This window comes from Podarcis bocagei, assembly GCF_964188305.1.
Source record: "Podarcis bocagei genome assembly, chromosome: 9".
Lineage (NCBI taxonomy): Eukaryota > Metazoa > Chordata > Lepidosauria > Squamata > Lacertidae > Podarcis > Podarcis bocagei.
This window is the reverse complement of record NC_138134.1, coordinates 72903715-72975803: the sequence shown is the minus strand read 5'-3', so window position 1 is coordinate 72975803 and position 72089 is coordinate 72903715. Positions and strand designations below refer to the sequence as shown.

Sequence of the window (72089 nt, the reverse complement as noted above, 5' to 3'; positions counted from 1 at the left end):
TTTGCAATAAAATAAAATAAAATGTGTCTGGCTGTTCACTTTTTGAAATATGGCAACCCGACGCTACGTGTGTATCCTAGATTCCCAACATGCAGGGCTCCGGTTGAGCCGTGATTGGTCCAGGACAACTCAGGGCCTGATCAGGATTGTCAAACTGGGTTCTGGGGCAATTCTCATGTGCTTTGCACAACTCTTGTATTGAGTTGGTGGCAGCAGTGAAGTTCGCAAGGGGGTGGGGCTGGTACCCTTGCCTCCCCCCCCCCAAGAGAAACCAAGAGAGTTTCAGTGAGGAATGGCATTCCTGAGGCTGGAGGAAGAATTTAGAGGAGAACCCCAAAAGAGCTTTAATGAAAATAAAGATTTCTCAGAGGGGATTTTGCAGTATCCTAGGAGAAACTGTAGCTCACATGAATTGCAATTCCTGGCATCTCTAGTCAGAAGCAGTGGGCGGTCCCAAAATGCACCCCAGAAATCCATCCCCAATCGCTGTGGATGAGTTGTGGATTTCATAGAATCATAGAGTTGGAAGAGACCACAAGGGCCATCGAGTCCAACCCCCTGCCAAGCAGGAAACACCATCAGAGCACTCCTGACATATGGTTGTCAAGCCTCTGCTTAAAGACCTCCAAAGTAGGAGACTCCACCACACTCCTTGGCAGCAAATTCCACTGTCAAACAGCTCTTACTGTCAGGAAGTTCTTCCTAATGTTTAGGTGGAATCTTCTTTCTTGTAGTTTGGATCCATTGCTCCGTGTCTGCTTCTCTGGAGCAGCAGAAAACAACCTTTCTCCCTCCTCTATATGACATCCTTTTATATATTTGAACATGGCTATCATATCACCCCTTAACCTCCTCTTCTCCAGGCTAAACATGCCCAGCTCCCTTAGCCGTTCCTCATAAGGCATCTTTTCCAGGCTTTTGACCATTTTGGTTGCCCTTCTCAACCCTACACAACCCAAGTCAGATTTCATCAAATGCCCACTGTAGTGAACTGCCATGTCTGTCTTCATCCATGCTGCATCAGATATGATTTCAACCTGTACCTTTTGCATTCCAACCCAGTACTCTCTGCACTACTATAGACCCTCACATATTTTATGTTTATTGACACTTCATCCCCCCAACCTTGCCCTACATCATTCTTGTTCTTCTAATATTGGTCTGAATGGTCTGAATATTTTATGCATCAGGAAATTCATGCAATTCTGAACTTATTTATTTTGAGTACATCTGTGTACCTGATAGCAAAAGGATTCCAGAGATGGATATTGATCTCACCAAAAGATTGCACGATATCCCTCTCTCCTTTCTCCTCTGCTAATCTACGCCCATTTTCATTTAGATTTCCCCTTTGCTGGCACATGGATTTTATATCGGTGACAGTCTCTTTTAATCTTTCGTCTCTCCCGCCACATGGTAATGCACTGATTTTTAATGGTTAGTTGTCAAGGATGACATGTTGAATTGATGTGTAACCTTGGCAACGTAGTCGGTTTCAACTCCGTTTTGGCTTCTGTGACATGTAGGCGTACGGCTATTGGACTGTCTCATTAGAACTGTCGATTGCTTGCCGTGCTGCAGACTACAGGGGTCTGAATTCTTCAGATTAAGTCAGAAAGAGCTGCAACAGCTGACACTTAGGGACAGTCAGCTAGAGTAACACTCAAATGGGGGGAAATAGCTTCCATTGACTTAACAATCATACATTATTAACTAGAGAACCACCATAAGTTCTTCTAAAAATCTGCAAACTCCAACATCAAGTAAGAAATGTTGCTATGCTTTCCTTCCTTCCTTCCTTCCTTCCTTCCTTCCTTCCTTCCTTCCTTCCTTCCTAAAAAACCCTGTTTACTTCCCTCAGGCATTCTGAGTGAGGACATTTTTGGCTTTTTGCAAATGTCACAGAAGTTTCAATCCTGCACCGTGCATCCAGATCTAATTCAGCAGTGCATATGTTTTGCAGGACATACACCTTCATGTGCAGAAATTATTCTGCATGGACTGATCTCCCTTTCTAGATCAGATCAGATGTCTGCAGAGTAGGACAGAGAACATAACAGATGAAGGACCCTGCTGGATCAGACCAAAGGCCTATCTAGTCCAGCATCATGTTCTCACAGTGGCCAATTAGATACCAATGGTATCTTTAAAAGCAGGCATGTTTTTCAATTCCATTCTTTAAAATAATAATAATAATAATAATAATAATAATAATAATAATAATAATAATAATATTTTCTTTGATTATGTCCAAAGTAAGAGGTGACAGAGAGAAGGTGGAACTACTCAACACCTACTTTGCCTCTGTCTTCACCCAAAAGGAACCAAAAGGAACCAACCCGGTGATAAAAGAATAAATGATGTAAGGAGGGAGCTGCAGCCCAAGATAGGAAAAGAGGTAGTAAGGGAACACCTAGCTACTTTAAATGAATTCAAATCTCCAGGGCCTGATGAGCTGCATCCAAGGGTGCTAAAGGAGCTTGTGGATATAATTTCAGAGCTTTTGTCTCTTATCTTTGAGACTTCTTAGAGAACAGATGAGGTCCCTACAGACTGGAGGCAGGCAAATGTTGTCCCCATCTTCAAAAAGAGGGGAAAGGAAGACCCAGGTAACTACCGACCGGTGCGCTTGACATCAATAACAAGGAAGGTCCTAGAACAGATAATTCAACAGTCAGTCTGTGAGCATTTAGAAAAGGATGCTGTGATTACGAAGACCCAGCATGGGTTTCTCAAAAGTAAGTCATGCCAGACCAATTTGATTTCTTCTTCTTCTTTTTTTTGATGGAATTACAAACTTGGTGGATCATAGAAATGCTGTGGGCATTGTGTATCTTGATTTCAGTAATGCTTTTGACAAAGTCCCCCATGATATTTTCACAAGGAAGCTGGTAAAAAGTGGGTTGAATGAGGTAACTGTTAGGTGGATTTGTAGCTGGTTGACTGACTGAACCCAAAGAGGGTTCCTTGTCATCCTGGGAAAAAGTGACAAGTGGGTTGCCGTAGGGTTCTGTCCTGGGTTTGTTTTTGTTAAACGTCTTTGTAAATGACTTGGATGAAGGAATTGAGGGGATGCTCATCAAATATGCAGATGACACCAAACTGGGAGAGGTAGCTAGTGCCGCAGAAGACAGAATCAGAATTCAAAATGACCGTAACAGATTGGAGAACTGGGCGCAAGCTAACAAAATGAATTTCAACAAGGACAAATGTAAGGTTCTGCACTTAGGCGGGAAGAACCAGATGCACAAATATAGGATGGGGGACAGCTGGATTATTAGCAGTACATGTGAAAAGGATCTAGGGGTCTTGGTGGACCACAAGCTTAACATGAGTCAACAGGGTGATGCAGCAGCAAAAAAGCTAATGCTATTCTAGGCTGCATCAACAGAAGTATAGTGTCCAGATCAGGGGAAGTAATAGTCCCACTCTATTCTACCTTGGAATACTGTGTCCAATTCTGGGCCCCACCATTTAAGAAGAATGTTGACAAGCTGGAACATGTGCAGAGGAGGGCAACCAATATGATCAAGGATCTGGAAACTAAACCTTATGAGGAGCGTTTGAAGGCGCTGGGTATGTTTAGCCTGGGAAAGAGGAGACGGAGAGGATATATCATAGCCATCTTCAAATATCTTAAGGGCTGTCACATGGAAGAGGGAGCATGCTTTTTTTCTCCTGCTCTGGAGGGTAAGACTCGAACCAATGGCTTCAAGCTGCAAGAAAGGAGATTCTGACTAAACGTTCAGAGAACCTTTTGACCTTAAGAGCTGTTCAGCAGTGGAACAGACTCCCTTTGGAAGGTGACAGACTCTCCTTCCTTGGAGGTGTTTAAACAGAGGTTGGATGGCTGTCTGTCATGGATGCTTTAGCTGAGATTCCTGCATTGCAGGGGGTTGAGCTAGATGACCCTTGATGTCCCTTCCAACTCTAAGATTCTACCCCATAAAGCTACAGTTGCCATACTTTGAGTTTTTCTTCTTCTTTTTTTAGGACGAAATGCTAACAAACACAAAATAGTGATTTTAATCTTTTTGAGCTGTTTCCGCTGCTTTTTTCCATTGTGTTGCTATACATCTAGGTTTTCCCAGACATTTTGCTGATTTGGCAAACTTCCCCTGTGAGGCCATTTTTACATGCGAAAAGCAGGACTTGTCATGAATTTTCTGGGTGTATGGCAGGCCTACATAAAGCTCTCAAGATCAGTTCGCATCATCTAATACAGTGTTTCCCAACCTTTTTTGGGCAAAGGCACACTTGTTTGATGAAAAAAAATCTCGAGGCACACCACCATTACAGCCCCGTGACGTCAGCACGCAGCGTCACGCCGGGAGGGACGCACGAAAGTGTAAGTTTCATTTTTTTTCCTCCCCCTTGCCGGGGAACCTCCAAGCTTTGGGGGTGGGGGGGGGAGGAGGCAGCAAAGCGAGGCAGGAAAGAGAGCGCGGCTTGGCTGGGTGAGCTTTGGCAGGGGCAGGGAATGAGAGCCGTGAGGCGGGCGCTGCGGATGGAGGCGCTGCCCGCCGAGCTCGCAGGCAGCCAGGCAGGCAGATGGCGAGAGCCCCGCGCTGGGCGGCCTCTCCTCGCCGCCGCCGTCCCGCCTCTCGCCGCCCGACTCGCCCGCCTCCTTCCAGGCAACATCTCGCGGCACACCAGGCAACATCTCGCGGCACACTAGTGTGCCGCGGAACAGTGGTTGGGAAACACTGATCTAATACAATAAGGAACATACATATCAAAAGGGCAAGCAATTGAAGGTACAGTCTGATAACGGAGATCAGTAATCTCAAATATAATGCAAATTAAGGCAGCAGTAAAATGAAACATTAAATAACTGTTGAAATTTTTTTGTGGTTTGGGAAATAGTAATAATAAGAATAACAATAATAACCACCCTATACCAGTAGATCTCAGGGTTGTTTACAAAAAAAGAGATCAAAGAAGGAGTCTGATGGATGTATCTCTACTGAAGGGACAGGAAATCACAGCCCTTTAGATGTTTCTAGATTCCAACCCTGCCATCTGCAAAGAGCATGGTCAATAGGAATGATTGGAATTTTAATCCAATAGCATCAGGAGGGCTAAATGTTCCTTACTAAGCTCTACTGAAAGGATATTCCAGAGCAGTTGTGCCACCACCAAGAAGACCCTGTTTCTTATGTTTATTAGCTGCATAGCCCAAGATGATGGAATTCATTCTGGAACATTTTTTTACTGTGCACATTTCATAATACGCTAGTCCATAATGTCTGACACCTACAGTCTAAGGTGGAGAAGCAGATGACCAGAGGTGGAGCTTCATGCTCTGTGATCAGGGGCAGAGAGCAGGCTGGGGCGTGGCTGGTGCACGTCCCGTGGGGTGTGGCACACTGCCCACAGGGCCATGGCACACATCCCGGAGGCACGGGGTGCCACCTTCAGGGGTGTGACGCACATCCTAGGGGCATGGGATGCCGCCTGTGGGGGCGTGGTGCCCAGCACAGGGGAGGACCAGCCACAATGGCACCCCACCAGGATCGTGGTGCTGGGGGCAGTGCACTCCCCCCGCCCCCCTCTTCCTCCACCAGTGGGTGGGATCCTCTTGAACTACAGGTGTTAGATTTACACTCTAAACTCAGCAGGCCTCTTTCTCTCTCTGAACGCCCATGATCATTCAGAGTCTTGCAAAATGTATTGGAGAATGAAAGCAAGCACCACAAAGGAACTTTCAGGGGAGTTGGGCAGGAAGGAGCTTGGGCTATGTGCATCCGATCCCAGCCAGGAAACACACACATGCAGTCAAACTGAGCAGGATTAAACCCTCTGGGTTAGCGAAGGATACAATCCTGCTGGAGGTTCTGCTTTGCCAAGGTGTCCCCTGCATTAAATGCATTGTAGAAGCAAACCCCAGCAGAATTGCATCCTCCGCTCACCAGATTTGGGTCTGGAGCTGGGTTGAGTGTCCCCCAGGTCATCTTGTATTGGGTGGGGTGATGCAAATAACCCTGACCCATAGCAACGTTGATAGAATGGAAGATGTTCAAATCTGGTGAGCAGAGGAAGCAACAGAGATATAGGAAAATGTAGTGCTATAACGTACAGAATTCAAAGAAACCAGAAGGTTCATGGGGACCCTGAACCAACTCAGTGGGCTGGCTAATGGCTTTCTGCTTCAACTCAGAGAGAGAAGAAAGCACCACTTTGCCTTATTATCTAGCTGACACACAGAGCCCTGCTTACCATTTGTTTATCCTGGTCTATTGTTGGTGAGCTAGAAGGACAATCTTAAGCAGAGGCACATGTTAACAGGCCATAGGTTAAATCTTGATCCTTTAACTACACCATTGAATTATTCAGATGAATAATGGCATGTTATTTGTTCAACTTCAATTGCCAACAACAAAAATTGGCCTAGGTTGGCACTGGAGATGAGTGAGTATTTCCTCCATGTCTGAACAATTGTACTGAAGAACATCGGAATGGACAAATTAACTGATAAGGTGGACAAAATGAGCCAGACGGAAAAAGTGACTCAATTTTTAAAGTACTGGAGTACATAATGTTTGCTTATCAGATTGCAGAGACACATCTTCTTGGAACCGGCTTTCTCTGAAATGTTTAAAGAATCTTTTAAAAGGGAAGGAAGTGACTTGCTCACTATAATGTCAAAAGAAGCTAAACAGCCATGAAGTGCTACCTTCAGCTCCACAGGAAAGAAAAGAGTTTTGTATTCCATACCCTCCAATATTTCTCTGATGAAAATAGAGACATCCCATTCCATAAAGATAATTTTACTATTCATACCCCACACATCTTATTGGGTTGCCCCAGCCACTCTGGGCAGCTTCCAACATATATAAAAATGTAATTAAACATTAAAAAACCTCCCCTGTACAGGATTGCCTTTAGACAGCTCGGCGGTCAGATAACACCATACCCATCAACAGTTCTCCAATGAAAATAGGGACATCTTAACGAAAAGTGGGACATTCAAGGATCAAATCAGAAGCTGAGATGGCTTCTCTAAATCAGGGACATCCCTGGAAAATAGGGACACTTGGAGGGTTTGGTATTCCACATTCAGCAAGAGTAGGGATGGGGGAGAAAATTGATTCAGTCCACATTTAAAGGTGAACCTCACTAATTCACACTTCCCCAAACAATCCATGAACACAGGCATCCTTCCAAATCCAGAAAAAAAGAAAGAAAGAAAGAAAGAAAGAAAGAAAGAAAGAAAGAAAGAAAGAAAGAAAGGCAAGAGAAGTTTTCAGCATAGCAAATTTCCCCATTTGATTGGGGTTGGAGGATAGTGATACTGCACAGCTTGAATCCTTCCCTAACACTCCTCAGATCACCAGTTCAAGGCCTCCTGTTGTCTCAAGTCTTGATAGCAAATTAGCTGGAACAGGGACAGCCAACATGGTTCCATCAAAAAGAGTTGGAGCACAACTCTCATCATTCCTACTCATTGGCCATACTGGCTGGCTACCATGTGTGTTAGCCCTATGCCAGATTCATTATCTTGACTAACTTCTGTGGAGAAAGTCATCAAAGTTAAGCATGCGTTCCTTTAAGGCAAGAGTGGGGGACATCAAGTCAGGGAGATGAATGAAGCCTTCTAGATCTCACTATTTGCCCACAAGGCCTCTCCTCATGCCGCCCCTCTACACAGGCCACACACTTCACTAGCCCTGTGTTGCCCCCTGTTTTTGCCTGGCTGGACTGTGCTCTTGGTGTCTGATAATGCTCCTTGCTTAGAGGAGATGGAGGGTCAGAGAGGTGCGTGTGCATCTGCAGAAGCGAGCCTACCATACCAAGGTGAAACTTAACTTACTTCTGTCTCCAGCCATACCCACCACGGGCATATGGCACCCAGAAAATTGCCCAAGAAGGGAATGTGGCCATTGGGCTGAAAAAAAGATCCTCACCTCGGCCTTAAGGCATTGCGGGCAGCTGAATCTTAATCCAGTGTTGTGAAATATGCAATATATTTTGTTTTGTAGAAGCGCTTCTAACTGGGGCAGAGTGGGCTACGCTCTGTAATATTTCTGTCACATCACAAATAATTCATCTGAAGGGGCCATCCAGGCATCCCATGATCTCATGACTATATCAATTATGAAAGCAACAATTAAAGTGCTAAGAAGAAACAAACTGACATCAACGTGTGTTTACAGGGACTAACACTTCCAAAAGTAGCAAAAGGGACCGGTTATATGATGCCAAAGTGAAACTGAAATTTAGACAGCAAAGGCATGCAGGGACCTTTCACAAATGTCCTTAATCCTCAGAAAAGCCTGGGCACATCATTTTTCAATGCAAATTTAATGCTGCTGTTTCCTTTATGAACCATTTAGCTGAAGAATTTGCCAGTCACTTTATTCATAGGTCTGTATCCAATGTTAGTCTTACTTGGAGAAGACATACTGAAATTAAGACATTAGGAAATGTAAGAAGACACACAGTTCCATCCCATCTTGTCTTTGTCACAATCAACACTGTTTCCATTGTGCCACTGTTCGGTTTCCACCAAATACTTTGTTATTTGTTTCACTATGTGCTAGTTGGTGCAATTATTTACATAAGTTTCTAATACAGTGGTACTTCGGTTTAAGAACAGCCCTGTTTATGAACTATTCAGTTTATGAACTCCACAAAATTGGAAGTAGTGTTTGCGAACTTTACCTCAGTCTAAGAATGGAATCTGAATGGTGGAAGGGCACCGGTGGCAGGAGGCCTCATTAGGGAAAGCGCGCCTCAGTTTAAGAATGGTTTCGATTTAAGAACGGACTTTCAGAATGGATTAAGTTCGTAAAACCAGGTTCCACTGTATATTAACGATGTACCGTAATTATTTCTCTACCACACATTTCTATTTAAAGGAAACACCATTGAAATGGAGCTGCTCCATCAATTGTGGATCATCTGCAAACTGAAAACAACAACAGCAAATACTGATAAGAATTGATTGGCTTGATTTTTGTTCTGGGCATAAGATAGCTAAGCCAAAATTAGCAATTTCCACTTTCATCAGAATTTTTTGACATTGCTGTTTACTGACTTCTGTGCATTAACTTCAGTGGGTTTCCTCTTCTTAAGGTGCCTTTCTAGGATATCATCCTGTCCCGTCCCCCGCGCTTGATCTATGAATTAATGTTATGATTGGACATTTTAAAAGAATCACCTAGGGTAGTCTCACAAGACAAATGAGCCAGCCTCAGAATTTGTGAGCCATCTCCCTGCATCTAACCTGGTAGCACACGGAAGACCTGTGCAAGTCTTTCAATTAAGCTCCCCTCCCCCCCAAAAAATGTTATATGCTAGCTACACGAATCTGGAGGTTTCTACAAATGCATAGAATCATGCAATCAAAGAATTGGAAGAGTTGGAAGGGACCCTGAGGTTCATATAGTCCAACCCACATTTTTCCATTCTGGCAAGCAAGAGGCACTATCAGAGATCAAGGATATTTTCCAGGCAGGAAAAAGCACAGTGTGTGCGTGGATCAGGGCCAGAAAGGGGCATGACTGGGGAAGACCCTCAAGAATCAAATGGAAGGCTGCAACTGGGCTTTGGGGCTTTGGTTCCCCATACCTCCACTAGTTGATCCCTCCAGTTCTATGAAGCATATGAAAAATTTGCTTACCTCTCCATCTCCTTCAGTTCATAGTGCCTGCCCCCTTTGACTTACTGCACTCATATTTAAATGGAATATTTCATTTTGATTTGAAAGTGTCATTATGGTTCTCTCTGTTTTCTTTTTTTGGATGCTACTTCTCAACAGTTCTCTCCTATTGCTCGCAACATGGTGATGGATATATTATTGAGTTGGAAGCTGAGGGCTGAGGTCAAAATAATGGCTTTGACATTGTGGACAAAGAGATGTCCCAGTTCACCATGAATCGGCAGACATTGTTCACTGAAATGCTCTCATATTGCCAGCAGCGCCTTCCTTTATTTGCATTGAAAGTGGTGCAGAGGAGAGAGAGAAAGAGCTTGATGAAAATGAAATTGGGTTAATTTGTGCAGATCAAGTTGCCTTGGATGGGAGGACGTATTTTGAAGAATTCAAGTGAAAGTCTTTTGTGCTGGTCATTTCACATTTCCTTTAAAAATGAGTGCCATTTTCTTGAAGAAAAAAAAGAGAGAGAGCGCAGAGTCTCTCCCTCATTTAACGATGCTGAATCATTGTGATGGCTGGCGAGAGAGCATCTAATTGCTTCTGCATGTGAGTAAAATCAAAATGAATGAGATTTTATTCACTAGAGCTAGGAGGAAAAGGGGTGGAAAGAAGACTCCATCAATCCTGACTTCTTGCAGGCTTCCCAGAGCCATCTGGTTGGCCACTGTGAGAACAGGATGATGGACTATATAAGCCTTTGGTCAGATCCAGCAGGGATCAAAGGATGCTGCCTTATTCCAAGTCAGACCATAGGTCCACCTAGCTCCATATGCCCTACACTGACTGGCAGCAGCTCTCCAGGATTTCAGACAGGGTCCAAACACTAACTGGAGATGCCAAGGGTTGTACTTGGGACTTCCTGCATGCAAAGCAGGTGTAGAAGAACATCAGGGGCTGGTGCCTAATGGAAAGGAGCCCCAGAGACATCTACCTCCACCCCTGATATACTGGGCAACACTAAAGATTAACTGAATTTAAGGAAAGAACATGCCCCCCTTTTTAGGACACAGTTCTCATGAGGGGCCTGATTAGAAGTGGAATCACATGCAGAGGGGCGAGATTAATACTTCCTGCTTGACAAGATCCCAAGGAAAATTGCCCACTACCAAGAAGCTTTGATTAGTACTGGAAGCAAAGTGTCTCTTGGCACCAATGGGAATTTCTCTCTAGGAGCTAATGGCAGCTTGAGAGCAGTGAGGCAATTTCCATCAGGGCTGTGGCAGGAAAATATATAATCTGTGCACTGCGGTTCCACTCCTGCTTTCTGTCTCTGCTGGTTATACATATCAATCTTTCATGAAGTTTCCACCATGCCTTGACTCAGTTTTATGTCATTCTCTCGTACTTGCCACATATAATTTGCTGCTAGAGATGGAGAACAATACAGGTACGTTTGACTAAATCTTCTAAGGCCAAAGACACAACCTCATGTCCAGTGACCAGGGCAGTTCTTCTCTACAGAATTGTAGAGTTGGAAGGGACTATGGGGAACATCTAGTCTGATCTGCTGCATGGCAGAATCTTTTTGTCCAACAAGGGGCTCAAACTGACAACCCTGAGATTAAGGGTCTCATCCTCTACCAACTGAGCTACCAACAGGAAGAACCAGCTGCACAAATATAAGATGGGGGAAACCTGGGTTGCCAATAGTGCATGTGAAAGGGATCTAGGGGTCTTGATGGACCACAAGCTCAAATGAGCCAGCAGTGTGATGCAGCACCACAAAAAGCTAATGCTATCCTAGCCTGTATCAACAGAAGCATAGTGTCCAGATCAAGGGAAGTAATAGTCCCACTCTATTCTGCCTTGGTCAGAGCATACCTGGAGTACTGTGTCCAGTTGTGGCCACCACAATATAAGGATATTGAAAAGCTGGAATGTGTGCAGAGGAGGGCAACCAAGATAATTAAGGGTCTAGAAATCAAGTCTTATCGCAAAACATTGGAAAACCCAAGATTTGCCCACCGTGGAAGAATGGCAGACGCAACTGATAGACTACATGGAATTGGCAGAAATGACTGGCAGAATCCAAGACCTGGGAGAAGAGGCAGTAGAAGAGGACTGGAAAAAGTTTAAGGACTATTTACAAAAACATTGTAAATTGTATGAGTGTTAACAAGGATGCAGGACTGAAAACAACATGGCACCAGCAACTTAGTTGAAAGAAATATGAGAATATGTGATGTTTAAGAAAAAGATGAAATTTGGAGTAATATTATGTAAATTAAGTATTTAACTATTTGATAAAAACATTTAAAGTCGGAGACATAATATCTGAAAAATATAAGATAGGAGTTGAAATAAGGTGATAAATTGCTGTTTAAAATTTTATAATTGGGAACGCAGGAATGGGAGATGTGAGGAAGTCCAAAAGGTTAAGAAAACATGGTTGTTGAATATTGGATCTATTATATGTTATCTTTTTTGTTTCTTTCTGTTTTTCTTTGTTTGCTGTACTTGGGTGATGGTTTTATATGTGTTTGGTGAATTCAATGTTTAAAATCCTTAATAAATATCTTTTTTTTAAAAAAAAAAATAGAAATCAAGTCTTATGATGAATGGTTGATGAAGTTGGATATGTTTAGCCCGGAGAACAGAAGACTGAGAGGGGATACTGAATTTCTGCTCCTTTGCTTACATTCTGTGCCTGAGGAGAACTTTCCAAACTCACCTCTAAAATATGTACAGAAGATGAATTGTCATAGTTTGGGGGAACTTTTGCAAAGAACCATTCTTTTCTACAGCAAACTCTTGGTGTCAAAACACCTTCTTTAAAGGAAAACGGTTCGTTGTCAAAAACACCACAGCAGTGTGAAAAACAGTGTCAAAACAGCTTTATCTTCAGAATAATTCAACATCCACCATTACAGATTGTTAATTAGTTTGGAAACTTGCAAGATGCTCTAAATTTAAATGCACAGCTGCAGAGGTAACCTGTGTGCGTTCTTTCAATGGGCCAATAGTATCTACCGTGTTTAATGCAATTATAAAGTGTTCCCAGCAGCGGCTAATTAGGGATGGGTAGATCTGTCAATTTTGGTTTCTCTTAGTTGCTGCTTTTTCCATCTTGAGTTCAGTTCTTCATATCAGGTTGCAATTATTTATTTATTTTTTCTAAAAAAACACCCCACCCCACATATATATATATATATATATATATATATATATATATATATATATATATATATGCAGGTTTTGGTGTCTTCGGGTGTCTTCCCGTGTAAGAGTTGGGGTGTCTAGGCGACGTTTCGACGAGGTCTCACTCGTCATCTTCAGGCTGGTGCTTTCGGCTTCTTGTTACTAGAACAGAGCAGGATCTCAGTGTTTGAGTTCCTATAAATACTGTTGAGGGGGTGTGGTGTATAGCCTCCAACGTTCTGGGCAGAGAGGGAGTTCCCAGGTTAGTGTGCCTTTTCTTCTTTTGTTCCTTAATTACTTGAGGGATATCTTGAGTGATTTCTTGAGTGATATTCTGAGTACCACTATACTCAGAATATCACTCAAGAAATCACTCAAGATATCCCTCAAGTAATTAAGGAACAAAAGAAGAAAAGGCACACTAACCTGGGAACTCCCTCTCTGCCCAGAACGTTGGAGGCTATACACCACACCCCCTCAACAGTATTTATAGGAACTCAAACACTGAGATCCTGCTCTGTTCTAGTAACAAGAAGCCGAAAGCACCAGCCTGAAGATGACGAGTGAGACCTCGTCGAAACGTCGCCTAGACACCCCAACTCTTACACGGGAAGACACCCGAAGACACCAAAACCTGCATTCCTGTACCCGTGAAAATCTACGAAAGCATATATATTATTGGCAAAGCCATTCTTCCTGATTTAAAACAATATTTTACTAATACAGACATTTATATGCATGCACAATTTATGCTAGTATATTCATTCTTGTATATGTAGAACTGTAGAACAGCATTGCAAAATTCAGAAAAGGGTGACTTTTGAAGGACAGCTGTGTTTTAGTCTGCATATTGTTTGGGAAAGTGTGAATTAGGTAGGTTCACCTTCAAATGTGAACAGCATCAAATTTCTCTTGTAGCCTTAGCACTAATGAAGTAAGATGATATTCCTACTGTCCTTTGGGTTTGGATGGAAATAATGAGGACAGAATCCTTGCAGGATTCAAGGCCCATTAGCATTTTTTGTACTTCTTTATAGGCTACATACAGTCCTTGATGTGAAAAGGACTTGGGAAACCCATATGGGCAAAGCCATATTTAGAATACCTTGTAACTTTGGGCTGTCTTCCATTCATGAATCTTAAAATGGCATATCTATAAATTTAAACAACAAAGGTGAGAATATTTGAGTAGGGCTGCAATTCCTGAATAACTTAAAGTTTCCAGTCTCCCTTACAGTAGACCAGTAACTATTTTGATGTACAGTGGTACCTCGGGTTACATACGCTTCAGGTTACATACCCTTCAGGTTACATACCCTTCAGGTTACAGACACCGCTAACCCAGAAATAGTACCTTGCGTTAAGAAATCGTGCTCCGGTGGTGCGGCAGCAGCAGGAGGCCCCATTAGCTAAAGTGGTGCTTCAGGTTAAGAACAGACCTCCGGAATGAATTAAGTACTTAACCTGAGGTACCACTATACATTTGAAGGCTCTTGAGTAACTGAGTTCAGTTTGAACCAATAATTTTTACTGAAGTTGATTAGTGCATAGTGTAAATTTTAACAGATAAAGTAGAGTATTATAATATATAAAGATTATAGCTCCAGTTCATGAAGAATATAATGGAACTAGAAATTAAAATGATCAAGAAGTTAGCTACTGTACTTTAAGAATAGCAAAGCAACAGGGACTTTTTAAACCCAGGGGGTGGGAGGGAAATGACAACCCAGGGAGTGTATGATTTACAAATCTCGGTCACAAAGTTATGAATGAAGTGGGAAGTGAGGGAGGAATACAATAACTGATTGAATTTGCATAAATTTGCAATAATACAGAAACCAAAAAATACACTCTCATTTCTTTCAAGTGATTCCTTATGTTTGTGAGAACAAGTGGAAACTCCTCTTACAATGGTGCTTGCCATGTGGTATATTTGTAATTCATTCAAAATTATGCATCATATTTTATCTTCGCCCAAACAATTGAGTCAATGAAGTGATTTTTTTAAAAAATCAATGAACTCGTTTGATCAATAGATTTTGACATTGCAGCACATGTATGTATCAGGCCTGGGCACCTGCCTCTGCCTGCTCTGCTTAATCGTTTTCTTACAAGCAGGTAAAAAGTTATCATTATAGGGATACAGAGGTTGCTTTTTTTGTATAAAAAATAAAATAAACAAGGTATGGGTAGAAGCCATGATGACTGCTGCTTTATTTTCATGCATTTTCACATCTGCTTACTTAATGTGCAAATAATAAAGTAATACATTACTTGATCACATTCAAAATGGCTGAAGCGGGTTTATGACAACCATACGTACACCTGAATGGAAAAGAGAGAGAATGGAATCCAATAACTAGTAATAATTATCTCTGGGAGTCTCAGCCCACCTGACCATTTGGAGGCAGGCAGGAGGCTCTTGCCCTCTTTACCCAGTGCTCCTGGGGTCCTTGCATCATTTGCCCATGTCAGGCTTTGGGGAATCAGCTTCCTCCCCCGTGGCAGTAAATAAGAAGAGATCAAGCGAAAAAACATATCAGTTAGATTCTTTAATAATCACAGTGAGAGACAAAAGAAGCTGTCTACCTAGAATGTCAGTGCTCCCAAGTAAGGCTCACACCCCCTCCGTCCCTATTAATCAACGTCACTCCTGCGTCTTGGATTCTGAGTTTGTACCTTCTGTGTTCTCTGTTCTGAGACTTTCTGAGCTCTTCTTGACCTTGGGGAAGGTGCTGGAGGAATGTTGTCCAAAGTCTGTGAAACTGTTAACCCTCTCTATTCCAATTTTTCTTCTCCTAGCTGTTTCCCATTCAGTATTTCCCAGCTTCTGCCTTCTGAACTATGCCCCTCTGCAAACCACTGTTCCAAATCTATACTGTCCGCCTGTTCCTGGGAAGATTCAGGATCAGAATCAGGATGAGGTGGTGGCTCCCGTTATTCTTCCTCAGTACAGCCCTCCTCAGCATGGTCCCTGATAGCCCATATGGAGGGTGGGCAAAAAACACACACCTTCATTTGTAGTAAGGGCAAAGCCTGTATCTTATCTCTTGGACTGGGTGTTCCTATCTCTATAAAAAGAAATTTCCCAACTCCAATTAAGGTCTCCACCCCACCCTTTGTGCAACATAGAAACACATATAGACACACATACCTTTCATCACAGAACTGGCTATATTGATTGTAAATTAGTATTTGCTATGGGAATACTGGATGGAAGGGACATTGCTCTACATTAACCAAGAACTGCATTACAGACAAAGGTGGAGGGAATCATTCCTTGGTAGCATTAGATACACATAGGAAAGCAGGGGAAGATCTCAAGGGTATGCTTCTTAAATTTATTGTAAATCAAGCCATTCCCATCCTGAATTTACAACAAAGATTCAGGGCCAGCTGTAGACCAATTAAACTCAAAAGTTCACAGGTGTTTAGACGACTGATTATAACATAAAAGAAGGCACCTGTTTACTACTGTTCAAGACCCCCCCTTCCCTATCAGCCTGCTTTAAATTCAGCACATTAAAAACTTTCACCAAACCAACCAGTTTGCAGGTTGAGACTGATAAGTTTGAAGCACAATTTGAGATTTATTTATTTTTTTAAAAAAAGGTAAAGAACAGACCATAAAGTGATATGCATGCACACCAACAGAGGTTGCTATCCGGATTGCACTGAGAATCACGAGAAAGGTGCTTGCTCAGCTTTGTATGTTGAGGGTCCCAGGTTCAATTCTTAGTATCACCTCTTAGAATCATAGAATTGTAGAGCTGGGACTCCAAGGGTCATCTAGTCCAACTCCACGAAATTTTGGAATCCCAGCTAAAGAATCACTGAAAGATGGCCATCCAACCTTAATATGAAAACTTCCAAGCAAGGACAGTCCAACACCTTCTGAGGCAGTCCATTCCACTATGAAACGACTCTTGCCATCAGAAAGTTCCTTCCAATATTTAGTTGGAATCTCCTTTCGTAAACAACAGGAAGTAAGTGCACAGGAAACCCCCCCCAATAATGTGGGAAATTGCTTCTATGTGTAGCAGACACCAGGACTGTGCACCAGAGACCGACACCCAAATCACAACGTGAATAGATGCCATTTGGGGTGATTTCTACTGGCAACGGGGCAGGGTATCTGTCAGGAGTCCAGGTTCCCAGCCTGATAACACAGTAAGCGTAGGTAATGAAAAAGGAGGATTTATTTTTGCAAAACAAACAGATAGGTTTGGACGACTTGAACAATGCCTCTGGCATCATTACTCAAGATGACTCTTCTGAAGAGTCTTTCTGGCATCTACAGAAGATATTGAACTTACGACCTTTACGTCTCTTGTTTTGCTTCCTATCTAGCAGCCCTCCCATTCACTGACTCTTAGGACTTAGTGGATCAGCTCCAACCTCTTCCTGTTCTGAGAGGCTGTCTGTGAGTCTATTTGCTCCTGTTTGTGCTTCCTGCGAGCTTTTGCTGTGTTCTTGCCTGCTCTTAGCTACTGCCTTATCATGCTGAATGTCAAGGTCAGGAAGAGCTGAAGTCTGCAGCTGCCGGCTCTCCTTTGCCTGACTAACATCTAAGCTTCTCTATTCCTGGCTGCTTTCTGTAGTTGGCTGCAAACCTTCACTTGGAGCTGGCTCATTCATGACGCCATCTCTGGATCATTCGGGGGCGGGGCGCCTTGTCTTCAGTCACCTGGGAACAACAGGGTGACAACAAGGTGAATTCAGGGAGCACCACTAGGAGGGTTTCATCTGATGAGCATTATAGGGGGAAAGGCAATCTTCTAGAAATCCTAGTATTGTTGGATGCTTACAAACATGTATTAGGATATGTTGCATCAACTTCACCTTCCTAGGAATTGCTGTAAATCTGATCAGATCTTTTCCTAGTTTCCCATGAAATCCCTCAAATGTCTTCTACCCATCAGGAATCTCCAACTTCCTTGTGTTAGAAACTGAGGTATGAAAGCTAGGAGCTAAATGGCCCCTTAAACCTAGGTTATGGGCGCAACAACAGAAGTCTAGGCACACTTTTTTATAACAAGAATAAAAAGCTGCAAATGAATGAACTGCAACTAAAATACAGTGGTACCTCAGGTTAAGAACTTAATTCATTCTGCAGGTCCGTTCTTAACCTGAAACTGTTCTTAACCTGAGGTACCACTTTAGCTAATGGGGCCTCCTGCTGCCACCGCACCACCACGAGAATTTCTGTTCTCATCCTGAAGTAAAGTTCTTAACCTGAGGTACTATTTCTGGGTTAGCAGAGTCTGTAAACTGAAGCGTCTGTAACCCGAGGTACCACTGTGTTATGTTCATTTTTCACATGGTCTAGTCTTTCCCCTGCCCACCCCCCTAATATTCTTAAGGGGGTCTCTTCTCCAGTCTTTAGAGAGTAGGTGGAAGTGGGGAGGCAGAAACAGGTCCTACTTTCCTTCCACTCTGCAGTTTTAATCTGAAATTTTAGGTGCGGTACTGTGTCCAGAGCTCAGAAACCGCTCTTGCTAATGAAATTCCCTGTCGCAAAATGCGCCTAAGAGCAATGGGAGTTTTGAACACTGCTTGTGAATCTAACCTGGGGAGAAGTGGTCCAGAAATTCTGGGTATGTTGACCTAAATGAGAACAGTGCAGGCAGACTTGGCTTGCCTCCACCTTTTCATTAACATGTCTACAATGCTCTGGTTATTTCCCAACTGTTTCACTCATTAAATCTTCTCTTCCCTACTCCTAACCAGATGTTTTTAATGTGCCCCCCGTCTCTTCCTCAAAGCTTCCCTAAGTCACAAGTTGGTTCCATGTTTTGCTTAGTAGCCACAGGCAAGACTGGAAGGCATCCCTGAGCTGAACTTGACAACAGCTAAGTATTTGTCATTCCCTTTTGTTTTGTTTTCTGAGCATGTTGGACTCTGGCTTCCAGAACTCTTAAGCCCAAAGTGGTCCATTTATCAATGCACATTCTCAGTGGTCACCGAGGGCAGAAGTTAAAAGAATTCATACCTTTTTTAAAGGCTGATGTGGGCCTTCTAAGTGACTCAAAGGTTCTGTTTATGCCAAAGAGAATGTTCTCCCTGGGTGGTTAATTTGTTTGTCAGCATCCAAGGAGCCTTATTTTGACCACTGCTATAGACAGAATGCTACAGCTAGAGGTGGTTCCTTGATCTGGATGACGCCAGACTGTTCTTGTGTACTTCTTGACTTTGTGGCTTTCACTCTATGACTGTAAATATTGTATTCACACACAAAAATTGCGCAGGACCATAGCTCGGTGGTAAATTCTTGCATGAAGAATGTCCTGGATTCAATCCTAAGCATCTCCAAGTAGAACTGGGAGAGATCCCTTCCTGGAGCTCTGGAGAGATGCTGCCAATCAGTGTACACAATACCGAATTAAATGGGCCAATGATCTGATTTCGTATGAGGCAGCTTCCCATGAAGCTGCCAAGGCCACGATCCCATCAGTAGATAGCATCTAATTCAGCCCTCCAAAGCAAGTAAAAATAAAATAAGACTTGTACAGTCGACATTTAAAAATAGCAAAAATAGCCTCGGAGGGGAAGTGACATCATATGGTTCCAGATTAATGCCTGAACTTTAAAGTTGCACTTGAAAAGATAACACACATGCCTATCCTCTAGTTATAATTTTTCTCCTTTTTGTATATGCGTTTTTGCTTCAAGTTTTCAGCCTTCAAGCTTCTTCTAGCATATCAAAACACAGTGGAAAAGATACCCCTCCCACTGTTAACGTTCAGTATGATCCCAGGGAACAGCAATTTTTGCCCTTACCTGCCCACGTGAATGAAGTCACACGTATCAAGTGGGTTTTTTCTCTCTCCCTCTTTTCCTTATCTAAAGGTTCTCCAACAGATTCCGGCTATAAAAAGCAAGGAGAAGCTGCCTCATTAACAGCTTTCCTCTCCCTCTCTCTCTCTCTTTTGTTAACAATAGCTTGACGGGAAAGAGTAGTTTTAACACTCAACCCGTTCTTCTTCTGCAAGTAATAACCGCAGACTCCTAATCCCTTGATTGGAGTTCTTACTAGTCTAAAATGAGAAACATTAAATTATTATTTAATTTCAAGGAGGAGCAGCCTGAGAAATAAGGGGGATAATCTTAAGAGAAGGGAGAAAAGACACGATGAAAGATACTTTAATAAGAGAAGGACTTTGAAATAGCTTTCTGAATTGTTTCCCCTGAAAAGTTGTAAAGTCTCTACAGCATTTCAGCCTTCTCTTCCAACAGAAGTGCCCTCAGAATACATGGCCTTTTAAGGCCCTTTGACATCAGCAGGTCTCATTCAAGCATCAAGTGAGCCGCTCTAGGCTGCAGCTGCTATGGTCCGGCTGTTCTGATGTCACAGAGAGCCTTGCAAGCCTCAGGCCAGCCAGCTAACTGTTGCTTCAGAACATAAAAACATAGACTCATTGAATCATAGAATTGTAGAGTTGGAAGGGACCCCATGGGTCATCTATTCCAACCGCCTGCAATGTAGGAATCTCAGCTAAAGCATCCATGCCATGTGGCCATCTAACCTCTGCTTAAAAACCTCCAAGGAAGGAGAGTCCACAACATTCCGAGAGAGACCATTCCACAGTTGAGCAGCTCTTACTGGTAGAAAGTTCTTCCTGATGTTTAGTCAGAATTGTGCTGGGCCTGGGGGTTAACCCGAGCAATGCGGTCCAGGTCCGGTTCCAAATCCAAGGATTCCGCGAGGAGACAAAATCCGACAGGGCCAAGGCAGGACACAAGGCAGGAAACCAGGCGAGGTCTGGCACAGGGTCTGAGGCAGGTTCTAGCAAACAGCAGTGTTGCTCCCGCAACCTGGGGTGGGGTCCGGCAGCCTTTTATCTTTGTCAGGGTAACGGCCAGTCCTGATCCCCGGTGACTCACCTCCCTGTCTTGCCTGAAGGCGAGCACTTCTCCTGCGAGTACTCAGGTCTCTTCTTCTCTCAGACCTTAGTCTCTGCAGTTCAGGAGATGTCGGTGGGTTACTAGACCCAGGGGCCACCTCAGCCTCTCCTGACCCAACTGGTAGTGGAGCAGCTGTAAGTGATGGCCCAGCTGAAGGCAACAAGGTAATCCCCACAAGGTAATCCGAGTCAGGCCCCTGACTCGGCCCAGCTGGTGATTGTTGCAGGGGAACCTGTGCAGACTGGGGCTCTTCAGAATCAGGCCCCAGACTTGGTACAGATGCTGCCTGAGGCAAAGGATCCAATGCGGACTGAGACTCCTCTGGTTCTGGGTCCGAGCCCAAGTCCCAGGCTATCACAGGAATCTCCTTTCTTGTAACTTGAAGCCATTGGTTCTGTTTCTACCCTCTGGAGCAGGAGAACACAAGCTTGTCCCTCTTCCATGTGACAGCATAAGAAGAGACTGCAGCATCAGGTCAGTGTCTCATCTCGTGCAGCATCCTGTTCTCTCAGTGGCCAACCAGATGTTTATGTGAAACCCCCAAGTAAGATTTGAGTATGAGAGGACTCTCCCCCTCCTGTTATTTTCAGCAACTGGTATTCAGACACATACAGTGGTGCCCTGCAAGACGAATGCCTCGCAAGACGGAAAACTCGCTAGACGAAAGAGTTTTCCGTTTTGGAGGTGCTTCGCAAAACGAATCTCCTATGGGCTTGCTTCCAAGACGACAATGTCTTGCGAGTTCCTGCTGATTTTTTCCCCTTCCCCCCTTTTTCTAAGCCGCTAAGCCGCTTATCAGCTGATCCGATCAGCAGATAAGCCACTAAAAGCCGCTAATAGCGCTAAGCCGCTTATCAGCTGATCCGATCAGCAGATAAGCTGCTAAAAGCCGCTAATAGCGCTAATAGCGCTAATCCGCTAATCCTTCAATGGGCTTGCTTCGCAAGACGAAAAAACCGCTAGACGAAGAGAATCACAGAACGGATTCTTTTTGTCTTGCGAGGCACCACTGTACGTTAATAGTGTGCATCTGTAGACTAATAACATTGTACCTGTTGGAGATCTTCCCAACACAAGTGTTTTCAAAGGGACAAGAAGCTTCTCAGATAAAAGTGGGCCACTCTAGCCAAAGTTGTAAGTTATGTTGCACCTCTTCATTCCTTGCTCCCTTGGCAATGATTTCCACTTTGGACTGCCTCTAGAGGAAGGAAGCTTCTTCAAGCTGCCAAATGAATAGACTGGCTGCTCTTCTGCCTGTTAACAGCAGCTTGGTCATCAGGAAAAAGCACAGCTTGGATTTCAACATTGTCACCAGCTAATGCCTGCACACCAAGCGACTAATAAAGTCGGGAGAGCTAGAGCCAGCAAAAAAAGGTTGGCAACCCAGAAAGTGAATTGCTTGAATGGATCTCAGATTATATACTCAGAGGGAATGCTTTTTTTAAACTCCCAAATGAAACACAGGCTTTCAAGGAGAAATGGTTGGAGTTGATTAAAAAAAGAGAGAAGAGGCAACCAAACCCATCCAGTGAAAATAAAATCTATGTTGTTGGCAATAGGAACAACACAAACAGAACTGAAATACATTTGCTTCCCTTGAGATATGTTTCTCTCTCTCTTACCTTGCATTGCATTGCCTGAGTGCTGGAAAAAAATGTAAACAACTATAGCATTAAACTATTGGGCAACTAACATTTCCTTTGTAACAGTTTGGAAAAATAAATAGCTATAAAACTAAATTAATGTCTGAGACAGAATGAAGCTGTTAAGGGAATAAGTTACATATTTGCAGCTTTGCCACTTTTGATGCCATAGTTAATGAGGAGAGACCAAACTCGTGGGAGGGTGTCTATGTGTCTCTTTCTAAGCCCCCCAGCCTCAGATATGCATTATGTGATTTAAAGTTGTGGTTAAAGAAAGAGGTAATAATTGAGAACTGTACTGATGTTAAATAAAGGATGTTCGATGGGAACCACTCAGGCAATACACATAAAAAATGCAAGTGGAATGCTGTGAGTGTTTTAATATATACAGTCATACCTCGAGTTACAGACGCTTCAGGTTGCGTGTTTTCGGGATATGGACGCGCTGAAACCCAGAAGTGCTGGAACAGGTTACTTCCGGGTTTCGGTGCTCGCACATGTGCAGAAGCACCAAATTGCAACCCGTGCATGCACAGACGCGGCGCTGCGGGTTGCAGGCGCTGCGGGTTGCGAACGTGCCTCCCGCATGGATCACATTTGCAGGCCGAGCATCCACTGTATTGTTTTAACAAGGAAGCAGAAAACTACTTAATACCCCCACAAGATTCTTTTCCCATCAAGATACGAGCCAATCATTGTCCAAGAAAGGTCTGAAGGAAAAGAAGCCTAGAACTGTAGAGCTGGAAGGAATTTCAATGGTCATCCAGTCCAACCCCTTGCAAAGCATCAATGACAGATGGTCATCCAAAGTTTGTTTAAAAACCTCCAAGAAATGAGAGTCCACAACCTCCTAAGATTAATATGGTGATGGAACACATGCAACACATGTTCATTTATGAATGAACACATGCAAAATGGATGCAGACCGGAAATCATCTAATTTGTCCATCAGTACATTTTGTTTCAGTGATGACAGATAGCTCTGTACATAAGGTGAACATCATTGTTAGGCTACAAAGGGGGGGGAAGCTTCTGTAACCAGTCTGACTAAGCGGGTCCTGTAATTTCCTTTGACTAGTTGTTGTGTCTCGTAGCTGGAATCCATTAAGGACTCTCTCCTTTGTCATACAGGACAGTTCAATCTCAAAAACGTCTGCTTTCCTAATGCAACATCAAAGCCAAATTGAAAACACCAGAAAAGAACATTTGTTAAAGACATAACATTCAGTTCTTCCCTTGGTTGCATTGAACTGACTTCAGATCAATAATGGGAGGGAGGTATATTTGGGGAGGCAATCATGGTCTTCAAAAGCAGGACCAGATCCTTTGTTAGGCTAAACACATCCCAGAATAGTGACAGCCACTGGAGGTAGGCCATAGTTTCTAGATATAGCTAGATGAACTTGGCTTCCCTGGTTACAATGCACAGAAAAGTGATGATTTCAGAGGTGATGATCTTTTAGGCTCAATGGTAGAATATGCAAAATATCCCCATGTTCAGATATCCCCAGACACTCCAGTTCCAAGGGATGTACCGGTATGTATGCTTGACACACTAGCAGCATGGCTTATGGGAAAGCATCTGTGTGAAATCTAGGAAAGGAACTGCTAGTTAGACTATTTAGATCACTCAGTGGTCTGATCCAATATATTGTCGCTTGCATCCTAGCCTGTGTTAAGTATAATTGTTTTAATTGCACAGTGAAATGGAAAGTGCTTATATGAATGTTGCTAAGGGTTTAACATTGGAAAGTCCCATTGGAGTATACTAAGCTAGAAAGAACTCTCTCCAAGCTTCTAGCTGAGTTGATAATTAACTGTTGATGTTCTCTGCTAGCCTTTTCGTGTGTGTTTAACCTTAGATTATGTGAGTAAGGCATCCACTTGCAAATTCACCATTTTGAAGGGAGTTGACTTTGCCTTTTCTTCCCAAGCACAGTGAGAGAAGATGTGATCTCCAGGAGCTGTGTAGCCTTAGGCTAGATGCAGGTTGATGCAGGCTATGGGAGAGATAGAAACTTAATGGGGAAACAAGATCTGACCATTAGGTTTCCAGGGAGGTTTCCTAAAACCATAGCTTTGGATTCAGCACAGAGCCACTGTCTGTCTGTCTGCCTGCCTGCCTCCCTGTGTCTCTCTCGTCCATGCATGCACAGACATTCTCACACAAGGTGCAAAGTGAAGTTATTCCCAGAGAGGCAGTCTGGAAATATAAAGTGGGCTTGCAGCATCTAGAAAGATTACTGACACTGAGGGACATGTGAAATTGGGTCCTCTGTTAGCTGGTTATCACAAACAAACCCTTCATGGGAAAGTGTTGAGATTCTCTATAATATAGATTTGGGTGGTGGTTTTTTTGGTTTTTTTTAAGAGAGAGACATGTTCCTCAGCTCTCTAAGAAATGTGGCAGCTGGAAATCAGGCTTTAATAAAACCCCACACTGCAGTAAACAACCATCAGTGAAAGGAAGATAGGAAGGAAAGTTCATCCAGCTCTTGAGGAAGATTATTCTGTAAAGAATACCTGCAGAGAGACAGCCTCATAAATCAGGAGGGCTCAGACAGGGGTTTGCTGCAGCGCACATAACTCAGCTAGATACTCATTAGACACTTCGGGTTTCATTAAGAAAAATACATCAACCCATGCATAAGCTCTCCCAACCCAAATACATTTCCACCCTTCTTCCAAAATAAGAAATGTGGTTGGAAAGTCATCATTTCAAACCTGCATTTTCTTGTTTACCAAAGCATCAAGCTATATCATAGAACATGACAAGCTTACAGATGGAGGTACCATGGAGAGTAAGGATTAAGGTGAAAAATCAGGAGTCACTTGAGACCTTCACAGGTTTGACAGATGGAAGGATCTGTCAATTTTTGTTCTCTCAGTTCCTCATTTCCCACCTATCTTAAATTCAGTTCTTCACATTTTGCAGCCATTTGCATTTTAAAAAAACCTTCTTGAAAATATATCAGCATTTTAATGTGAATTTCTCCTCATAAACTTTTCTGTTTGCTATCTTGACCAGTGAACACATTTTTGCAAGCAACTTTCACAAATACAATGCAATTTGGTATGCTATTTTCATGAATACCATCATTTTTTTTGCATTCTTCCCTTAACATGTGCATTTTTGCAAACATTATCTGATGGGAGAAGGGCATTGCAAAATTTGGAAATGAGCAAATTTCAAAAGATAGCATTGTTTTGGTTCACACATTTTTTTCAGAACGTGCAAGTTTCAATCCCTCCATGCCTTTGATAATTTGGACAGTGTTTTATCCATACACCCAGTGTTTTTTTCCTTAAAAAAAGAAAAAGAAATGTTTAGAGGTACTCTCATTTTCCTACTCATATTGAAATACTGCCCCTCGATGAGGCCAAACTTAGATTCACAAAATGTTTAGGGGTATGAGTACCCCCTGTGTACACCCCAGGAAAAAAGTACTGCATACAACCATACAACATACATAATTCTGTTTGTATGCTGCCTGTCCACAGTTCAAACTATGCTCAAGGTGATTTACAACATGAAAAAAATACATAACTACATCATAGAAAGTGGTCATAAACAATAAACTGAACATTAAACAATACAAAACCAAACGGAACATTTCCCACATATATCACAACAAAAAACCAATGGCAACCCCAGCCCAATAAGGGTTTTTTTCCCCAGCCGGAACTCAGTTCTGGCACCATACAGATGGGCACCATTGCCATTATAAGAGAACAAGGGAGTTGGGGTGGAAGAAGGGGGGTGCGGTGGGGGTGGTGCACCCCAGGTGTCACCACTGAGGGGGGTGACAAAATGCCGGGCGGCACTCACCGCGGCACCTGCAGCACTCCCAAGCCACACATCTCTCCTGGGAAACATGTGGTGGCTTATGTGCATGCAGACGCCGCACTGCCCAAATGGTCCACCCGCTGCCTCCCCCCCCCCCAGTTGTAGGGCAGCTGAGTGGGAGGAGGCAGGCAGACTCTGGAGCCCCTGCGGTGCACCCTGCCCCTATGGGTAGCTCGCCCCACCCCTGGGCGTCCTGTCCCAGGAGCTTGAGTGGCTTTCTCCGCCACTGAGCATAACACTAGGAGTATCTACTCAGAAATAAACCTCACTGAGTTCAATCCATTTCCCCCCATTTCCCCCGCTGCAAGAGAGGCCTTCATGGTGAGTTGCGGCACCTCTTTTCCCTAGAAAAATAGCACTGTTCCCCAGAAACAAACAAACACCCCAAAACAATATTGTGGCCCTTAGTCTGATCAGCAGCCTTGGTTTCTGTAACTGGAGTCATTCAGGGCCCTGTCCTCCCAGAATAGCAGTTTGCACACCCCACTAAGAAAGATAATAATACAATGACATTCAAAAGGGTAACAATTGATAGCACATTTGTTCAAAATCCCATTTAAAGTTGTTTAGTCCAATTCATTCAACTACAGCAGATTAACTTGATACAGTGATACCAGTTTTTTCAAATTCTGAGGGTCATTTAGACTTCCAGTACTTCCCATTTCCACCCCCTTGCCTCTTTGTGCCCCCCCCAAGTAATCCCCTGGCAGGTGGTACTGTCCAATTGGCTCTAAAGGATTGTGGAAATGTGAAGGATTGCCAAGTGCCCACACATCTCTCTCTCTCTCAGTACTAATATGCATTCATTAGAGTCCCAATCTCTGGCTATCTTTCCACTCATAATACCTATATAAGGAGCTTCCCTGGGGTTAAGCTAATATGCTTCCTGATTCCTTAATTGCTTTGACACTGAGAATCAAAGATCATGGAGATGGTTATAATAAAAATAATAATAAACCAATCTCCAACCTATTACGGAAGGTGTGAGCACCGAATCTTAAGTGTTTTGTTGCTTTGCTGTTCTTCTCTCTCTCTCTTTTTTCTCTTTCATTGAGGTAGCAGCAGCAGGAATTATCTCTCGAATCAGATGAGCTGAAACTTTGAGTCATAAACTGCATCCGTGTTATCTTTTCAGCTGCCGTTCAAATTGAATAATTTCACACTTCCCTCGTAAACACAAGTCAGGGGTGAATCTCTGCGCGGAGCTAATCTAAACCAAATGAGGTAATTACTCCGAAAGACAATTCAGTGTTGCGGGGCTGTTTTTAATCTTAAAGAGCTAATATGGAAGTTTATGAAGCTGCAGGTGGAAACAAAGGATTTTTTAAAAAGGGACTGACTGAGAAGAACAACAGGGCTGGATCAGCCATGATGCTAAATATGCAATAATGCAAACTGTGTAGCAATGCACTTATCACAGAATGCAGGAATCACAGTTGTTGTGCTCAAATCCTGCTTGTGCACTTCCCTTGGGTCATCTGTTTGGCCACTGAAAGAAGAGGACACTCGACCAGATCAGCTACTGGCCTGATCCAGCAAGATCTTCTTAAGTTCTTCTGAGAAACGCTGCATGTCCCTGATCACAGCAGTTTATATTTGTGTGTCTCTCAGCTTTCCTTTAGTAATTCCACTGACCATATTGGTATTCGGTAGGGGAAGATAGGTTCACAGAGATGTGGACCATTGTTCTATAACAGGGGTGGAGTTTCTATGGTCCTCCAGATGTTACACAATTCACCATGTTGGCTGGGGCTGATGGAACTTCGAGTTCAACAAGATCAAGAGGGCTACAAGTTCCACATCCCAGTTGTAAAAGATGAATCCAGGCAATTTTCCAATTTGATGTTATAGCATTTATTGAGTGGCAGGGAGAGAGGGAATGAGATTTTCCAAATCTTGCAAAAATAAGATTTAGAAAGAGAAGAACCCAGAATGGCAATGCAGATGGTAATAGTAGTTTGGGTTTTCTGCAAACCCATGTATTGTTCTTTTTTAACAGTCTGCACAAACTATTGAGTTTGAGGTTAAGACTCTTTGAATTAAATCTGGATATTTAGCCTTTCTGTTGTCCCTAACGTGCATCTAAACACTGCACTGACCACGAAGTGCAAATCCCAGTGGCTTCCAGCAAGACTCTGTTTTATAGGTTTCTCACACACAGGCCAGGCACTCAGAAAGACAAGATCTGACTGGCTAAGTTATGATGAGCAAAGGAAAGCCAACTGACTCCTTGAAGAGGGAGGTCAGGATCATACTACTTTCCATCCATTGCTGTGCTCTCTGCAGGTCTGTCTCCATAGGTGACTGCTTAAACTCTCTGATTAAGAACTTGGGACTTCCGGAGGCGGCGCGTTCAGCAATGGCGGTCCTCTTCAGTTGCTGAAGAGGGGCTCCGCGAAAAGGGTCGTGCGCTGCGGCACAGCGACGACCCACTTAGAGAAACCACGGGTAGAGTGAGCCCGTGGCCGTGGGGTTCGGCGGGCACCAGAAGCGACCTCGGAAACGCAGAAGAGACCCCGTAAGGGGTATCGGAACGTGGAGGGGTAGCGGTGCTGTGAATCCATCGCTCTTTCCGCGGAAGTGAAGCCGCGCGGCTGCTGCTGATCAGCGCTGACCTTTCTTCCTTGAACAACAGAACTAAAACAACTTGCTCGTGAGTAAGAAACCTGAGGCTCTATTTGAACTTAATTTGGCGAAATTTGGCTGAAAGCGGGAGACGCTAAAAAGGAAGTCAGTCTTCCGGCTCTGTTTAAAGTGCCGAGCAAAGACTTTTCTAAAGCGGAAGCATTGAAAGGAGGTTAAAAGAAGTTGGAATTTACTTTGCAAATTCGATCTAGACTGCTTAAAATTCAAAAAAAGTTATAACAACTTTGTAAGTGGATAAAGACTGTGGTTCCTCTTTCTGTTTACCAGTGGATTACAAAGTTACGAAACCTGGCTATCGGTCTGCCTGGATACAAGTAACATCGGACTGCGGTAACTGTATATAAAGTTATATTGGGCCACCTTGTATCTTTAAAAAAAAAGGAACTGTTGCATACACTCTGGCTAAGAACTTTTATTCTCTGCAGTTAAAATTGAATGGAGGGTTCCCCCCCGGTTTTGGACTTTATTTAATTCTTTTTTGTGTGTGTGTGTGTGGGAACTTAATGGTGGAAACTTCTCATCCTTCCTTCCTAACTTTTTGTTGGGAGCTCCCCCTACTGGATTGTGGAATTATTAATCTCTGAGAACTGCTGGCTTTTATATCTGGATGTTTACTTTCTTTTGGATTGTTTCCCATGGGATTTACAATTTGACCTTGACTCAGGGACAGCTGTGGAATGAGTGGCGCACCAAAAACAAGGGCTGGAAAGAAAGCAAAGCAAACTGAACTCTTGCAAACAACTTTGCCTGTGCAGCTACGTAGATCGTCTGTTCCAATTGTGACAGGCCTGCAAGAAGGACAACATATACAGCCACCTCTCGGGGAGATGGCTGCAGGAGGGTTAGATCCTGTCTCGAAAGAAATATTGGACCAACTGGCAGCACTGAATAAGAAAGCTGATGAACAAGCAGCTAGATTTGATGAACAATCTGCTAAATTTGATCAGGTGACAGCTTCTATTGATAAATTGACAGACCAGGTCACTAAGAATACACAGGCAATAGGTAATATTGAAAAGACTACATCAGAAAACCGAAAATTAGTCGAAGAAGTAAACACAAAAGCAGAAGAAAACAAAAAGAGGATAGAGGAATTAAGAGGGGAGGTAAGACCACTGAGTAGACAGGTGACTGAACAGCAAGCGTACCTGTCCCTGGCAGAATTGAAAAACAGGGAAAGCAATCTGAGGCTTAGAAATATCCCAGAATCAGAAAAAGAGGATTTGATCGGTTTTTTGACAACAGAAATATCTAAATTCTGGGGATTGGCAGAAGATAAGGACTTTAAAATCGTCACCGCCTTTAGATTAGGAAGAGTGGTCAAGAAGGATAAACCAAGGGATTGCTTGATCATTTTGAGATCCAAGCAAGAAAAAGATAACATACTCGGCCTGCACTTCAAAAATTCATTGGTGATTCAGGGAAAGACGGCAGAAATCTTCAGAGATATACCAAAACAGCTGTTGGATTTAAGAGTGACATACAAAGACCTAGCAAGCTTTTTGAGAAACAACACAATCTCCTATAGGTGGGAATTCCCTCAAGGATTATCTTTTACCTTGAAAGGGAGGAAGGTAAGAATCAGAACAGCAGAGGAGCAAGAAAAGTTCCTAAACGACCACAGGGAGGACCTTCGGAAAGGAGTAGCAGGAGCTTGGCCACCTCCTTCGTTTGGCCTCAACCCGGTTCCACCTCCAGATAAAGAAGACAAAGGAGACACCCCTACTGGTAAATAAATTGATCCAGGATGTCTCTGCAGCTTCTTAGTTGGAATATTCATGGCGCAAACTCTCCCGAGAAAAGGAAAAAAATCTTTCATATATTGAGAAAAGAACAACTGGATGTCATTTGCCTTCAAGAAACACATGTGACTAGGCTCCACAGGAGAGTGCTAATTAATAAGAGACTAGGTCAAGAATTTATTTCATCAGACAAGGTTAAAAAAAGAGGAGTAGTGATCTATGCAAAGGAGAGCCTAGCACCAAAATTGGTTTTTAAAGATGAACAAGGAAGAATTTTGGCGATTGAAATACAATCACAAGGAGAAAAATTTTTGATAGTTGGAATATATGCACCAAACGATGGGAAATCGGAATTTTATAAGAGGCTGCATGAGATAATGCTGGACCACATTGACTATACCAACATCATCCTGATGGGAGATATGAATGGGGTAGTCTCCACGTACATGGATAAGTCACAAAACCAAAATTTGAACAAAGACGGCAGACTTCCAAAGACTTTTTTTGAACTGACAGACAATATGGACTTGATTGACATCTGGAGGACAAAGAACCCTCTGGGTAAGGAGGGAACATTCTTTTCTGAAGCCCACCTATCTTGGACAAGAATCGACCAAATCTGGATATCTAGAGGACTGGCACCTAAGACAAGAAAAATAGAGATCTGCCCCAAAACTTGCTCCGACCATAACGCTTTGAAAATGGACTTGAGACTCACACCAGCTGGATCCTTCAGATGGAGAATGAATGACCACTTGTTTAGAGATCAGGAGATCGTGAAGAAGGCCCAAAAAACGTTGAAAGACTATTTTGAAATAAATTTGAATACCTCGGTGGAAAAGAAAATAATCTGGGACGCGAGTAAAGCAGTTATGAGAGGGTTCCTGATACAACAGAACACTATTAAGAAAAAACTCTGGAATGGTAAAAAGGACAAGATTTTGGACAAAATAAGAGATGGAGAGAAAAAGCTGAGACTAAATCCAAAATCAAAAGAAGTTTTAAGAGAAATAAAATTCTACCAAACACAATATACGAAATTGATAAACCAAGAAATTGAATGGAAAATTAAACAGATGAAACAAAGATCATTTGAATCGGCAAACAAATGTGGGAAGCTGCTGGCATGGCAGCTGAAAAAGAGACAAAAATTGAACTTTGTTACCAATCTGGAGGTCGAAGGTGAATGTATTCAGAAACCAGAAGAGATTAGAAAGTGTTTCCAGAGATATTTTAAAAAACTCTATACCCAAGGACCCCAAGCAGAGATAGAAATAAATAACTTCTTAAAAAGTCATGGCCTTCAAAAGCTAACACAAGACAAACAAACAGCCCTGAACTATAAAATAACGCAACAGGAAATTGAAAGTGCCATTCAGAACATGCAAACAGGCAAATCCCCAGGCCCAGACGGACTTACCTCCAAATACTATAAGACACTGAAGGAATATTTGATACACCCACTAATGGAGGTATGTAATCAGATTTTGGAAGGGAAGGGGGCACCAGAATCGTGGAAAAAGGCATTCATCACCCTGATACCAAAATTGGAATCTGAAAAGACTCAACTTAAGAATTATCGTCCCATCTCACTCCTAAATGTGGATTACAAAATTTTTGCTGATATTTTAGCAAACAGACTGAAAAAAGTTTTGAATGAAGTAATTCATAAGGACCAAGCAGGCTTTCTTCCTGGTAGACATTTGTCTGATAACACTAGGAATATTATTGATGTCTTGGAGTTATTACAGACAAATATGAACACGAAAGCAGCTTTGATTTTTATAGACGCGGAGAAGGCCTTTGACAATATATCTTGGAAATTTATGAAGAAAAATTTGGAAGGGATGGGAGTGGGAAGGGCGTTTCAAAATGGTATCGAAGCAATTTATTCAGAACAAAAGGCTAAATTGATAGTAAACAGTGTGGTGACAGAGGAGTTTAAAATTGAAAAAGGGACACAACAGGGGTGCCCCCTATCACCCTTGTTATTTATTTCTGTCCTGGAGGTGTTGCTGAATTTGATTAGGAGGGACCAGCTGGTGGAAGGAATACAGGTCGGAGAAAAACAATACAAATTGAAGGCCTTTGCAGATGACTTGGTTTTGACATTACAGGAGCCAGAAGCCAGCACAAAAAGAGCTTTAGAACTAATTTCTGAGTTTGGTCGGGTGGCGGGATTCAAGTTGAACAAACAAAAAACTAAGGTTTTGGCAAAAAACTTGACACCTTCAGAAATAGATGGGTTCCAGAAGGAAACAGAATTAAATGTGGTTACAAAAGTGAAATACCTGGGGGTTAACTTGACTGGGAGAAATTTGAATTTATTTAAAGATAATTATGAAAAATGCTGGTCGGAAATTAAAAAGGACTTAGAAACTTGGTCAAGATTGAAACTTTCCTTGTTGGGAAGAATTGCAGCAGTTAAGATGAATGTATTGCCAAGAATGTTGTTTCTGTTTCAAACCCTCCAGATCGTGGACAGAGTGGAATGTTTTGGAAAGTGGCAGAGGGATATCACGAAGTTTGTCTGGCAGGGCAAAAAGCCCCGAATAAAATTTAAGATACTAACAGATGCAAAGGAAAGAGGGGGGTTTGCCCTGCCAGACTTAAGATTGTATTATGAAGCTGCATCCTTCTGCTGGATGAAGGATTGGTTTCTGTTAGAAAACACTGATGTCCTAGATCTGGAAGGGCATAGTAATGCTTTTGGGTGGCATGCATATTTGTGGTACGACAAGGTAAAGCTTCATAAACTGTTTAAAAACCATATTGTCAGGAAAGCTCTATTCATTGTCTGGACTAAATATAAGGACTTACTTGAAAGTAAGACTCCGAGGTGGTTATCACCGACGGAGGCTAAAGCCATTAAACTACGTAACATGGGGAGTGGCTGGGCAAAATACTGTGAGTTAATTGAAAAAGATGGTGATACTTGGAGGTTGCAGAGCTTTGAAAAATTGAAGGGAAAGGTGCGAGACTGGTTTCATTATGCCCAAATTCTAGAGGTGTTTAAAAAGGATAAAAAAATTGGTTTCCAGGTGGAAAAATCAAAACTAGAGACAGAACTACTTGAACCTAAGACGAAAGTGCTTTCAAGAATGTATAACTTGTTGCTTAAATGGAATACTCAAGACGAGACAGTTAAATCAGCTATGATAAAATGGGCTCAGGACATTGGGTACAACATTATGTCTGAAGACTGGGAAAGGTTATGGACCACCGGTATGAAATTCACGGCATGTAGTGCCTTAAAAGAAAACATTATGAAAATGGTATACAGGTGGTACATGACCCCAGTCAAACTTGCAAAGATATACCATCGGTCTGACAATAAATGTTGGAAATGTAAGGAGGCTGAAGGAACATTCTTTCACCTCTGGTGGACATGCCCGAGGGTGAAGGCTTTCTGGGAAATGATTTATAATGAGTTGAAAAAGGTGTTTAGGTACACCTTTCACAAGAAACCAGAGGCCTTCCTCCTGGGCATTGTGGGCCAGAGAGTGTCAAAGAAAGATAGAACTTTCTTTTTATATGCAACTACAGCAGCAAGAATCCTTATAGCTAAACATTGGAAGGCACAGGAGTTACCCACGCTGGAAGAGTGGCATTCGCAGCTGATGGACTACATGGAACTAGCCGAAATGACAGGCAGAATCCGAGATCTGGGAGAAGAGGAAGTGGAAGAGGATTGGAAAAAGTTTAAGGACTATCTACAAAAACACTATAAGTTATATGAATGTTGAGAATTTGCTAAGCCTTTGGAAAAAACAAGCTTCAGTATTGAGATTGGTAAATGATGGAAACCAAGTTATGATCTAGAAAAGTATAAATTGCAGACTATATAACCAAATGAAAACACAAAAACATATGAAATAAGGTATTAATTTGCTGTTTATTTTTATTGTAAAGAAAGCAGGGGATGGAGGACGTGGGGAAGTCCGGTTGATCATGAAAATTGATTTGAAAAAGTGAATTTTCTTCTATAATTTCTTTTTTTTTCTTTCTGTAAAACCGCTTTTGTTGTGTTACTGACGATGTATTCCGACCTTGGAAAAAAAGCAATAAAAAATTATTATAAAAAAAAAGAACTTGGGTTTAGCAAGTTCTCTGTTGTTCCTTGCTAGACACAGCAAGAGTACTGGCTGTTTTCAGCTACAGCTACAACAATAGCAACAGCAGGAGGACAGGCGATAGAGAGATCAGAGAAGTCAAAAAGGTGTGTGTGTGTGTGTGTGTGCAGGGATGTGAGGGGAGAGAACAGAAGAAAGACAGAAAGAAATGGGGGAAATGGGTTGAACTCAGTGAGGCTTATTTATGAGTAGCTATTGCTAGTACAGTGGTACCTCCGTTTAAGAACAGTCCGGTTTAAGAATGATTTGGTTTACAAACTCCGCAAAACCGGAAATAGTGTCCCGGTTTGAGAGCTTTACCTTGGTCTAAGAACAGAATCTTAACGGTGGAAGGGCACTGGTGGCAGGAGGCCTCATTCGGGAAAGCGCGCCTCTGTTTAAGAACGGTTTTGGTTTAAGAACAGACTTCCGGAACGGATTAAGTTCATAAACCGAGGAACCACTGTATTGTGCTGCAACTGACAAGGCAAGGTAAACATTACAGGCCAAGTTCATTCACAGAAAATGCAAGATAGATTTATTGTTGCTGTTCTAAAGCTATTTATTTTGGAACAGTGCTGGTGCTAACGAGGTGCAAATTTGTCAGTGTAAGTTTTTCATTCCCCCCCCCCCCAGCCTTAAATTCAGTTCTACACATTTGCACCAGTGTTTTAGTGGGGTTTTCTCCTAATATACACATTTTTATATGCCTAAGATACAGATTTTCCCACAGATAGTGCATATGTATATATAAACATATGTGCTATTGTCAGGGGCTCAGGAACAGAGGCACAGGGGAGAGAGGAAATGGAGAGCGAAGGGGAAGAATCTGAGGGCAGCGTAGGGGAGTATAGCAGTGACCCGAGAGATTCCATGAGCTTCTCCAGCGAATCAGAAGATTCCCAGAAGGAGGCGCCTATGGTCAGGGCAAGGGGGGTCCCAGGGGGGACACACCAGAAACAAGGGGCCAGCGGGGACTCCCAAAGCAGCAGCTGGAAATCAGGACCAGCTTCCCCACCAGAGCATAGTGGGGGGGAAGAGTCCCATGTGGCAGGGCCAGCGTCTCCTCCAGCAGGGAGAGAAGATGAGTCAGGGCTGACCACGCCTCCATCGGAGAGTGAGGGAACAGAAGGGAGGTCGGGTCCAGCTAGCCCCCCCGAAGGGGGAAGCAGTGACAGGAGCAGTGTAACGGTCAGGAGGAAGGTTGCCGGCTGGGCGCGCGCGCCAAGTTTGAATGTACAGGCGCGCGGGACAGCAGAAAACCCGGATTGGGAACCAGGTCCTAAAGCCCGCCGGAGGCAGGGAGAAGACTCAGGGGATTCAGCGTCAGAAGAGTCTAGGAAGGGCGAGACCCCAGCTGACAGGCGGAGCCAGAGGAGGAAAGAGCAAAGGAAGAGGTGGAGCAAGGCTAGAGTCTTAAACTGGTGTATGGGGGGAGGAGATTCAGACGGAGCTTCGGCGGTCTAGAGTTTCAGACGTAGAGCTGCGCGCTGCAGCTGTCAAAGTGAAAATGAACTTCAATAAAGACTTTTGTATATAACGACGAACTGGCGTTGGTCCTTTGTGAGCTGGGACCTTGGGCAGCTCTGACAGCTATATTTTAGGCTTTTTTATTCTTCTTTTTGCACCTGCTTGTAAATGCTTTTCGTAACTCACTTTGAGGGTTTTTCCCCCTGAAAAAGTGAATAATTAACAACCAAAACACCACACCTACCTCTTTAAACTACTGGCTTAGCACAGATATCTTATAAGAATGTAAGAACATAAGAAGTGGTCTGCTGGATCAGGTCAATGGCCCATCTAGTGCAGCATCCTGTTCTCACAGTGGCCAACCCAAAACCTGTGGGTAGCCCACAATGAGGACCTGAGCCCAACAGCACTCTCCCCTCCTGTGGCTTGCAGCAACTGGTATTCAGAAGCTTTACTGCAGAGCATAGCCACCTCTCCAAAGTAAACACAGTTTTACACAGCCACTACCCCCAGAAGGCAGCACTGGTCACTTGCAAGAATAACAGAGACAAGAAGAAAAGAGGAGTTTGGGTTTGATATCCCGCTTTATCACTACCTGAAGGAGTCTCAAACAGCTAACATTCTCCTTTCCCTTCCTCTCCCACAACAAACACACTGTGAGGTGAGTGGGGCTGAGAGACTTCAAAGAAGTGTGATTAGCTCAGGGTCACCCAGCAGCTGCATGTGGAGGAGTGGGGAAGTGAACCCAGTTCCCCAGATTATGAGTCTACCGCTCTTAACCACTACACCACACTGATGAATATTGACTTTTTGTTGTTTTTTTAAAATGATATTTATTAATATTTCACAAACAATAAAAACAAAATCCAACATTTAAACGTTTAAACATTTAAACTACAAAAACAAGACAAATAAAAATACACAGTAGAAAAACAGTTAATAGAAGAAAAATAAAATAAAAAATGGAGAGTAAGAAGAAGAGAAGCCAAAAATCAAAGCTAAAAATGAATTAATGTTTTCAAGTCTTATATTTTCTTCCCTAGTTTCTTGACCTCCTCACACCTCCCATTTTGTATTCCAGTTCAAATATTAAATTCAGCAAATCCTTACCCTCTAGCATTTATCCTTACTCCATATATTAACCTATTATTATAAATATCCATTTCCAATTATCATTCCCTATTTACATTTTCTTAAGCATCTCTTTACCAGTACCACTTATTTTCAATCAAACGTCATTTCAACATTCCTTAATTTTACAGTGCTTCTGCAGGTAATCTTTAAACTTCTTCCAATCTATGAATATTGACTTTTTGATGACACATTCTACTGGAATTCTTTTGATGACACATTCTACTGGCATTCTTCTAGTCCCTAATTCTTCCCTCCCTGGCACCCTTTCCCTAAAAGAATCTACATTAACATTTGCCTCCTTGCATCCCCTTCTGTTTCCCTATGACATTTTTTTTTGGGGGGGGCAGTCACTTTGCCATTCCTCTGTGCATTGGCTACCTCCCCCAAGTTTAATGAGCTCAGTTGGTAGAGCATGAGACTCTTAATCTCTGGTTTGTGGGTTCGAGCCCCACATTGAGCAAAAGATTCCTGCATTGCTGGGGGTTGGAGTAGATAACCCCCACAGTCCCTTCCAGTTCTACAATTTTGTGTTTCAGCAAACAAGTGCTTGAGTTGTTGGCACGCTAGAAAAATGCCATGGGAAAGAAAAATATATGGGAGTAGTGCAGAGGATACAACCTCCTACTTGGTTGCTTGAATTTCCAGTGCTGATATATAAGCTATGGCAAACATGGAGATATTTCTCCAGCCTTTCCAGTAAGGAGGTAATATTTCTCCTTCTACCATTCTAAGGATCCCAAGGGTCAGGAGGAGACTAACATAAATTGGGGAGGGCAGTTCTCAAGCAAATTCTCCTTGCTCCATGCTCAAATATTAGATTCTCCTAATGCAATGTTTTTGAACATTACTAATGATGAGGGATGGCATGAATATATATAATTTCCCTCAGGCAGAATGAACTTTCTGAAAAGATCGTGGGGGAGTGGGAGGGGAGAGTCAGAAGTTTCTCAGAAATTTCCAGGGGAGGGTTGCCAATTACTTCACATCACAAGTTGGCCAAGGGTCTTCTAAGTTTCCTGTCTTGCTTTCATAATCACTTATTTTTTTAAAAGGATGCCACTGCTGAAGCATCTTCTCCATAGTCTCCCTCTGATGGCCCTTCCTTAGGAGCAAGGTCACGTCACATCATATTGTGACACTTCCAAGGCTCTCCAGGAAGTGCAGTTAGTGAAGCAGCAGGAGGCTCTCTGCACTGTTTCTCACCAGACCATGGTTCCAGGTGAGATCCAGTAGGGAAAGTGGCAACTCCTTAAAGAAAACATTGAGATACAGAAGAAGAAGAAGAAGAAGAAGAAGAAGAAGAAGAAGAAGAAGAAGAGGAGGAGGAGGAGTTTGGATTTGATATCCCGCCTTTCACTCCCCTTCAGGAGTCTCAAAGCGGCTAACATTCTCCTTTCCCTTCCTCCCCCACAACAAACACTCTGTGAGGTGAGTGGGGCTGAGAGACTTCCAAGAAGTGTGACTGGCCCAAGGTCACCCAGCAGCTGCATGTGGAGGAGCGGAGACGCGAACCCGGTTCCCCAGATTATGAGACTACCATTCTTAACCACTACACCACACTGACTCCCATATATCTCCTCTCACCAACCAAGCAGCAGGAAATTAATCCCTGTTTTCTCTGGAATATATGCATGGCAGTTTGGCCCTCAAATATTATTGATGGATCTGCAAAACAAAGGATGCTTCTGGATGTGCAAGTTGATTAAGAAATAATCCAATCAAGCGTGTGATGAGCAAACATGATCTACATCTGTATTATTCTGCTTAAAGAGAAGCTATGCTTTTCAGTAGGGAATACGATGCACAATTATGTAGGTAGCAAGATAATTAAGCCAACTGTGGGTAATAACATGCATGCAATGCACACAAAGGATGCTCATCTGCGTTGCAAAAATTGTTCACCTGCTCCTGCATGCCCTGATCATGCAACCCCAATAGACAAGAAAGGGCAAGTTTCACATGAAGTATGCATGCTGATGAATTTAGGATTATTATTATTTTTGCAAAAACAAAACATCACTATGGTTGTTGCTTTTTAATGTGGACAATAATATTCAACGTAGTTGTCTTAAGACTTAAACTATACCTTTCAAGGTCCAACATCAAAAGCAAAAGGAGGTGTTGTTGTTGTTGTTGTTGTTGTTGTTGTTGTTGTTGTTGTTGTTGTTGTTGTTAATGCTTCACCCATCTGGCTGGGTTGCCCCAGGCACTTTGGGTGGCTTTAAACAAATTAAAACACCAAACACTGGTATGCATTTGCATTGTTTCCCTTCAAATTTGGTCAAAATGGCATTCCAGCTCTAATCCTGGTTGTCTGAATGTGGCTAACAGTGGGTGACTTCCCCTCTGCCTGGGACAATCTGAACGTGGTTTGCAGGAGCTGGGAACGCAGGTGAGGAGAGAGTAAATAAGTGAGCAATGAGAAAAGAGGTTCATTCATTTGTGCTTTGGATTAGAGATATGCACTTCTTTAAGATGCAGCCAGGGCTGGCATAAAGGCTCGGCATGTTTGGGCATCTGCTGAAGGCTCACAATCCAGCAGGGGACCCACTAACAAGAGACCATTGGACCTGCTTCTCCTCTTCATCATGGTAACCTGCTTGCTTGTTCACTCACCTCTTGCTCTCCTCATCAGACCACAGTGAAGATGAGGAAGAGAAGCCATTACCTGCTTGACCTTAGCCTCTCTCCTAGGGTAGAGAGGGTGGATGTCCTGAGGATAGTCCCAAGGACTGAACAGAGAGATCTGGAGGGCCAGATTTTCCCCATTACTCATTTATATCCAGGCCAGGTGAAGAGAGGCCAATTCACTTCCTTAGGGTGGAAACAGAAGGGACATTCTGAAGATGCCCTCTATGCATTTATCCAGTGTTTGGAGGGAGAAGTGGAACAGCTGTTCCACATCTGTGCAGCTAACTGTATGAAAGGGGAAGCTTGTGCTTGTAAGCCAGGAGTGCAGAGTCTCCCCTTTTCAGACACTCTGCTTTAGAGACACCAGGAATGGAGATGAGAGACAGAGTCCCAGTCCACTGTTTGCACATTGATAGGTACATGGGAGTTCTCTAATGAACAACCCTATGCTGGGACCCAGGAGGACAGCACCACCCACTCCACCCTCAATTCTGTAGTCTCAAGAAACTTGCCACCAGAACAGGAAGTCCCTGATTTGAGTTCCACCTGGATCCTGAAATGCAGTGGTGCGTGTGAACCCAGTCTTTTGAGTAGGACTAGAAGAAGGGATGCATTCTTAAGAAAATAACAATACATGAACCATAGAGGACCTGTGATATCCATCATCTTTAAACCTATGCAGAATGGCAAACAAAAATGTGAAAATGCAGCCCAGGTCTTTCCTGTTGTCCTGGTAGGTTTTTAAAGCATAGCCTTCTCTTGCTCTGCATTTATAGCTTTAGTACCTGCACACACACACACACACACAGCCCACTCCATGAGTATCCATCTTTTTATAGCAATAGGCTCTCCAGGTTGTAAATATTGCACTAGTATATATTTTATTTTACATACCTGGATTCCTCTTCCCTGCCTACTTTATGCTTCTTCCTTCTGCTAGTAAATCCACAGAAGCCAATCGCCTGATGCAGGCTGTAAAATACATTTGTCTTCCATACAGTTCAGAAACTACCTCAGGAACACCACGTGAAAACATGCATTATATAATATTGTGCTTTATCAACAAATAGTGCATTACTGGTTGCATTCGTTGAGAGATAGATTGCAACTTTGCAACAATGGGCCCTTGAGAAGATTTAAGGGGACTAAGGGAGAGACCTATCCTGAAGAGCTCTGTTTCCTCTTCTCCTGAGGAGAAGGGTAGGCTCGGGGTAGGATCTTCTCAAAGGAGGCCCAAGGCATTTTGGTACCTAAAGCAGACAATTGCAATAATGCCCCCTCCACCAGAGGCACTGACTTGGGCCCCAAACTATGGCTGCCCAGCAGAGCAGGGTGCTCACAACGAGATGTCATGATGCCATGCCACATTGCGCATGTGCATCACTGCCCTCCGGCATGGTGGCAGCGACTGGACTGGGGGCTCCGCCTTCATTGCAGGGCCTCTGTTGTGAACCACCAGAACCACAAATGCACCCCAGAAGCATTTATGTGGCCACAGTGGGTCCCAACAGGGGCCCCACAGAGCAGGAGGCCCTGGCCCAGTCACTGCTGCAGTGCCAGAGAGTTGGAGGTAAGGTGGCAGCAGTGGCGGGCGGAGGCCGGACACCCACAGTGAAAATTTTGTGAGTGCCCAGGCACCCAGGGCATCCTGCAGATGGCACCAGTGCCATCCATCCCCTAGTTGGTTGATAATGGAAGAGGGTGCCCTCTGGGGTGAATTCAAACTGTTGGAGAGTAGGAGCACCTGCTTTGGCTGTAGATACCGAAACAGGAGAGACATGTTTTGTTGCAGCTGAGGCATATGAAGGCATCTGGTTGTGCTGATGCAAATGCACCATGGTATTTCTTCTTTCCCCCCTTGGTGGTGGCAATAATAATAATAGAAAATAAATGGAAATAATTGGCATTTCCCTGTCCTCTAAAGTTCTCCAGAATCTTCTGGTTGAGATGTGCCTGTCTAGTGCTAGGGCTGGCCTGTTCCTATATTCACCAGAAATGAACAAAGAACACCTGGAATGATCAAAGTTCTTGTTGCCCAGAAGGTTGGGGAACCAATGACCTCCAATGAAGATCCATAAAGTTGACTTTGCATGGCACAAATGGCTTGGGCTCAACACTTTTGGTGGACAAAGGAAACAGGCTCCAGAATGGAGATTTGTACGTGTGTCTGTGTCCATGTATTCCTTGAGGTTGATTCACATTCACTTTGCATCCTTGGCATTTCCATGAGGGAAGCAAACTCTACCGAAGAGCATGAATTTTGGATGATGCCGTGTCCATCAAAGCTTTGCAGAACCACCATAACATGAAATTTTAAATTGGCCAGGGACTTTGAAAATGTGTTTAACAAACCTTGCTGAATGTTTTGGCATGCCTGGCCTGATTCGTGAAATTGTAACAGTCCATAGAATCAGGCAGGTCTCATTATTTCTGGGCAACTCATCTAATGCAAAGCATGAACCAGAAGGTGTATCTGCACTGCTTAAGTCACAGAACAAGACTTCCCCATGCTTAGCAACGGAAACACACGGAACCAAATGATGCCCTCCACCCCAAAGCCTGCAGCCGAAATGTTGGAAGATGGCAGTGCAGAAAGCAATAATGGAACAGTATAACCCCAAGGGAAAGCTTCACATGGATGTAAAGCCATAGCCAACTTTGGAATAGTTATTCTTTGCAGTTACTTTCTTAGCAGACTTATAGCCATTTGAGACTTTTGTGTGTCCTGAATCTGAGGGTGGCTTCAGAAGTTAACAGGAAATGTTAGATGACGTACACATTATGGGAACTTTGGATTGTATCCCTTGTTGGTCTCGTTGAAGTTCATGGGCATGTCTAACTTCTTCTTTTTATTGTTTAGTCATTTAGTCATGTCCGACTCTTCGTGACCGCGTGGACCAGAGCACACCAGGCACTCCTGTTTTCATGACTAACTTAGGTCTGTTAATTTCTATGTGTCTCCTTGAGTATAACGTAGCTGCGTATGACCCATAGTCCGTCCTCTAAGGCCATTTGTGGGCATTTGTGGCCAATTAACCATTTGTGGTTGTTTTCCGTCTGCCTGTTCACCAATTACTCAGGCTTGCTAGAGAGGTTAAAAGCAACAAAAAAGGCTATTATGGGTATGTTCGTAGCAAAAGGAAGAACAAAGAAACAGTGGGGTCACTCAGAGGAGAAGATGGTGAAATGCAAACAGGGGACACAGAAAGGGCTGAACAACTCAATGCCTTCTTTGCCTCAGTCTTCTCTGATAAAGAAAACAATGCCCGACCTGAAGAATTTGAAGCAAATGATTCAGCAGAGGAAACACAGCCCAGAATAACTAAGGAGATAGTACAAGAATACTTGGCTAATTTAGATGTATTCAAGTCTCCGGGGCCAGATGAACTGCATCCAAGAGTATTAAAAGAACTGGCAGATGTGATCTCAGAACTACTGGCAGTCATCTTTGAGAATTCCTGGAGAACAGGTGAAGTCCCGGCAGACTGGAGGAGGGCAAATGTTTTCCCTATTTTCAAAAAGGGGAAAAGAGAGGACCCAAATAATTACCGCCCAGTCAATCTGACATCAATACCAGGGAAGATTCTGGAGCAGATCATTAAGCAAACAGTCTGTGAGCACCTAGAAAGGAATGCTGTGATCACCAATAGTCAGAATGGATTTCTGAAAAATAAGTCATGTCAGACTAACCTGATCTCGTTTTTTGACAGAATTACAAGCCTGGTAGATGAAGGGAATGCAGTGGATGTAGCCTACCTTGATTTCAGCAAGGCATTTGACAAGGTGCCCCATGATATTCTTGTAAAGAAGCTGGTAAAATGTGGTCTTGACTATGCTACCACTCAGTGGATTTGTAACTGGCTGACTGACCAAACCCAAAGGGTGCTCATCAATGGCTCCTCTTCATCCTGGAGAAGAGTGACTAGTGGGGTGCCACAGGGTTCTGTCTTGGGCCCGGTCTTATTCAACATCTTTATCAACGACTTGGATGATGGACTCAAGGGAATCCTGATCAAATTTGCAGATGACACCAAACTGGGAGAGGTGGCTAACACCCCAGAGGACAGGATCACACTTCAAAACGACCTTGACAGATTAAAGAACTGGGCCAGAACAAACAAGATGAATTTTAACAGGGAGAAATGTAAAGTATTGCACTTGGGCAAAAAAAATGAGAGGCACAAATACAAGATGGGGGACACCTGGCTTGAGAGCAGTACATGTGAAAAGGATCTAGGAGTCTTGGTTGACCACAAACTTGACATGAGCCAACAGTGTGACGCGGCAGCTAAAAAAGCCAATGCAATTCTGGGCTGCATCAATAGGAGTATAGCATCTAGATCAAGGGAAGTAATAGTGCCACTGTATTCTGCTCTGGTCAGACCTCACCTGGAGTACTGTGTCCAGTTCTGGGCACCACAGTTCAAGAAGGACACTGACAAACTGGAACGTGTCCAGAGGGGGGCAACCAAAATGGTCAAAGGCCTGGAAACGATGCCTTATGAGGAACGGCTAAGGGAGCTGGGCATGTTTAGCCTGGAGAAGAGGAGGTTAAGGGGTGATATGATAGCCATGTTCAAATATATAAAAGGATGTCAAATAGAGGAGGGAGAAAGGTTGTTTTCTGCTGCTCCAGAGAAGCGGACATGGAGCAATGAATCCAAACTACAAGAAAGAAGATTCCACCTAAACATTAGGAAGAACTTCCTGACAGTAAGAGCTGTTCGACAGTGGAATTTGCTGCCAAGGAGTGTGGTGGAGTCTCCTTTTTTGGAGGTCTTTAAGCAGAGGCTTGACAACCATATGTCAGGAGTGCTCTGATGATGTTTCCTGCTTGGCAGGGGGTTGGACTCGATGGCCCTTGTGGTCTCTTCCAACTCTATGATTCTATGAATTATCCAAATGCCACATTTATTTCTGTGCTATGTTTTATGGTCAGTGTTTGTAATCTTTGATGTTTTATTGAGGTTGGGGACAGGCCCATCCCAGAATGCAGGCCAAACTAATGAGTTGAGATAGCAGCATTCACTGCTTAGAGATCTTTGAAACATTAAGCAGTATATGCATGCTTTTTTAAACATAACTAAATGCATAAATCCTGCCAACCTAGCAGTTCGAAAGCACGTCAAAGTGAAAGTAGATAAATAGGTACCACTCCGGTGGGAAGGTAAACGGCGTTTCCGTGCGCTGCTCTGGTTCACCAGAAGTGGCTTAGTCATGCTGGCCACATGACCTGGAAGCTGTACGCCGGCTCCCTCGGCCAATAAAGCGAGATGAGCTCCGCAACCCCAGAGTCGGTCACGACTGGATCTAATGGTCAGGAGTCCCTTTACCTTAAATGCATTTAAGAGATGGGTACCTGCCATTTTCTGGAGATTTCTAGGCCTGCTTTGGGAGTAACAAGTGAGATAGTAAGGCATATCCTAGGCCAAATTTGCCAAACTGGTGCCATCTGGATGTTGTTGGAAGCAACATCTGGAAGACACCAAGTTGGCAAATACTGGCCTAGGATTTTTCTGAGTAATACTATGGTTAGATCCCCTCCCCAGAAGCTTTTGGGTATGCTGAAAGGTGATTCATTTCAAATCCACACATCACAACAATGTAAGCAGGCAATTGACTCAGCAAATTCTAACCAGCGGTGTATTTCAGGATTCTTCTTTATGCAAGGTGACAATTTTATTTTTTCTGCCTTCCAGGCTTATAAAGTCCTTGACCCAAGTTACTTATAGCATTTCCATTTGGAACTTACATAGAATCACAGCTATTTACCTGGAAGTAGATATTCCATCAGTTGACTGCAAAGCTTGGACTGATGCACTCAAGTGGTGCCTATGCTTACATTTCTTAGCCGATCCTGATACCCATCTCTTCTTATTGCTCTCAGACTCTTTTGTTAGTCATTGGGTGAGAGAGATGGAGAGAAGACATTATTTTGGTTAGGCTTTTCTCCTGACGTTTCGGGCAATTATAATTAAAAAACAATGCCCAACTTCTTATTGTTCAAAGACTAGTAGACCTAGATCTACAGGATCTGAAAAATACTGCCAATAAATATTGACCTCTGTTGCTCTATACTATAATAACCCTGCAAATTATGGAATCACCACAGTTCTGTGTCTGTATACATTTACAAGTATAGGAGAGCATTTACTCTTGCTTGCTTCAATGTGCTGCCATCAGCATTACTAGATGGATGAGTTAATAAGACTCTGGTTAATGAATAGATGTGGAGCAGTAGAATTTGTTGAACATGTTCCCCTACATTGTACCCTGTGCAGTGAATGTAGAAGGAGGTTGATTCTCCATCTACTGACAGCTTTTCCAGGAAGATCTCCCTCAAGATTGGTACTGGTTTGCTTAAGGGACGCATCCTCTTGTGTCATGAATAGTGTTGCTGGGGGTTTAGGACCTTGATGCAGGTTTTAAAAAACTCTTGGAGGCTTATTGAGAGAAGAAAAAATGTATAATTATTTGTGTTTGCTTTTAAGTGTAGTGTCTCTTACCTTTGCATGGAATTTTATTGGTCTGTAATAAATCATTTGCCTTGCTAAGGATACCTAGCCGCCCATCAAATACTTGAAAAAGAGGTGGGTGGAAATTTGGGCTCAGATCTAAAACAGACATGGACATTTCTTTTCTGTGTTTTTTCTCTCCATAGTGACACCCTGTTAATTAACCCAATCTAATCCCTTGATTTGGTTTACCTATCATTCTTGAGTCCATGCCCTAATTTAAAATGGAGGTTAAATTATTCCCTTTGACAATTCACCCTTTGGCCATCACCCTTTTTGATGGTCAAGGCTTCATTGCGCTACCTTTGCCTGCATTACTTTTTAATTGGCCCCTTTTTTTTACTTATTCATCACCACTATTAATTTTACAATACTTTCTGGCTGTTAAATAATTTCTGGGTTTTATCCTTCTGTCCAGAGTATAAAAAAACCATTTTAGCCTGAGGCAATGAAACTTTAAAAAAATAAATCCAAAACATTCAATCCATTTGTAAAGCCTTCACTGTCTAACCTAAAGTTTAAAAAGAACACCCAACCTCATTTGATTGGGAAAGAGTGGATAATGAAGGGTCCCCTGCCCCGTATTTCTTTTGCCCCCTCATGTAGGGCTAAAACTTGAAGTCAACCAATGAAATTGACTGGAAATAGGTTCAGAGCTGGCAGAAAAAAGTAATCCTTCGCACAACGAATAGCTACTTTAACACAGAGGTGGAGAAGCTCAGGTGTGGGGTTGCATGTGGCCCTCTGACCCTCTTTATACGGCCCTTCACTCTGTGCCCAGACCACAAGCCCCATTCCAGACCACACACCCTCAGTGCAACTGATCTCAATGGGGCTCACTGGCAGTGTTGATCAGCTGATTGATGCTGTCAATGAGCCCTACTTGCAAAGGAACATTGGGGAGTCTACTTAAACTTCTTATAGCTCCACCACAAACAGTAGCGGCGGCAAGATGGTGGCTGAGGGAAAAGAGGTGGTGGTAGAACGTACTGTTGTGCAAACCTCAACAAAAGCACTGTTGGTTGTCGGAACCTGCATTCGACCGAGCTCCTCCGGAATCGCCCTCCGACAATAATTAACGACCTGAGCCTTTGATGAGGCCTCCAGGCATGTTCCCATTACGCAGAGAATCAAAGCAGCAGAAGTGATGAGATTTATGGCTACATCGCTATGCTTTATTTTCTAGCTATGCAGACAGAAAAGAAGTACATCCTCTCTCTGTGAGGGCAGAGAGCAACTGAACAAACAAAGGAACAGGAAACCAGTAACATCACATCCGTCTCCTGTCTTCTGTGAGACTTCCAACAGCCTGGAATGTCTGGAATGCAAAACAGAGTCTTGTGACTCCAAAGCACTGAACAGTGGCAAACAGAAACTAACACCCTCCCCCTTTCTGTGAACACCACTGGGCAGTGTGTCAGTACAATCTCAGTACAGACCCACTTTCTGTACATAGGTACAGTGTTGATCCTTCGGAACAACCTTGGACAATAAATCAGCAGGAATTCCTAAGAAAGAAGAAGAGAGTGTTGAAGACTTACGTCTAATTCACAGGTCTGAAAGAGCCACAAAAGGTAGACCTCCAAAGAGATTTGCTGATGAATTTGCTAAAGCAGCCAAAGCTGTAACCGCTGTTAATAGCTCCAAGAAGGTATTTGAACCTTCAAACTTCCAAGAGATCCAGGCTTTGGACTCGAAGGATGCTGAGCCATGGTTAACTGTGACTGGAGTGCATCAGGCCCCTTCCATGGGCCCAATCAGCAGGTCATAGAGGGAGCCCAGGGGGGACTTGCTGAAGGACCTGAGCCGGCGGGGCAAGGAGGAAGAGGAGGAGGCAGCTTCTTTGGCTGGGGACGCTGGGCCTCCTCTGCTAATTGACTATTTTTATTGATTCATTCCAGAATTTATAAGCTGTTCTATGCTCATGGACTATTGAAGTAGTATACAGATTTTTCTTTTTTAAGATGGCTATTGTATCATCTCTTCATTGTCCCTTCTATAAGCTGACCAGCTTCACACTCATTTACAAGTGCTGGAAGATCCACACTGTCTGCCTATTTTCTACCAAGCCAAGTTCAAGGTTTTGGTGTTAACATGTGAAGCCCCTAAGTAATTTTGGACCAGGGTGCCATGCATACTCCCTGCCACCCAGTAGAGACCGATCTGATCTTTTAAGATCTTCCAGGGAGACCCTGCTGGTCACTCCACAGGTAGTGAATGGTAACTTGGAGAAAGGGATGGGGAAGTAATTTGATTCAGTTCACATTTAAAGGAAAACCTACCTAATCCACACTTTCTAAAACAATGTGAGAATCGAGACACAGCCATCCTTCAGACTTTGCACTTCTCTGAATTCTGTGATGCAGTTCTTTGACCAATTAGGCATATATTAGGGGTACATACATACAGTAGGGAAAATGAAATGTATTAATGAAAATAGCATACTGGATATTTTGTATGAGAGCCAGTGTGATGTAGTGGTTGAGAGGTAGTGTTGTATAGTGGTTAGAGTGCAAGGTTAGGACCTGGGAGGCCTGGGTTCAAATCCCCATTTGGCCATGAAGCTCACCTTCAGCCAGTCACCACCTGTTAGCCTAATCTACCTCACAGGGTTGATGTGGGGATGAAATGAGGAAGGGGAGAACCATGTATGTACCTTCAGATCCTTGGAGAAAAAGGTGGGATGGAAATGCAATAGATAAACAGTAAATGCACACCCTGCCCAATTTTTATTTGTGAGATGATTTATTTGTGAGATATGGGTTGCATATGGTCCATTGCATTTTTAGACAATTGTATTGAACATTGGTGGTTTTTTTTGTCATGTTTGTATTAACCATTTGACTATTTTTATATTATATTATTATATTAAGTAGTATGTTGTTGTTTAGTCATGTCCGACTCTTTGTGATCCCATGGACCATAGCACTCCAGGCACTCCTGTCTTCCACTGTATAGAATTATTAAATAAATAAGGTTCTTTTTTATGAAGTCTCCCTGAACTCAGAGACATTCTCAGCTCTGCTTCTCCTTGTCCATCTCTTCTCACAAGGACAGCTGGGAGTATGACAGATTCTTCTCTGAGGAAGCTGACTAGGCGCCACTGCAATACAATGCCAGCACTCCACAAACATTCCTTGCAGAGAGCAAGATGATGAGCTGCTGCAGTTAATGGGATGCAGCTAAGAGAAATGATGGCAGTAATCACATCCCAGCTGTGAGGCTGCTGTTAAGATCTCCCAAGGAACTAGAAGCCCTGTTGCTTGAAATATTTACACCGTAGTACTGTGTATACTCCAGGGATCACTGCAAGGGACTGAGGATATATGCTGCTACCTAGCTGCCATTTCTTTTCCACCACTAATTGATATGATTTGAGGTGAAGTACCTTAGTGCCTAGGGAATCGTAGAAATGGAAGGGAGAAGAGACCAAGAACTGGTATAAGCAAGGATTTCAGCATCTTTCTATAGAAGGAGGAGGAGGAGGAGGAGGAGGTATTATTTATACCCCTCCCATCTGGCTGGGTTTCCCCAGCCACTCCCAACAAAACATTAAAATACAGTAGTCCATCAAACATTAAAAGCTTCCCTAAACCGGGCTGCCTTCAGATGTCTTCTAAAAGTCTTGTTGTTCTCTTTGACATCTGGTGGGAGGGCGTTCCATGGGGGGGATGCCACTACTGAGAAGGCCCTCTGCCTAGTTCCCTGTAACTTGGCTTCTCACAGTGAGGGAACCACCAGAAGGCCCTCGGCGCTGGACCTCAGTGTCCCGGTAGAATGATGAGGGTGGAGAAGCTCCTTCAGGTATACTGGACTGAGGCCATTTAGGGCTTTAAAGGTCAGCACCAACACTTTGAATTGTTCTCGAAAACGTACTGGGAGCCAGTGTAGGTCTTTCAGGACCAGTGTTATGTAGTCTCGGTGGCCACTCCCAGTTACCAGCCTAGCTGCCACATTCTGGATTAATTGCAGTTCCCAGGTCACCTTCAAAGGTAGCCCCCCATAGAGCGCATTGCAGTAGTGTAAGCAAGAGATAACCAGAGCATGCACCACTCAGCTGAGACAGTCCGCAGGCAGGTAGGGTTTCAGCCGGCGTACCAGATGGAGCTGGTAGACAGCTGCCCTGGACACAGAATTGACCTGTGCCTCCATGGACAGCTGTGAGTCCAAAATGACTCCCGGGCTGCACATCTGGTCCTTCAGGGACACAGTTACCCCATTTAGGACCAAGGAGTCCTCCACACCTGACCACATCCTGTCCCCCCAAAACAGTACTTCTGTCTTGTCAGGATTCAACCTCAATCTGTTAGCTGCCCTCCATCCTCCAACCGCCTCCAGACACAATGCCCATGACACATGCACCCTACAGAGGCCCTACCTGGTGCCTGTGGGGTCCTGCCTTTTCTGCTCCCCCCCCCCCATTACTGAAATGTGGTTCAAAAGAAGTCTTCTATTGTAGCCATTACAAGGCTTTTTTCAGACATAATTTTGGCAATTCCCAGGGCTGGGCAATAGCTGGGGAAGGAATAAAACTCATCCTTGCTTGTTGTGGTCACCAAAAGACTGGTTAGGATGCATTTTTCATATTTTTTTCAGAAAGTGTTATCTATTTCCCTCCTCCAATGCCCTACAGGCCTAAAATTTTCCACCTTTGGTTTAGCTCAAGCTTCTGGTTACCAGACGTCCCCGTTTCCCAGGGACAGTCCCTGGATTTACAAATCTGTCTCCAGACAAAATCCGTCCCTGGAATGTCCCCTGATTTCATTTAATGTCCTTGGATTTGTATTTTAAGTGTTGTAGATTTATTAGTAGGTAATGAATGTTGTGTGATTGGTTCAACGGCACAAGACACATCATATGGGGTCTTCCGGCAAGGCAAAATGGTGGGCGCCATGGCAGCGAGCAGCTCCTGAAGTCAGACAGAGCCAACTGCACTACCAGGCTGGCTCTGGGCTGCTGAGACTGCTGCTGCCACCGCCACTGCTGAGGGGGAACTGGGGGTGCCTGGCACATCAACTGGGGGAACTGCTGACCCCCCCATGACCCAAATCAAGCCAGGAGTGAGAGCACCTGGCCACCTGGCCAACTGCCCAGTGATGCCCCAAGGCCAGGAAAAACCCTGGAGCTGATGCAGGGAGTAGGAGGAGAGGAGAAGGAGAAGGAAGAGAGAGGAAGAGGAAGGAGAAAAAAGAAGGGAGCCCCAACCTTGCTGCACTGCCTCCACTGAGGAGAGGTAGGAGAGCACCAGGAGGGCAAGGACACGTGGCCAAGCCCAGGCCCGACCCGAGCCTACTCCATGGTGGCTAGTGCTCCAAGAGAGCAGGATGGGGCCCAGAGGAAGGCCGCACGACAGAGGAGACCACAGAAGAGAAGATACTACTTTTTTAAAAAATAGTAAATTTTAATAACTTTTTCCCCCTGGATTCTTTGGGAAAAATCTGGTAACCTTACTTTAGCTACGATGGGAAATGAATGTTGACAAACCTACCTGTGTTGTTGTTTCCAAGGTAGGGGGGGGGAATCGACCTTGATCTAACTCTCTCTGATGCGCTGCATATGTACTGAAACATCCGCTTGACTCATAGCCTTCAGAGGCCTCAAGAGCATCATTGCGATGGTGGGTTTTCACCAAACAAGAAGACAGCATCCCAGAGTTTCTCTCTCCCCCCCCCCCCAGTGAACTCTGCTGCCAGAGCTGGAGTGCTAAGAACTGTCATGGTAACCAAATGATGTGATCAGTGGGCCGTGCCAAAGAGAGCAAGTGGAAGAAAGGTGCTGGTGTCTTTGGGGCTTGTGGCAGGGGGAGAGGAGAAGATGGTATCTTGCAAAAGCAGAGACCTGCACGCTTCCTTTGTGGCTGAAAAAGCATCTCTACACTAATCAAAAATGTCATAGAATCCCCTGATAGAGCTAGGAAATATAGAACAGCGCAGCCCTGGGTTGTCTCTTGAAGAAACTCAGAGGAAAAGGGGACAAAACCCCCCTCAAAATGACTCATATTGTATGAGCAATAAGCTTGCACAGTTCAAACAAACAGAATGGCTGGATCTCTTTTGCTCTTTTTCGTCATCAGGACATGAAGGGCAACGACTCCAACTTCAATCGCTTTTCAGTCTCAACAGCAAGCTGAGAGCAGACTTGGGTCACATTCACACGCTACACTTAAATCACTGTAATACCACTTTGTCATGACTCCCCCCCCCCCCCGGTTTCTGGAAGGCAGTTTGCTAAGGGTGTTGAGAGTTCTTGGGAGACCCCTATTCCCCACACAGAGCTACAATTCCCAGAATTCCCTGGGAAGAGGAATTGATTGTTAAACCACTCTGAGAATCGTAGCTCTGGGAAGAAAATCTTGACATTGTTCCCATGGCTGGGAGAATGACCTGCGCATACAAGGTCATTTCAATTCTGTGGGAGGAGCTTATCAGAGGTAGCAGGGCAGCAGTTGAAGAAGGAGCAAAAAGGGTTTTCTTGTGTATGTGTGTGTGTGTTTCTTTGTGGCTGATTAGCTGTTCTCCCTGTGCAAAGGTCAGAGGGGGCAGGGTTTCTGTTGAGGAAGGTGATTAGCTGTGGGAGGAGCTTATCAGAGGTAGCAGGGCAGCGGCGCGCGCCTAGCGGCACGTGCAGTTTGATCCATCTTTTAGATTTAGGGGTGCTAGTCTCAAACGTTTTTTGGGGGAGACCTAGGTTTTTTTGTGGTTGGAGTTATTTGTTCTGTCTTCACGCTTTTTATGATGGAGGACCGCTGTAGCCACCCCAACGACGTTCTCAAGATGGAGGGGGAGGGAACAGCTGCAGTCGCCTGCGGTTCCTGCGCAATGTTTGCCATCTTGCCAAAGGTCGCAGGCAGCTTTACCTGCAGCAATTGCATGTTGATTGCCCTCTTAAAAGACAAAGTCCAGCAACTGGAGGAACGTGTAGCTACGCTCCAAAGAATTAGAGATCTGGAGCTCTTCTTGGAAGCAACAGAGCACACTGTCTCCACCAAGGAGGAGACAGGGGACTCCCCTGAGAAGGAGGCTAGTTCATCAACACAGGAGCCAGATATATGGAGAAACGTGACTCAAAGAAGTAGGAGGCCCAGGGTTCGTTCTGATTGTTTAGAAATACACAATCGCTTTGAGGTCCTCTCCCCTAGCATGGAAGACGAAGAGCAGACTCCATTTGAGGATCTCTCCCTCATTTCAGTCGATCAGGTATATGAAGACGAGCAGCAAAGTCAGTCCTCAGGGAATGTGCAGGCGACCTTGGAACGGACAGCTCATGGAAGAACCCCGACCAAACCTAAGAGGAGGCGTGTAGTGGTGATAGGGGATTCCCTACTGAGGGGAACAGAAGCAGTGATCTGTGGGCCTGACAAGATGTCTCGGGAAGTGTGCTGTCTCCCCGGGGCTAAGATCCAAGATGTAACTGAACGACTGCAAGGAATCATAAAACCCACTGACAAATACCCCTTCCTCTTGGTTCATGTGGGAACCAATGACACTGCAAGCAATAGCCTCCAGAAGATCAAAAGAGACTACAAGGCTCTGGGCAGGAAATTGAAGCAATTAAATGCACAAATTGTCATCTCATCTGTCCTCCCAGTTGAACGACGTGGCCCAGGGAGAGAGGGAAAAATAGTGGAAGTGAACAGCTGGCTTCGCAAATGGTGTAAACAGGAACAGTTTGGATTCTTAGATCACGGACTGCAGTTTCTTGAAGATGGATTTCTGGCAAGCGATGGGCTGCACCTCACAACGGTTGGGAGAAATGTTTTTGCCAAAAATCTCAGAAACCTCATCAGGAGGGCTTTAAACTGACTAATGTGGGGGAGGGAGACAGTGCTCCTGAAGGTAGGAGCCTATCAATTGATGAAGATGATCATCCAAATGTCATAGACCAAATGGAGCAAACAGCACGCAGACCTAGTGGTGGGAGGAAAAATCCTTAAATAAGAGACATGGGGGAATGATTAATGGACTTCAATGTCTGTACACTAATGCGCAAAGCATGGGAAATAAACAAGATGAGCTTGAGCTCTTGGTACAGCAAACTAAATATGACATAATAGGCATCACTGAAACCTGGTGGGATAAGTCCCACGATTGGAATGTAATAATGGGGGGATACAATCTATTTCGGAGAAACAGACCAGACAAGAAAGGAGGAGGAGTGGCGTTATATGTCAGGGATGTGTATACCTGTGAAGAGATCCAAGATTTAGAACCTCAAAGCCAAAGTGAGAGCATTTGAGTCAAAATTAAGGGAGAGAAGAATAACAGAGACCTCATTGTGGGAGTTTACTATAGATCCCCAAGCCAAACGGAGGACATAGATGATGCCTTCCAGGAACAGATGGCCAAGCATGCAAAAGGAAGGTAGATAGTAGTAATGGGGGACTTCAATTACCCGGATATTTGTTGGATGTCAAACTCAGCCAAGAGCATAAGGTCAAACAGATTCCTCACTGGCCTTGCAGACAACTTCATTGTCCAGAAAGTGGGAGAAGCAACAAGAGGAACAGCCATTTTAGATCTGGTCCTAACCAATGTTGATGAGCTGGTTAGTGGGGTAGAAGTGGAAGGATCATTAGGCGCGAGTGATCATGCTCTTCTGAAGTTTACTATACAGCGGAAAGGAGCAGCCAAGCATACTAGGACTCAATTTCTTGACTTTAAGAAAGCGGACTTCATAAAACTTAGGGAAGTGCTGGGTGAGATCCCATGGACAGTAATACTAAAAGGAAAGGGAGTTCATGATGGCTGGGAGTTTGTTAAGAGGGAGATAGTAAAAGCACAACGTCAGGCAATCCCAATGAGATGGAAACATGGAAGGTGCCTAAAGAAGCCAGGGTGGCTATCTAAAGAACTTTTAACTGAGTTAAGATTAAAAAATGATGTGTACAAAAAATGGAAAAGGGGGGAAACCACCAAAGAGGAATTCAAACAAATAGCCAGCACGTGTAGACACAAAGTCAGAAAAGCTAAAGCACAGAATGAACTCAGGCTTGCTAGAGAGGTTAAAAGCAACAAAAAAGGCTTTTATGGGTATGTTCGTAGCAAAAGGAAGAACAAAGAAACAGTGGGGTCACTCAGAGCAGAAGATGGTGAAATGCAAACAGGGGACACAGAAAGGGCTGAACTCCTCAATGCCTTCTTTGCCTCAGTCTTCTCCGATAAAGAAAACAATGCCCAACCTGTAGAATTTGGAGCAAATGATTCAGCAAAGGAAACACAGCCCAGAATAACTAAGGAGATAGTACAAGAATACTTGGCTAGTTTAGATGTATTCAAGTCTCCAGGGCCAGATGAACTGCATCCAAGAGTATTAAAAGAACTGGCAGATGTGATCTCAGAACCACTGGCAGTCATCTTCAAGAATTCCTGGAGAACAGGCGAAGTCCTGGCAGACTGGAGGAGGGCAAATGTTGTCCCTATTTTCAAAAAGGGGAAAAGAGAGGACCCAAATAATTACCGCCCAGTCAGTCTGACATCAATACCAGGGAAGATTCTGGAGCAGATCATTAAGAAAACAGTCTGTGAGCACCTAGAAAGGAATGCTGTGATCACCAATAGTCAGCATGGATTTCTGAAAAATAAGTCATGTCAGACTAACCTGATCTCATTTTTTGACAGAATTACAAGCCTGGTAGATAAAGGGAACGCAGTGGATGTAGCCTACCTTGATTTCAGCAAGGCATTTGACAAGGTGCCCCATGATATTCTTGTAAAGAAGCTGGTAAAAGGCGGTCTTGACTATGCTACCACTCAGTGGATTTGTAACTGGCTGACTGACCGAACCCAAAGGGTGCTCATCAATGGTTCCTCTTCATCCTGGAGAAGAGTGACTAGTGGGGTGCCACAGGGTTCTGTCTTGGGCCCGGTCTTATTCAACATCTTTATCAACGACTTGGATGATGGACTCAAGGGCATCCTGATCAAATTTGCAGATGACACCAAACTGGGAGGGGTGGCTAACACCCCAGAGGACAGGATCACACTTCAAAACGACCTTGACAGATTAGAAAACTGGGCCAAAACAAACAAGATGAATTTTAACAGGGAGAAATGTAAAGTATTGCACTTGGGCAAAAAAAATGAGAGGCACAAATACAAGATGGGTGACACCTGGCTTGAGAGCAGTACATGTGAAAAGGATCTAGGAGTCTTGGTTGACCACAAACTTGACATGAGCCAACAGTGTGACGCGGCAGCTAAAAAAGCCAATGCAATTCTGGGCTGCATCAATAGGAGTATAGCATCTAGATCAAGGGAAGTAATAGTGCCACTGTATTCTGCTCTGGTCTGTAACCTGAGGTCGGACACTGACAAACAGAAGGACACTGACAAACTGGAACGTGTCCAGAGGAGGGCAACCAAAATGGTCAAAGGCCTGGAAACGATGCCTTATGAGGAACGGCTAAGGGAGCTGGGCATGTTTAGCCTGGAGAAGAGGAGGTTAAGGGGTGATATGATAGCCATGTTCAAATATATAAAAGGATGTCACATAGAGGAGGGAGAAAGGTTGTTTTCTGCTGCTCCAGAGAAGCGGACACGGAGCAATGGATCCAAACTACAAGAAAGAAGATTCCACCTAAACATTAGGAAGAACTTCCTGACAGTAAGAGCTGTTCGACAGTGGAATTTGCTGCCAAGGAGTGTGGTGGAGTCTCCTACTTTGGAGGTCTTTAAGCAGAGGCTTGACAACCATATGTCAGGAGTGCTCTGATGGTGTTTCCTGCTTGGCAGGGGGTTGGACTCGATGGCCCTTGTGGTCTCTTCCAACTCTATGATTCTATGATTCTATTCTATGATTCTATGATTCTATGATTCTATGATTCTATGATTCTATGATTCTATGATTCTATGATTCTATGATTCTATGATTCTACAAACGCTTAGGGGACACTTTTCCTGGTTTGAGGTGAACTTTCACAATTTCCCCTTCCTAGTGCTTTTTTTCTAGAAAAATATATATGCCGGTACTCACCATGAAGTTGTTACAGTAAGTGTCACACTTTTTAACCAAAAAAGGAGAGAGGTGTCGGTACTGTGTGTGGGATATAAAGCTGTCAGTCAAGTCCAACATTCCGAGATAGGATTAACTGCCTCTATGTGGCAGGCAGTTTTGTCAGTTGGTCGGTTGGTTGGTTGCTTCAAGGAGTGTTAACTGGTAACTGCTCAGATGCAGTCTTCTCATGACTCACTACTATCTAGTATATATGTAACCTAAGCCTGCCTCCAGGAACAACTCTGTAAACCTGAATGAATCTGATAGTAAAGTAAAGGTAAAGGGACCCCTGACCAATAGGTCCTGTCGTGGCTGATCTGGGGTTGCGGCGCTCATCTCGCTTTATTGGCCGAGGGAACCGGTGTACAGCTTCCAGGTCATGTGGTCAGTATGACTAAGCCGCTTCTGGCAAACCAGAGCAGTGCACGGAAACACAGTTTACCTTCCCGCCAGGGTGGTACCTTTTTATCTACTTGCACTTTGACGTGCTTTCGAACTGCTAGGTTGGCAGGAGCAGGGACTGAGCAACGGGAGCTCACTGCATCACGGGGATTCGAACTGCCGACCTTCTGATCGGCAAGTCCTAGGCTCTGTGGTTTAACCCACAGCGCCACCCAGTTTATGTTAATATGATTCAGATTTATGTGTGTTTTCTTTAAGAGGGACAGAAAGGAATTATCAACCAGGAAGGTATAATTGATAGGACTCAAACGAGTTAGCAACCCGCTTGTCACTGCATAAACTCAAACGGGATCGTTTTAACTCTGCTAAATTATATAAATGTTCCCACACTGCGTACCCTTGAATACCCCCTGAAAAAAGCACTGCCCTTTTCCCTGGCAGCCCCTAGACCACACAGCACTTTTGTGGGAGAATTCAGGGGAGGAGAACCTGGAAAATGTCACCCCCCCCTCCACACTTCAAAAACTGGTTCTTTCCTTTTGAAATCCTATTTAGAGGTTCAGCATGCACGCACTCACTCATGGTTTTGCCATTTGCAGAAACTAAGCTCACTAGCAAGCATAAATTAGAAAATAATTAAAATGCATGGATGAGAAAGGAAGGAGAATTCCCATACAGGTGCCACACTTATAAAAGGAACTGATTGACATTCAGGAGGTAGTAGGGGTTGTTCTAAGGCATGCTGGCATAAGACACTCAGAGCTGTGATGAAAGAAATGTGGCCAGGATGCTCATGTTTTCCGAAGGGACAGAGATAGGGCAATGGAAAAGAGGAAGTGAGGAAGGAAAGCTTGCGGTAATAATCCAGCAACATGGACGCTCCAAGTCTAGAGATTAATAATGTTCCACTCACTCAGCTTAACCTGCACAGACCTCCTTTGATTGCCAATGAAAGAGCCATGGGGGAGAAGGACTACAACACTGATGAAATAGATTTATGGATGAGCAATACATTATTTTCTTTGATTTGCCGTTGCTAAATTTGTGGGTTTTTCAGATCCTCGGTGCTAACCGTTTAATATCTTATGCATCAAGTTTCACAAGACTCCTGATGGGCTTTACAATTACTAATCCATCATAACAGCACCCGGAGGATTTGCATTCTGCAGTTATTTCTCAGAAAGGAGTTTGCTCACTGAGAAACCCATACCTTGCCATCATGGCTCCTTATCCCGTCCTATACTCAGAAGTGCTGTATATGTTTGCAATGTTGGTGTGGTACAACACTGCTGAGATTATACCATTTCAGACTCCATGTTGAGGACTGGATGATTGAATGCTGTCCCACATAAAGAATAATAATCTCCCTGCATATGGAAAGTTAGCCTGGGAGAGGCTAGCTTTTGATGTGCATGGTGTTGTTTACATGAGAGCACACTTTCAGCCCAAAGGCACCTGAAAGGATGTACAAATATTTAGAAAGCTGATACAAATTTTAATCTGTTTTTAGCTTATTGGGTTTTTTTAAAAAAAATCTTCCAAAACTCTTAATTTATTGTTGTTAGTTCCTCTTATTGATAATTTTATTGCTTTATCTTTTTTAAATCACACACAAACACATATATCTCACACCAAATGGGTTTTTTTTTTTACATTTTATTTCAGAAAATAAAAATAAAATACGGTAACTATGCACTTTGCCAGACACTCCCATGAGTGTGAAGCCCCAGGAGCCAACATTGTCTTCAACTATTCAACCTGAGATGGTAGCCCCCCTCCTCTCCTTTAGCTCCAAGGTTCCTTCAGAATCAGCTACTGAGCAGGAAGCCACCAGGAGTGACCCCTCTAATTTCCAACCCTTTTGATCCTCAGAGGGGCTGGATTTTGAGGCCTCACTCTGGCTTTAGAGCTACTTGCTCCCAGGCTCCACCAGACTTTTGCTAGAGCAACACTCCCAACTTGCTGTGCTATGTTGCATCATAGTCTGCCCAACCTCATAACTGCAGCCTCGGTGAGCTGTCCATGGTCCTGATATCCCATGCCAATATCCCTGCAATCCCCCACCCCCAACCCTCAAATCCTGAGTCAGGGAGACTCAGGCTTGTCATTTGAGCCTCAAGCCCACGAGCTATTCTGTAGCATATGACCAAGCAGCCAGGTACCAGATTCAGAGCCAAAAGTAACAAGCCATGCAAGGGGATAAATGCATATTTTTTTATTATGGAGGTTACAAAACAAAATAAAAACACATTTACCATACAAAGACAGTTAAGAAGAGACTAACAGTATAAACACATCTCTGGGGATTCAGCTGCAGATCAAAACAAAGCTAGCTTGTTTCACTCTAATCCCGAGCCATGAACTCTTTTGCAAGCTGCGTCCAGGCATAAATGGTTAAAGCATCATTTGATCTTTCATTTGAATGGGGGGGGGCATTAGAGCTAGATTTTATTTTATTTTTAATGCTTATATGAAAAGGCCTGGATACAGATGCACAGATATCCATTCAGCCAATCAGGGGTAGGAACACATTTCCCTAGCACTAGAGGGTGTGCATGCTGGGAGACCATGCGGCTACTGGGTGGACTTCTGCACGGTCCCTGTCACCTTGACAGAATCTTGCATGAGATACTTCACACAAGGATCACAGGAATCCTAGGAACATAAAAGCTGTTTAATTCACTGCTCCACCTAGTTCAGTGTTTTCACTGACCGGCAGCAGCACAGATCTTCAGGATTTCAGATTGGCGTGTGTGTGTGTGCGCGCAAGAGCACGAGCATGCAAACACCTTCCAGCCCTGACTGGAGATGCTGACGACTGAACCTGAGGAAGTTGATGCTCTACCACTGAGCTCTGGACTTTCCCAGATACAGTGGTACCTTTGTTCTCGAACTTAATCTATTCGACTCCTGAAATGGTTCAAAAACCAATGTGTGGCTTCTGATTGGCTGCAGGAGCTTCCTGCACTCAAGGGGTAGCTGCTGAAGCCACGTCGGACGTTAGGCTTCTGAAAAACATTCGCAAACCGGAGCACTCACTTCCGGGTTTGCAGTGTTTGGGAGCTGATTTGTTTTGGAGCCAAGCCTTTTGAGTACCAAGGTACCACTGTATATTGTTATTCCTACCATGGTAGGCACTCTTTTCAACTTCAAGTCAGTGCAATTGTTATTGCAAATGTGAAACGACCTTATGCTGTGAGTCAGTGTGGTGAAGGGGTAAGAGTGTCAGACTAGGACCTGGGAGACCAGGTTCAACTTGGACATGGAGCTCACCTCTCAGCTTAACCTACTTCACGGGGTTGTTGTGGGAAAATCTCTCTCTCTCTCTCTCTCTCTCTCTCTCTCTCTCTCTCTCTCTCTCTCTCTCTCCCTCCCTCTCTCTAAACACAATGTATGGCACCTTGAACTCACTGAAGGGAAAGGTGGGGGTATAAACTCAGTAACTAAATAAATAAGCCATGGTTCTTTTTGGACTTAATCTGGGCTCTTCCTCTGCCTTAGATCCTTCCAACTGAAGACAACAGAGACCTCCTGGGTTTTAAAGCTCATCCTCTACCATGCATATCTGGTCTCCGCTCATAATGGCTAGCAACTCAATCTTGTCAGTCTATTTGGAAAGCAGTAGAGGCTCAGGGATGATGGGACCATTCTTCCTGGGAATGAAGGACTGAGTCAAGGATTTCCCCCACAGGAGTTGTGTCAGGGACTAATTGCACCCGATAAAGTGGGGTTTTTTTACACTGAACTTGATGACAGGGATGGAGGGTATTCACATTGCCTCCTGGCTTAATCAGTTAAGTAGAGAGGCACTTGGAACACCCTCTCCCAGGCTCCCCAGCAGCAATCAAAGAGTACTTAGAAGAAACCTGTACTGATTAAGCCTTAAGGATGAAACCTCGACACTGTTACAAGGACTGGTCTTCCTTATGCTTGCTCATTCTGAGCTCTCTTCAACAGCTCCATGAAGACTTAGAAATAATGAATGAGTTACAAGGCAAGCCAGAGATTTACCACTAGAACAGATGGAGGATAAGGATATAAATAACTACTAGCCACAATGGTTATGCTCCGCCTCCATGGTCAGAGGCAGCAACGCTTCTGAATACGAGTTTCTGAAGGCCACAGAAGGGGAGATTGCTCTTGTGTTCAGCTTCTGCTTGTGGGTTTCCCACTGGCATCTAGATGACCCCCATGAGAACAGGATGCTGGACTAGATGGGGCATCGACCTCATGCAGCAGGCTCTTTGTATGTTCTCAAATGGGGGTCCAAACCTTCTGGATGATACTATGGTAAATTTCTTCAATAAGCACACCATTGTGATGTTTGAGATAGCTTTGCCCTGTTCAAAACTCCAGTGACCACCAAGGCACCTACAAATGTAAAGTCCTTGGGCCTATAAATTACAGTGGTACCTCGAGTTACATACGCTTCAGGTTACAGATGCTTCAGGTTACAGACTCTGCTAACCCAGAAATAGTACCTCGGATTAAGAACTTTGCTTCAGGATGAGAACAGAAATTTTGCTCCGGTGGTGCGGCAGCAGCAGAAGGCCCCATTAGCTAAAGGGGTGCTTCAGGTTAAGAACAGTTTCAGGTTAAGAACGGACCTCCAGAACGAATTAAGTTCTTAACCCAAGGTACCACTGTACACAGGCATTCTCTCACCTTAACACATGCATAGAAATTAAGTCATGTTGACAGAGCAGACTATCCTGGCAGACTGAGAGAGGACCATTGCTTCATGCAGCCTCCTGCTTAGGCTGGTGGGTGCATACAAGACTGTGGTTTAAGTTGTTGAGGCATAATCCACTTCTTCTTGTATTATATGATCTGGGAAACTTAACTTTCTTATACAGCCTAAGTGCAATGTCTGTAAAACTACCACAACTCAATGGCTAACCCTTCTGGGTTTCTTCTAAAAGAGTATAGCTGTTGTTGGCAGGCATCCCACACTGCAAATGTTCAACCAGCTAAAACAGGGGTCAGCAAACTTTTTCAGTAAAAACATACTGATTTCTGGACGGTCCGCGGGCCGGATTTAGAAGGCAATTGGGCCCCCGGGCCTTAGTTTGCCTACCCATGAGCTAAAAGGACACACAGTGATCCCTGACTGGTATTTAGCAAGGCTAGACATGGGGGGAGTAGCTGCAAAGCCAGCCCATCCTCCTCCAGGATTACTCATCCAGCCAGTGTGATCTCAAGATCAGAATAATCAGAATGGAAAACCTGCCAGCTGCATTGATGCATCAAAGTCCTCAGCAGTGTGTTCGGTGGGTTTCTAATTAAAACATAAAGCAGGTGACACATGTTTTGCTTCCTTTATTGGAATACCTGCATTGACAAGGCAGAAATCTATTTCCATTTTACTCATTGCAATGCCTCACCTTTAAAAATGCTGTGGATTTGGCACTGGATGGAAAGACTGGATGGAAAGATCTAGTATACAACTATCACCCCCATTGCATGGTCCCTCCTACAAGGCCTATGCTCTAGTCTCTTCCCAGATAGGCATGGAGGTTACTCTTAACTGATTGCAACTATTCATGGAGCAGTATATTTTATCCAAAGCCGTGGCTTTCAAAATGTATACCAAGAAATGCTCAGGTTCTTTGGAAGCAGACCTGGTTGAAGAAAATGTAGTTGATTAATTGCACAATCTGTGATTGATTAATCTATTGATTACATTTGTATGTGGTAAAACAATAGTTCTGAAACTAGGAACATACATCCTGTAGTTGTTAGATTATGTATCCATATACATGTAAGACATAACCACAGAAGTGGCATTTCCTTCCATGAGAGAAGAGGGAAACCGCTTTATGTTCTTATGTTAATTTTCACATTATATTTGAACTTTCACATGATGTAAAAGCCACTTCTGGAATGTTAATGGATATAAAATGCATGTTTAGCACTCACTTCCATGTTGTTAGATTCCAGAAAAGAAATGTTTACAGCTCCTGGAAAATTATGAGAGTAATGTGATGAAACTTGGGGCAGTATTCTGGCACACAGTTCATTCCTGCTCTTTTTCATGGAGGAATTGGGGGGCACGGGTGGAACAGAAGCACACATGTGCAGAAAAGGTGGGGGAATACTGAATTGTTAAATGATGTTCATTGTTGTGTCACCACACCCAATAGTGTGACATGGTCATATATCGGTTAAAAAGCCAGAGTTCCATAACACAATTGCAATTTGAAAGGAGCACTGGAAAACAGGGCTGAAGCTCTAACATTATAATCAGGAAAACCAGCACAATACCCCCCACATGTGTCTACACCCCTAGTCTTACATCACTGATCTGCCTGTAAAATTTGCAACCATGGGGAAACCTTGGATGTATTGAAGGAAGGGATGGAGAAGGGCTCTGCAGAGCAGAAGTCAGATTTCAAAACAGACTTGCCTGACTCATTCTGTGCAGATCATGAACCAGATCAGATCAAGAGTCCCCTTCAGCATCCGTAGCCCTGAGGATCACTTTATGAAGTGTCTGAGGGCTGTGGCGCTGCCTCTGTCGTAACATTTTACTTCCCTTTTCAAAAGCTCCAAAACGGGTCACCCAGCTGTGCACAGCCTGAAGCGGCTGATGAATGGGACTCCTTGCTGTTCCACACTCTGAGAACTGAGGAGCAAGTCTCCCTGGGAGCAATAGGGACCTGAGGACCTCCCATCACTCTCAGAGGGAACTGCACAGATAAGAGCATGGGTGCCTCCATCAGGGATGGACTTTGCTCTTTTAAATCTCATTGGCACCCTGTGTGAGGCCAAAATTCAGCGCCCCCTGCCTCTTGCCTTCTGTTCTGCTCAATTCACTACAGCACAGCCAGGGGTGGAGGATGGGGGGAGCAGTGGGGGCATTCCGTTCCAGTGTCACCCCTGAAGGGGGTGACAAAATGGCGGGTGGCACTCACCGCAGGGCCTGCAGCGCCCAAGCCACACGTCTCTCCTGGGAGTGACACAGTGGCTTGGGCACGCGCAGGCTCCGCACTGCCCCAAACAGTCCGCCTGCTGCCTCCCCCTCAGCTGTAGGGCGGCTGAGTGGTAGGAGGCAGGCAGACTCCTCAGAAGTCCCATGGAGCATCTTGCCTCACCTGGCCCCGCCCTGCAGGTGGCTGGCCCCGCCCCTGGGTGCAGGGCATGCACACCGCCCCAGGCGCCTGATCAGCTTCCTCCATCGCTGAGCACAGCTATGACACCCTGTGACACACACACACACCAGGCTCGGTGGCTAATGCACCCTAGAATATGCTCTAGAATCCTCTCTTTGGCATGAAAATCTTTCCTGTCCTGGTTATCTTCAAATCCTTCCTGGTCCCTACACCATATTCTTTATTTTTCAAACAGCAAGTGCCAATACCCCTGTTGTTGTGTTGAACACTTTAGTTTAGCTGCTCTCATTTCACCCAAATAAAATGCTCCCTTTAAATCCATCACAGGCCTGGGATCTGAGTCAGGAAAGAGAAATGAAGAATCGGCCTCTTCCACCTCAGAGAGCTTCAAGCATCTGGAACTAATCAATTACACATGAATTTATGAGCTCAATATTCCTTTGTCGTCCTCCTGCATAGATCATTATCTGTATTTACATTTCTGTTAAAATGCATTAAGTGGGAAAGTCGCCATCCCATTATTGGCAATTATTTACTGAATAGGTATTTCGGAGCTGTTCAGAACTGTCAGAACTGGGATAACACCCAGTGCTCCAACATCTGAGAAATAGGTTGCAGAAGATTATGTGGCTTAAATCAAATGCTGAGCAGCACATACAATGGCCCAACATCCCACCCTCTTCTATGGGAAAAAGCTGTAGCTCAGTGGAAGTGAAGATGCTTTGCATGCAGAAGATCCTGGGTTCAGTCACCAGCATCGCAAGGCTGGGCTGGGTTAAGACTTAGAGCTGCCACCAGTTCTGAGCTAGATATCCACACTTGCTAGAGAACAGTGTCCTAAGTTCCTCTCTAGTATCATCTAGTAAAATTAAAAGGTACAACTACCACCACACCATGGAAGAAGACTTGAGAGACAGGGTAATGGCAGAAAGGTTAAGCAGTTAAATCTAACAATGCATATTCTTGCTGGTTAGCATTTGAAGGGGTTAAGACCATAGAGCTGTATTGCTAATAGGCAGGTTCAGACCATAAACATGTAATTGGTAGAGAAGACTCTGTGTGATGTCAGGTCCCCATCTGGCCTGGGAGGAAAATAAAAAAAATCCTTCCAGTAGCATCTTAGAGACCAACTAAGTTTGCTATTGGTATGAGCTTTCGTGTGCATGCCCACTTCTTCAGATACACTGAAACAGAAGTCACTAGATCCTTACATATATTGGACAAACAGGCCCCAAACCCTACGCCAAAGGATAAATGGACATAAATCTGACATCAGGAATCACAAGACAGAGAAACCAGTAGGAGAACACTTCAGTCTCCCAGGACATTCTATACAAGATCTCAAAGCAGCTGTCTTATTACAAAAGAATTTCAGAAATAGACTGGAAAGAGAAGTTGCTGAATTGCAACTTATTACCAAACTTAAAACCATGGGGAGACCTGGTCTGAATAGAGACATTGGATTCTTATCTCATTATACATGATAAAGCTACTTTTAGCCATCTCACCCCTTACTTTTTCCTGTAAGACCAATTGCAGTTGTTAACAGTCACCAACAGATTTACCACACCTGTCATCTGGCCTGGGAGGAAGAAAGCAAAGGAATGTTTCCCATTCCTTCCTTCTCTCTCTCTCTCTCCCTCTCTCTCCCTGACCAGCCATGATAGCAGCCATGATCTGCTTCCTCCAGCTGTTTTTGCTGTAAATACAAGTATTTTATCTGCATTTATTTTTACTGCTGTTGCTGCTTAGAATGAATGCTCGACTGTGAAGGGGAAATGTGTGTGCGTCCTATGGGGTGAATGCAGGCCTTCTCTGAAGCCTGGAGAGCGAGAGGCATTGGTGTGCACTGACCCCTCTCGCTCTCCAGGCTTCAGGAAGCTATCCGCAAGCCTTTTGAGCCCGGCGGGAGTTCCCATGGGCTTGCAAGGCTTGCGGGCAGCAGCCTGCAGCCCGAAGAATGGGGCGCACACCGGAGGGCGCCCCGTGCTTCGCGCAGATGTCCGCAAGCTTTGCGAGCCCGGTGGGAGTTGCCACCAGGCTCACAAGGCTTGCGGATAGCAGCCTATTCTGGGGGCTGGGGTCGGGGGAAGCGCGGGCTGGGGAGGGGAAAATATTTTTATTTATTTATTTTCCCCCCAAAAACGAGATGCGCCCTATGTTTTAAACCATAGACACACACAGAGAGAAAGAGATGGGAGAGAGAGAGAATCCTTAGGTCCATTCAGGGGCTCCTCCCACCAAGACGCTACTCAACCCCTGAAAAGGGCAACTAAAAAAACACACCACACTGTCGAAGGAAGGCACTGCAAAAGAGGAGGAGGAGGAGGAGGAGGAGGAGGAGGAGGAGGAGGAGGAGGAGAAGAAGAAGAAGAAGAAGAAGAAGAAGAAGAAGAAGAAGAAGAAGAGGAGTTTGAATTTGATATCCCACTTTGTCACTACCCAAAGGAGTCTCAAAGCGGCTAACATTCTCCTTTCTCTTCCTCCCCCACAACAAACACTCTGTAAGGTGAGTGGAGCTGAGAGACATCTAAGAAGTGTGACTGGCCCAAGGTCACCCAGCAGCGGAGGAGGAAAGGGCAGAACAGACTTTAACTGCAGCCTGATTGCTTCTCTCCTATTAGGCACTCCTGCCTATGTTGTTGTTTAGTCATTTAGTCGTGTCCGACTCTTTGTGACCCCATGGACCAGAGCACGCCAGCCACTCCTGTCTTCCACTGCCTCCCGCAGTTTGGTCAAACTCATGTTGATAGCTTCAAGAACACTGTCCAACCATCTCATCCTCTGTCATCCCCTTCTCCTTGTGCCCTCCATCTTTCCCAACATCAGGGTCTTTTCCAGGGAGTCTTCTCATGAGGTGGCCAAAGTATTGGAGCCTCAGCTTCAGGATCTGTCCTTCCAGTGAGCACTCAGGGCTGATTTCCTTAAGAGTGGATAGGTTTGATCTTCTTGCAGTCCATGGGACTCTCAAGAGTCTCCTCCAGCCTGATTGCTTCTTTCCTATTAGGCACCCCTGCCTATATGATCCCCAATACCGCCTTGTAGTGGAATTTGTGCCTTCTTCCATGAAAATTCACCCCTGGTTCAGAGTTTCCACCTCTCCTTTGTTAGAAAACATCAGGGAAGCCCTGAAGTTTCAATATTCAAATGACAAACCATCTACACCACTCTCAGCAGCCATAAGAAACTACAGCTCCCAGGATTCTTGGAGGGAAGCTATGACTGTTCTAAGTGGAATACTAGTGCTTTAAATGGATGGTGAGGATGTGGCCTATTCCTTTCTTGGCTTAACTGTGCACTAGCTCTCTCAGCAAAACCCTTCACACTGCATTGAGAACCAAATAAAGCATTCATATGTTCATCTTTGTGAAATGTTCTTCTAACTATTACCTCAGGCATTCATTTACCTGATTCTGCTAGTGAGAACACATTGACATTGTTAAGGTTAATGGCCCAGTGATTAACAATAAGCATTTACAGAGGAATGGTTTCTTAAAGCCTCATTGTTCTACCATAGTCTTCATTCTTTCCAGTGGAGTAATATGTACAAAAATGCATATAGTAAATTAAAATGTACATAAAGATGCATATATCAGTGAAATATATTATTATGGGGAATTGCACACCTAAATGTATGCATAAAGAGAAATTTGCATGAAAATACTGGTGAATTTTAATGAGGCCTTAAAAAAAACAAAAAAAAAAAAAACAACAAACGGAATTGGCAGAAATGACTGGCAGAATCCGAGACCAGGGAAAAGAGTTGGTGAAAGAAGACTGGAAGAAATTTAAAGACTATTTACAGCAATATTGTAAAATTAATGAATGTTAGAAGGATGTTGGATAGAAACTAAGGGGTTTCCAGCTGTAATGCTTTAGGAGATACGAAAAAAAAAGGTTTATAAATGGGTAAAAGCTTAATGGTAAGGATTTGCTGAACTAACAAATTGAAGTGGAATACAAAGAAGGGAGGTATGAGGAGGTCTGGGGAAATAAGCGTAAGGAAGATATGTTATGGAAAATTATTTGTTTTTTAACTGTTTTTATGTTGTATTTTGTATTTTGTTTCTTTTTATTTTTTTATTTTTTTCATTGTTATATTTAAAAAAAACTTTAATAAATATATTTTTTTTTGGGGGGGGGGAAACAATCTCCTGCAATGCAGGAATCTGCAATGCATGCAAGTAGTGGATGGCAGGGTGGGATGGAGAGCCTTATCTGATCTCCCAACAAACATCCACACAAATACTCTAATTTTAAATACACATCTTCCCTAACTGTATTATTGCTCAATGGGAATTTTTAAATGCATGTTTGATATGATTTTGAGTAAAAAATGGTCTGAACATTTTGGAAATGGAAAAAGCATTAGAGAACGAATAGTACAATCTGAACCTCACTTATCTGAGTGTAGGTCCCATTGAACTCAATTTTACTTTTGAGTAGACATGGTTAGGATTCCATTGAGTTCTGATCCACAAATTTGCTGATTAGAGCACACAGAATTTGCAATAAGTGGCTACCATGAGCACCTCTCCTTTGTAGTTAAAGATCTGCAGACTTTCTTCATTCTGCTACTTTATTGTTTCTTTAATTTTCTCTGCCTTTGAATTCTCTCTGTCCTGCTCTCTGCTTTTTCCACATTCCTTAATAAGTAATATCCTTTTAGGGGATATTTCTAGTTTTGGTGCCAGGCAAAATCCTTTTGTATCCTCAGGAATTTAAGTGCTGAATGTTGCTTCTTGGGGTTGAAATATATTTAAAAATGAAAAAAAAAAATACAAACGGATGTAGCAATGTGGAGAACTGAACTTAATTTGGGGAAAATTAGAAACTGAAATTGATACATTTGCCCATCCTCAGTCACATCATACGTGAGCTGTCATATTTATGAAAGACAAAGACAAGGATGGATGTGAGCATAGCAAAGGTTTGTAAAAAGTTAATTTTCCTTACAAGGTTGTATACAAGGTTTTTTTGGGGTGTTAGCCTTTATAAAACACCTGTTACACCCCAGTTCAGGGAACTTATTCTGGGAAGTGCCTATCCTAGATGTTGGATATTGAATCATATATGCATAAGATAATAGCTGTGGCTACAGGCCTGTAACAGGGATCCTGTCTTTTCAATAAGACACAGCATAACTTTAAAAAAAAAAAAATTTAAATTAGGGGAGGCACCCAGATTAGCTCCCTCCAAACTTCATGCACCTATGTGGAGCAGGGCAGGGCAGAGTAAGCAATGGCTATTTTGTGTTCTCAGTGCAAGTCAACTGGCTTTCAAAAGATCTGTTTCCCTTTCCAAATTCCAAATTGGGGGTCTGGTCCAATTCTGGTTGGGTCTGATGCGGACTGCCGAATCAGGCCCCTAAATTGATTTGGAAGGGGAGCATCTGCAGTCCTAGTTATTAGCAGGTAAACACTTCGACCATTTCCACGAAGGGAAAGCAAGTCATCAAAAGGCACTTAGTTCATGCTGCTTTGTAGCTCCTGTTCTTTGTAGTCAGAGGTTACTTTGCTTCCTTTATCTCAACTGCACCTGCTATTGCTGGTGGGCTCAGATGAGACCTTCTCCTTTGATGTTCCTTCCCCTCCTAGGCAGGCTTTATTCTCTATTTTTGGTTCATCTCCTCGGAGGCATCCCAGCCTCCTTTCAGTCTTCTGCTGCGATGTAAGGGGACCACAACAGTTCCCTCTGTGCCATTTATTTCTCTCCCTTTCTCTCGCAAACATGTGCCTTGATGTGTGACGGCTGTACTTTTCTGCTCAAACAATTATAATTCTGCTGTGATGGTGCAGGGTTTTTCTGTGGCGTTGCTTCTGATCTCTGTGCTGTATTTGTTGGAGCTGGAGGCAGTGATGCCTCTGAGTGCCAGTGGCTGAAAACGACAGGAGAGGCGAGGGCTCTTGTGCACAGGTCCTGCTCGTGGGCTTCCCTTTGGGGGCCTCTGGTTGGCCGCTGCAAGAACAGGATACTGACCAATCTCTGGTATTTCCAGGAAGAAAACCCTGCCTGAAATTGCGGAGAGCTGCTGCCAATACTGAGCTGGTTGCATTGCTGGCTGATCCTGATAAAGGTAAAGGTAAATGACCCCTAGAGCAGTGTTTCCCAACCACTGTTCCGCGGCACACTAGTGTGCCGCGAGATGTTGCCTGGTGTGCCGCGAGATGTTGCCTGGAGGGAGGCGGGCGAGTCGGGCGGCGAGAGGCGGGGCGGCGGCGGCGAGGAGAGGCCGCCCAGCGCGGGGCTCTCGCCGTCTGCCTGCCTGGCAGCCTGCGAGCTCGGCGGGCAGCGCCTCCGTCCGCAGCGCCCGCCTCACGGCTCTCATTCCCTGCCCCTGCCAAAGCTCACCCAGCCAAGCCGCGCTCTCCTTCCTGCCTCGCTTTGCTGCCTCCTCCCCCCCCCACCCCCAAAGCTTGGAGGTTCCCCGGCAAGGGGGAGGGAAAAAATTGAAACTTACACTTTTGTGCGTCCCTCCCGGCGTGACGCTGCGCGCTGACGTCACGGGGCTGTAATGGTGGTGTGCCTCGAGATTTTTTTCATCAAACAAGTGTGCCTTTGCCCAAAAAAGGTTGGGAAACACTGCCCTAGAGGGATGCAGGTGGCGCTGTGGGTTAAACCACAGAGCCTAGGGCTTGCCAATCAGAAGGTCAGCAGTTTGAATCCCTGTGACGGGGTGAGCTCCCATTGCTTGGTCCCCGCTCCTGCCACCCTAGTAATTCGAAAGCATAAAGTGCAAGTAGATAAATAGGTACCACTCTGGTGGGAAGGTAAACAGCATTTCCATGTGCTGCTCTGCTTCACCAGAAGCGGCTTAGTCATGCTGGCCACATGACCCGGAAGCTGTACACCGGCTCCGTTGGCCAATAAAGCGAGCGAGATGAGCGCCGCAATCCCAGAGTCATCCGCAACTGGACGTAATGGTCAGGGGTCCCTTTACCTTTTTAAAGGACCCCTGACAGTTAAGTCCAGTCACAAACAACTCTGGGATTGCGGGTCTCATCTCACTTTACTGGCCAAGGGAGTTGATGTTTGTCCACAGACAGTTTTTCCGGGTCATGTGGCCAGCATGACTAAGCCGCCTCTGGCGAAACCACAGCAGTGCATGGAAATGCCGTTTACCTTCCCGCCGGAGCAGT

General features: G+C 44.0%; 1 long non-coding RNA gene across 3 annotated transcripts; it reads right to left on the bottom strand.

Annotated features, from left to right (window-relative positions):
- Positions 1-16499: 16499 nt before the first annotated feature.
- Positions 16500-59319, bottom strand: LOC308594418. Of its 3 annotated transcripts, none has more exons than XR_014011457.1 (4): positions 57416-59319; positions 40824-40901; positions 39385-39678; positions 16500-19836 (listed from the first exon to the last, which is right to left on the bottom strand). It is a non-coding gene; the product is annotated as an uncharacterized lncRNA (long non-coding RNA). The 3 variants fall into 3 exon arrangements; XR_014011459.1 differs by lacking the exon at positions 57416-59319 and having other exon boundaries at positions 16500-17486; positions 19580-19836; positions 40824-42990; XR_014011458.1 differs by lacking the exon at positions 57416-59319 and having other exon boundaries at positions 40824-42990.
- Between the last annotated feature and the right edge of the window lie 12770 nt (positions 59320-72089).